We start from the raw sequence: 50,984 nt of genomic DNA, 5'->3' as shown, positions 1-50,984 counted from the left end.
AAAAACTTTTACTTCCAATATCAAATCACTCAGTTTTTATAAATTTATGAAGGCCCTTTTTGCTGGTTGTAAGCGGTTAAGATTCCAACAAATGAGGGTGATAGGATCAAAAACCGATTACTCCCAAAATCGATACTTTAGAAAGTCGATTGTAAATGCGTTTTACATTGTTTGAAACTAATATCGGTTTATGGTTTAATTAATCTTTATTTTCTAGTTAGAAACATTGGATACCAAGCCCACCACTAAATTTTGAGTATGAAACTATCAATGTCTAGAAATGATGGGGGACATTAGTGTCTCCTTGGAATCCATAAACCTTAACTAGAAAAAGACTTACATGCATACCATCATTATATTATTATTTTCCTTTTTTCCTTCTTCATCTACTCTCCAACCATTTCACTATCAAGAGATTTGACATTGTGAAAAGATTGTGACATTTTATTTTTAATAAATATTTTGTTAATTTTGAGAAGTGATGGATCACATTAGAAAAAAAAATGGACTATTGGTTTTTATTGGTCCCAAGTATTTCATTTTTGCCGGCGCTGGTCCCAACTATCACTTTAACTGCCAACGGTCCCAACTTTCACACATGTGTCTGCCACCAGTCCACGACTAACCGAGTACTAACTCTGTTATGTTTTAGATGACTTGTCCATCCTACGTGTTAAAAAACCTTGACGTGGCTGCCTGCGTGTATATTAATAACAAAAAACCCAATTTATATGTGTTGATTGGTAGCCTCACCAAACTCTTCGACCGAGACACCCTCACCGTCGCCTCAACTGAACTCGAATCCATCGGCTGTCGAGGGCGATGGTGGAGTCGGCCATGGAAGGCGGCGATGGCGTTGACTGTGGAAGGCGGTGAGATCTGGGTTTGGTTTTGATGGTTAGGTCACGGAGCCTGAGGCCGCCGGAGAATGAGAGAGTTGGTGAATTGACGGAATGGATTTGTGGGTATCGAGATTGAAATGTGACCGGATATTTTTGAAGAGTGGTGGTGGCAGAAGCGACGGTGACAGCAGCGGCAGCGGCGACGGCCATATGGTGAGGGGTGTTTGGGGATGAATAAAATTGGAGTTTGGAAGCATTTTGTGAAGGAGGAGATAATAGGGTGGACACGTAGCTACTGATTCCAGCAGCCGGAGAGCAACGCCGGGAAACGGGGGGCCTGGGACCGGAGACAAAACAGAAAAGAGAAAAGGAAATTGGTTTTTTGTTATTAATATACACGCAGGCAGCCACGTCAAGGTTTTTTAACACGTAGGATGGACACGTCATCTAAAACATAACGGAGTTAGTACTCGGTTAGTCGTGGACTGGTGGCAGACACATGTGTGAAAGTTGGGACCGTTGGCAGTTAAAGTGATAGTTGGGACCAGCGCCGGCAAAAATGAAATACTTGGGACCAATAAAAACCAATAGTCCAAAAAAAATATATGGAAAGTGTTAATATTTATGTAATGTCTATATGTTTATGATAGAATAATTTAACATATATAGTCATGTGATACGTGAATTTTGATTTGTATTTACCATTACTTGCTTAAATCCTAAATATTTGAATTTCATACGCGAATAATAACATGCATGTGATATACACATGAAAAACAATGATACACGGATACACTCATGAATAACAATGCATATGTGAATGATCTATGCATTATATGGCGTTGTATATCACTTTAGCTGAAGTTATTATTTGTAGGAAAAAAGTATGTTACACGAGTAAGAGTAGATACGTTACTCTTAGTTGTGTAACTCATGACTTTACGAGTGATTTGTTTTTAGCAAAACCGTATAGACACAACATAAAAAATGTTAATGTTTGGAAAGACTTTTTATTTTGTTTTTTGGACCATCACCAACTTAAACATAACTTTAAATCACTATGTTACAAAATAAGATGTTTACACAATTTCCAATACCTTATTTCCTTGAAAAAGTACAAGACTTTTATGAAAAGGACTAAAATTTGGTATAAAAGCATCTTTTTCTTCTCATAGGTGAGGTGTTTATCACATTAAACATGTGAGCATGGATTCATTGATCTAAAACATAGTGGTTCATGTTTTTATATATTGACAACAATCTAAATAAATATAATACAAAAAGATAGTAAAATATGGTATGTGAATGAGTGAGTTTAGAACAACTGTACGTTACATAAAATGAAATAAAAGTATACAATAAATGATTTATGATAATTTCAATGATCTCTCATATCTATGCATTTATAGTTCTGAATCAAATTTAGGGATTAATTAACATTTATGTTCATATATTATTGAAAATAGTACACGCCTATCCCTTTTTTTTACAATTATTTTCTTTTGGAATGACAACTTTCTGATGTTTTTAGGTCATGTACTCTTTAAATTGGAGAGCCCCGTTGTCACACTCTAACCAGATTATGTTGTCTTAACTAGGCCACACTGGCTTCAGAATTTAGTTTGGACGTTCACCCGAGAAACCATACCGTCGGATGCCACTTGATAGTGATTGTGTCACCACAAGAGCATAACTCTCTAGCGTAACACATGGTGAGAAGAAAACCCGGGTGAGTTCATGATTCAAACTGACAACCTTGTACAAGTCTTAACTCTAATCATTCATTGCCTTAATTCACAAAATATGACACATACGAGGATTTTAACTTGGGACTTTGCTGAATGACTCGAGATTTGTATAGTCATTGTTAAATGTGCCCCCCAAACATGATCCTGTTACACAAACATCCAAACAGTGATCCAATTAGTTAGGCATACAAACCAACAAACACACAACTGTATGTAGACCAATGTGACGAATCAACTATACATTTTAATTTCAAGAAGAAATCTTTAAACCAAACTGAGAAGGTGTTTGGCTCTTGGCACTCACAAAAGATTAAACTCTTTGTTTGTTCAAGTGGCAGTGGGTCCCGCTCACCCTTTTTTTGGTTGGTTTTAACAAATTCACCTATTATTATTTATTATTCATGAATCCCACACAAAAACAAAACACACACCACTCCTTCCGCCATTTCATACTCTCTTTTTACTCTTTCTTTTACACTCTTCTCTACAACCATCCAATCTTTGATTCGTTTTCTATTCAAACTCTTTTAAAAACCCTCAATTTCATACTCAAATCACTCCATTTTCATATCAATTTCAGGGTTTCAACCGATTCCCCATCTGGGTATTGCTCAAGGTACGATCAAGATTCTGTTTCTTCTTTAAAGTTTTGATTTTTATGCTGTTTTGATTCATGGGTATTTGTTAATTTGTGTTTTTTGATCTGGGTTTCTTGTTTTTTTATCAAACCCTTGTGGGTCTGATCAGTTTTGGATTGGCTGATTGGTTGTTTGTTTCTTGATTGCTGCAGTGGTGTTTAATTTGATTTGATATGTGTATGATTAGGTTTGATTACCTGTGGATCTTGTAACTGTAGTGTTTTTTTAGGTTTTGTGATTATTTGGCTTCTGATTGCTGCATTATGTTATTAATTTTAGTTTTGACTTGTTCTTAGGATCCTTTATTGGTATATTAATTTTTGTATATGATTTATTTAAATCTGTTTGGCATTCATAATCTTGACCCTTAATGTCTATGATTTTTATTAATTTTATGATTTTAATAAGTATTTTATGTTTTTTAATTGTTAATTTACCTGCTTTGCTGATGACAGCATTGTTATTAGATTAATTACATTAAATTTGGGGATTTGTTAATAATATTGAAATCCTTTTTAAGTGTCTATAATCTAAGTTTTTAGCTTCTGAATTATACAATTTAACAAAAGTACAGTCTGAATTACATGGTTTTCCCAAATGTCGTTACGATGCTGATTTTGGTCCACGAGATTTAGGTTAATCTGGAGCTTGTTAACTTATGGTTTGTGGTAATTTAAGGGTGTTCTAGATACTTATACCTATGCGCGTATGAAGTCAAACGTTGAAAGTTATGTTTTTAAATCTTAAATCTTTAGGTCTAATATGTTTTATTTCTTTCTATTTGATTATTCAGACCGAAATGATGCATGAAAAATCAATTCTTGATCCCGGTGAAGAACTGGAAGTGAGTTTTGGCTATAAATGCAACACAACCGAAGGATACGACATCCCCACAGGGAAAAAACATGTGAGAAAAAACAGTTCATTTACTTGCCTATCAGGGGCTGCAATAAGTGCCAACGCAACATTAGCCAACACTAATATTTGCAACGGTTTAATTAGCTCTGAAATCCTTCCATCATTAGACTCTCCAAAATCATTCAGACGAATTCCGTCTTCACCATCATTCACAAAACTAGACTTGTTATCATCTTCTTTCCCGAGCAGCATGTCAAATCTAAGCTGCAGCCCATCCACCCCTGAAAATCTTGAATTTGATTCATTTTTATCAAAACCGTTAAGTGCACCGTCAAGAAACGAAGATTTTCTTAATGCAATTGAAGTACAAGTGGCGGGTGGGGCTGCGGGTGAAGATAGAGTTCAAGCGGTTTGTTCTGAGGAAAACGGTTGGCTTTTTTGTGCAATTTATGACGGATTTAACGGACGTGACGCAGCTGATTTTCTAGCGGGCACGTTTTACGAAACCATTAGGTGTAATCTGAATTCATTAGACATTGAATTTGATTATTTTGTTGGAGATGGTAATAGTAACGCTATGATGCCTAAAAGCCGAGTTCTTGAAAGCTTACAGCGCGCGCTTAATCAAGCTGAAAACGATTTTTTATACATGGTTGAGCAAGAAATGGAGGATAGGCCCGATATTGTGTCGGTGGGCTCGTGTGTTCTTGTTGGGCTTATTCAAGGGAAGGATTTGTATATAATGAATTTAGGAGATAGTCGGGCAGTTTTAGCAACAGATGATGACGAAAAAAACGAGTTTAAAGGATTGAAAGCGGTGCAATTAACCGATAGTCATACGGTTGATAATGAAGTTGAAAGAAACCAAGTTCTCAAAGAACATCCCGATGACCCGAAGACAATTGTGCATGGGAAAGTCAAAGGGAAGTTGAAGGTCACTCGAGCTTTTGGAGTCGGTTATTTGAAAAAGGTAAAATCTTTTATTTTTAACATATATGGTTTCAGAGGGTGTTTGGATTTCTTTTTTAATTCATTTTTTTATGCAGAAAGTTTTGAACGATGCTTTAATGGGTATTCTTCGCGTTCGTAATCTTCTAAGTCCTCCGTATGTTTCTGTACAACCGTCATTATATATGCATGAAATTTCAAGCTCTGATAACTTTGTAATACTCGGGAGTGACGGTTTATTTGATTTCTTCTCAAACGATGAGGCTGTTAAGCTTGTTCATTCCTACATATCTGCAAAACCGTTTGGGGATCCAGCAAAATATCTGTTGGAGCAACTCGTACTTAAAGCCGCTTGTTCTGCAGGTAAATTCATAAGTTTTAATTATATAGACTAAAAACTTTTATACTTTTGACCACAAAACACTCAAAGATAGAAATATGTTTTGTTGGGATGTAAAACTTTTTATGGGTCATGTTACTTTTTTCTTATACGTTAATGAAAGATTGTAAATTCATAACTTTCTTTTATTTTTTGAATGGTCATAAGTTTCTTTATATAAACTAAAAGGACCACAAATTCCTAAAGATTTTAATATGTTTTGTTGGGATGCAAAAGATTTTATGGGCCATGTTACCTTTTTCTTATATGTTAACGAAAGGTTGTAAATTCATAAGTTATTTTATATAAACTGAACTTTTTATAGTTATGACCACACAATACCGAAAGATAAAGATATGCTTTGTTGGGATGTAAAAAGTTTTATGGGTCATATTACTTGTTTCTTATATGTTAATGAATGATTGTAAATCTTGCAGGATTTAGTACCGAAGAGTTGATGAGTGTCCCTGCTGGCAGGCGAAGAAAATACCATGATGATGTAACGGTTATTGTTATAATTCTAGGTACGAATAAGCGCACCTCAAAGGCTTCAACTTGCATATAGTTTGTTCACAATATTGTTTTAGGTGGTAGCTAGTTCCGTACAGTTTTCCATTCGACAATATTATTTTGTACCGTCTAGTCCTTTATTGTTTCGTTATGATATTGATACATTAGAAATATGTTGCTACATTAATCTCTCCTTTTCATTTCTGGTATTTGACTTTTGAAAGTCAAATGTGTTAGTTTAATAAATGGTGTTGGTGAAGCATAATTAAAAGTTGTAAGAACTTTTGATACAAAGAACAAACTTTCTTTGCTTTGGTTGGTGATTAAGCAATTTGAATATATTCTTTCTTTCCTTTTTTATGATCTGATTGTTTTTTAATGATGTTATGCATGCAAAGCATAGATTCTGGAGTATTGAGTTCTTTCTTTCGGTTCTTTTTGTGTGCGCAAAAGCAACCATTCTTTTAGATTGAAATAACTGGAACAGGACCCGCGACTTTAGGTTTAGCATTGATGACCAATCAGGCGCGTTGGTTAATTTTGAGTTGGTTTAAAGTAGAGGTGGCAAAATAGACTGGTTAAATATCTTTCTAAAAAACAACCATTAAGAGTCTATCAATATATAATACAGGAATCAATTCGAGTCCTATTAGGGTACTCGTATAGTTTTAAACTCCGACTTCTTTCTTATGCAATAAAGTTAGTATATTTTATCGTCTTCTACTCTTCCGTAAAGATACCCGCTACATTATATATAACCTTGTGATTGTTGTCTTGTCTATCCTCGAACAAATAAAAAGACTTGCTATACACTAATCAACACGAAAAAAAAAAAGAATACATTTTGAACAAGGATCTAAGGTGGCTGTTCGTGTGGGATATTGCAAATGCTTTACGATTTGTAATGAAACCTAATAGCATAGCTAGCCATAATTTTTTTCATTGTTAGTTGCGGTTGTTATATGTTTGAAACACTATTACTCGAGTATAGGTTTTCTAGTTAAATTCGGACGAGGGTCACCTATTAAAAATATATACTACCAAATCTAATAGAAAGATAATACCATATCTATTAGAAAATACGTAAAAGGGGTTGTTGAGAGATACCTAAGAAGTTACGCGCAGACAATATGTAATATTTATTAAGTATTATTTAAAAGTCATGTTATTCAATTAATATAAAGTTTTAAAAAAAATTGATGTACATATTCAACCCTCAATAATTGAACAATGACTCAAGTATATTTATAAGTATATTTTTGGTAAACAAATTTAATATACATATTACTAACCAAGACTTAGCCATGCATTTAAAAGGTTTTCTAAACATTATTTGATTAGAGAATAATTATTTTCTCTTAATTTTCTCCAGTACAACTTATTAATATTCAGTTAAATAGGATGAGTATCATTACAGAACCCTTAAATTATTTAAGAACTTGAAGGAATCATTGAAAACTAACGTTTTTTATAAAAATTTTTGTATGTTAATGTTATTTAAGTGTAGTTTCATCATTTTGTATATCTATATTTATAATTACAGTTTTGAAAATTAGTTTTTATACATATCTATGTTTTATTTTACACCTATGTAAATTTGTTAATACATAAATTTTACACATATGTAAACTTGTGATTTATATATGTAATAAAATTTTTTAAATTAAATATGATACAACTACTCTTAAATAATGCTAGTATATAAAAAAATTAAAAAAATGTTTGATTGTTTAGAGTTCCTAACAGTTCTTAACTTTTTTGGAGTTCTTAAATAATAGCAACCTCAGTTAAATATTTATAAATACTTTGAATGAAACATATTAGTCACACGCTATACTTTTTTTTAATTAGTTTTGATAAAACTTCAATATTTAAGAACTGGAAAGCTATTTAAAATAAGGAACTCAAACAAGGATGGTAGAAAAACTATTGTTTTCTATTGTTGTGTTTTTGCATTTGATGACAAGAGATGGTAGAAAAACTATTGTGCCCGTTTAGCATCAATGATAATCTATTCATCTTGCTTGTTAATATTATTATAAGACGAAAATGCTAAGTAAATTATATTATTAATACTATATATTATTATAAGACATCTATCTAATAAAAAAAAGAGTGGATTTTTACTAAAATTTCTCATTTACTTCTCACCAAAACTCATATTTTGTAATTTTCTCTTTAATTTTTATTAATTCAACATTAATATAATCACAAATCACGTCGTTTATCTATCAATTCTCTCCCATCATTCTCAGTATCTTTTTCTTCTTCTCTGATACAATACTCTTGAACCTAACAACAACGCCTTTGCCGCTGCCGTTGATCTTTAACCAAGCATTTGTCAGGTATTAATCATCTACATATTCAACATTGGAATTGGAAGTATAATACGAACCCTAACTTTGGTTTACAGATTCCGTTTCACACAATCGTTTTCTGCCTTTAAATCGATACCCTCATCTAACGCTCAGGTACAATTAGGGTTTAGCGCTTTTTGAATAATTGGATTTGATCATGGCTGTATTTCTGTTCTTAAATAATTGTGTGTTTTTACATCCGTTTTGTTTAGCATCGACAGAAAGGGAATTTCAAGTTTGATTTTTACGTTTTTCGATTTGTCTTTTTATTGTTGTTTTGTTGAAATTTGTTAACATTATTATATTTTTTTTTTCAAAACTTTTGCTGGGGCTTTCGAATGCTTTTGTTAATGCACAGGAGGGAAAGAAGGATGATCTAGAAATTGAAAGCATGACGGACTTTGTTTATTTCTTGATGTTTTTATCGCCGAAAAGGGAAATAACTTCTTTGCATCATGTGTAAAATGAACCTTCCTTAAAACAACCATTTGGACCCCAACCCGACCTGAGCCGGAAGTATTTTGGTCACACCCGTTCGGACCAACTCTTTTTTGCAATGAGTATTGATTAGCAAAGTTTTTTATTCAATTTTAGTAGGGTTCTATTCTCTCTAAATTGTTATCATATTTTTGAATCAATATTCTTTGTTTCCAAGGCCGAAAAGGAAAATGAGTGTTGTTTTGTTTACTTCTTGATGTTTATTGCCGAGAAGGAAAATAACTTCTTTGCATTATGTGTAAAATGAATTTGTTAAACTTACTCTGTTAAGTTTTGTGTAACTTAGGAAAATTGCAAGTTTATTAAATTATAAAGAGTAATTGTAGGAACTGGTTGAATGGTAGCACGAAAGCAAAACTGATGGCAAAATGCATGCTTGTGGACATGATGCTCATGTTGCAATGCTTCTTGGTGCTGCTAAAATCTTGAAACAACTGGAGGACGAATTACAGGTAATTTATTAACTAACTAAATTATAAAATATTAATCATCCTGGATTTACGTTCTTGATTAATAAATTGACTTAATTTTTATTAATTTAGGAGACAGTAGTATTGATATTTCAACCAGCCGAAGAAATACGTGAAGGAGCAAAATAGATGATTAAAAAAGGCGTTTTTGAAAATTTAGAGCCTATTTTTGGTATGCATTTGGTTCTCAGCTCTGATTCTGGTGTTGTTGCAATCATGCCGGGCAAATTTCTGGCGAGGTGCAGTTGTTTCAAGGTCGTGATTCATGGATAAGGAGGTGATGCCTCGGTTCCTCAAGATTTTGTCAGTCTAATTTTGGCTGTTTCGGCCAAAATAATCAATTAACAGTTCATGAATTACTCAATAGTATTTTGTATGATTCGATTTTTGATTGTGATGGTGAATACTCATAAATTTTTTTTATTGTTCAAACAGATTCATATAATAGAGGACCCGGACGTGATTTGAATTCTTACGTTCAACATGAAATAGAAATAAGTGGTTTCCCTCTTTGCACAGCATGGCTTGATTGTTCAATAAATGGTGAAGAAAAAAAGTAATTATGTTTTTATATGGAAGATCATCTATTTCTTCTACTATCGACAGCCGAGAAAATCTCTGGCGAGTGAGTGTTTATTGTTTATGGTTTACATACATTTTGATTTGTGATGTGAAATTTGTGTGTGAATGTGTGATTATAGGATTTAGCTTCGGGAAGAGGAGAAACCAGAAAGCCTCATACTTTTAAACCTGGGACTCACTCGCCGAGAAAATCTCTGGCGAGTGAGTGTTTATGGTTTATGGTTTACATACATTTTGATTTGTGATGTGAAATTTGTGTGTGAATGTGTGATTATAGGATTTAGCTTCGGGAAGAGGAGAAACCAGAAAGCCTCATACTTTTAAACCTGGGACTCAGGCGCTTCGTGAAATTAGGCGTTTGCAAAAGACGGTTAATCTTCTCATCATGCCTGCTCTGTTTAGGTACAAGAACATGTTTTGCTTCACCTGTTCCTAAGGTAGGTTAAGTTTGTAACTTTATAATGTTTGACCTAAGTTTTTATATAAATTTTTATTTTTTGTTATAAACATATAAATTTAAAGTATTAAGATGTGAAAGCAATATAAAAACACTTTTGGATCAACGGGTCGTGTTTGGGTTCAAGTGTTTTACATGATTTTCAGTTTCGGGTCGTGTTAGGGGTAGTGTCAAATTTCGGGTTCGTGTCAAGTTGAATGGTTGAACCTGCCAAACCCCAAAACGACCCGTTAAACACCCCTATTTTCGTGTGTGATTTTCTTATTTAATGTTTTTTACTTTATGTTTTTGGGCCTTTGCTATAGAGTTCATAGATTGTGATCTGAAATGAGTTTCACTAATCTGAATTGAAACGTGTAAATATTTCCAAATGTTGATTTTTGTGTTTTCATCAGGTTTTAATTGTTTGAAACTTTTAATTTATGTTCATACTTTTTAGCAATGTGTATAAAGTGAGTACACATATTCTTGATTATTAAGAGTTTTGATCTTTTGAATCTTGACCTTATAAAGTTGTAATCTTCTGGTATGTATATCCTATTAAGAAAGTTGGGGCGTGACGAAAACAGTAAGAACCATCGACGACGGTTTAATGAATATGGGTTCTAAAGGGGCTCTTAAAGATGATTGAAATCAACATAATTGCTCAAATCAAGTAATGGGTATTTCCATTTCTTGTGGTGGTTCTATGCTTCATTGCAGGTGTGCATGTTTTACAGTTTTGCGTGTAGTATATGTAAACATGCTCAAAATGACTGAAATCGAGGGGAAAACAATACAGGAAACGCGACGTAGATGCAAGTGAAACCAATAGAAGTGTAAATTATCGTATTGGTTTCATTAATAGTATGGAGATAAAACATTTCAAAGTTTGGTTTTTAGTCTTTAATGTATTGTTTTGAACAAAGAAATAAAAAAATAAGCTTGATTGTTTAATTTTCTTTTAACGATGATCATTTGTTGTTTCTTAAGAGTTTTTTTCTTGTGACATAACCCGTGAAAGTTGGGTTGAAGTAAACAGATTGTCGTATGGTTCATCAGAATGCATCTATGTAATTCAGTTTTCTGGTTAATGGAATTGGTAGATTTCCTTTTACAAATGCTAAAATAATTTAAGTAATGTAATAAAAGCTTTAGGTTCACCTTAAGTTAGAGAATATATATGAAAGTTTATGGTCAGTCGACATACTTTATGGAATGAAAGCTTCAAGTTCACCTGTAGTTATTAAGTTAGAAAGAAGATATTTTGTCTTTGCTTTATGTTTTGCAATGACTGAAGTTATTAAGTTAGAAAGAAGATATTTTGTCTTTGCTTTATGTTTTGCAATGACTATAAACTAGACACTGATAGTAATAAATACAACACCAAATGTTATATACATATTTAAGTTAATTTGTTAAGGTTAATTTCATTTTTAAAATTTCATAAAAATTACATTTGTTAATATTTTTTAAAAATTATTTTTTCAACCCGTGTGTCACACGGGCATATAGACTAGTATATAATTAAACGAATAAAAAATGTGGAGCATTGTCCCCCCCCCCCCCCCCTCCTACATCTATGCTTTCAAATTAATTTAAAACAATATTAAAGTTTATTATTTTAAATATTAGTTTAGGAAAATGGAATATTTAATTGTTTATGTAAAAAGGTGTTTAAAAGTGGGATTTTAAACATGTAAAATATTGGATATACTATCTATGATAATTCATATAACTTTTGTAACTAATTTATAAAGTTAATACGATATGGTCAAGTTATTCTATAAAGGGGTTAAAAAATGAGAAGGGTGAGAAGGATTATCACCCATTGGATCAAAACTCAAACAAAATCAATGGTTCAAAAAGTGGCGGTGGCAATTTTGTAATATTAGAGACAATCAAGGGTTTTCTCCTACATCCCAAATAAGAATACAAACGGTTTTCTCCCATTGTCTTCTCAACTTCTCTTCACTAATTTTCATCTTTTCCTCTGAACACAAAACCCTAGCATCTCCATTCTGATAATTGAATATCAAATAACCTCCATCTCGAATCAATGGCGACATCTCCATCAGCGGCAATCGTATCTCCGACTGAACCACTGTCATCGGCGGCGACAATACAGATTTCGTTACTTGAAGAACAACCTACTAATACTAAAAAGAGAAAGGCAACAAGCAAATACGTTCTGAAGAAGCGAAAAGAAACTTCAAATGAAGGTACATTTTAGGTTTTATTTTTCATTGTGTTTAATGTGTCTTATTGTGACATACAACATCATTTGTGAGAGTTTGTTGAGGTTATTATGTCGTTTGTGTGGTTAGGCTGTTGTGTTATTGTGTCATATTAGATTATTTGTGTGAGAGTTTGTTGAGATTATTGTGTTGTTTGTGTAGTTAGGCTGTTGTGCTATTGTGTCATATTTGAATATTTGTGTTGAAAGTTTGCTGAGAGGCTGTTGTATTATTGTGTCATATTTGATTATTTGTGTTGAGAGTTTGTTGAGAGGTTGTTGTGTTATTGTGTCATATTAGATTATTTGTGCGAGTGTTTGTTGACAGGCTGTTGTGTTATTGTGTCATATTAGATTATGTTTGTTGAGAGTTTGTTGAGATTATTGTGCCGTTTTTGCGGTTAGGCTGTTGTGTTATTGTGTCATATTTGATTATTTGTGCAAGTGTTTGTTGACATTATTGTGCCGTTTGTGAGCTTAGAATGTTGTGTTATTGTGTCAATTACCTGTTTTGCTTTTCTTGTAGGTAATGATTTGATGATTCCTATTCAAGTTTTCTGTAACCAAAAAGTATCAAAGTCACACAAAGAGAAAGAACCAACAAGTGTTAACAAGAAGAAGGAAGAAATTCAAAGTAACAGAGAACCGGAAAACAAAAAGAGGAAGTTAGTAGCGGCCGTTGTTCCAAAATAGAAACAAGAACCAAAATACTTCCCATTTACACATCAGAAGTTAAACATGAGGTGTTCGTCATCAAACCTTACAGATTTCATTGATAATTTGAACAATAATCAGAGAAATGCAGTAATTGAGATGGAGTTTGGTGAAACATTGTCAATTAATACACATAGAGTCCCTACTGCTTTTGCTTATTGGATCCTTGAAAATTATGATCCAGTAACAAACTCGGTGTTTGATGGAGTACTTCGTTTCAATATAACGAATACGTCGATCAATGAAGTTTTTGGAATACCAAATGGTGGCGTGAAGGTACAAACAAGGAGAAAACCAAACAAAAAGGATCCTGTTGTAGAAGAATGGAGGAGTCAGTTTGGTGATAGCATACCGAGCAAGATATTTGTAAGCTATTTCAGTGATAAAATGAAGGACATAAAAGACTCTGGAAGGATGTTCAAGCTTAACTTTTTGGTTATGTTTTTCACTGTAATGGGGGAGACGATGATGAGCAATACTGTCAATCAAAGGTTTTTGACATCGGTAACGAAAAACACTAACATAAGAAGCTTGAATTGGTGTGACTACATTATAGAATGTCTCAAAGAAACAAGGAAATGATGGACCGGTGATGTTGACGCATTTTACAATGGCCCGATGTTGTTACTCACGGTAAAATAATCAATATATATTACACCATGGAAGTTACATAGTATTCTGATTATTGTTAACAGATTATATATATCTATCAGCGATAGAAACTTTCCGCCAAGAAAAAATGGGTTAAAGATTCTAAAATACTTGAAAAGATTGACTACACTACATTAGTGGAGTTTGAGGAAAACTATCTTATAAACAAAGGGAAAGACACAATGAAGAAGAAGGTTGAAGAATCGAAAAAGTCATTAAAAGTTTTTAAAAAACAAAATCAAAGTGATATCCCAGCTAATATTCGAGGTATTTAACTTAACATGCTATGTCTTATTATATTTTGTTTCATTCACTATAGTGTAACATGATTTATTTACTACTAAGATCATTGTACAAAATGCGATTTGTATTAGAAACAGAGTCAGATGAAGATGAGTCCGATGACGATGACACAATGGAAACAGATGAAGATGAGTCCGATGAAGATGACACAATGAAAACAGAGTCTGGAAAATATAACACAATGGAAACAGAGTCTGGTAAAGATGAATCCCTGGAGACAGAGGAGGTATGATAATTAATCATATTCACATTTTCTTTATGTTTAAATTTGTAATTAATAAAAAAATTGTCTTTGTTTTTAAAGATTTTGACTAACATGTTAAAGAAAGAGCTCAAACAATTTGATGAACATGGGAAGAAAATTGAGTTTTTGTTACAAAAGGGAATTAATCATTTTCCACAAGGTACGCTGATCAGACAACAAAAAGATGAATGAGAACTTTTGATAAAGAAGTTTCACAAAAGCGACCAAGATGAAGGTATGCAAGCTAACGTGGGTGTGGAAAACAGAAATGCCATAGACAGTACACCATTTGAAGTTAGTGGATCACAAATGTTGGAGATTGATCAGATGGAACTACAAGCCATTTCATTAATTAAAAAGAGAAACCTCGTTAACTCTTTTGAGCCCCCAAGTTTTGACTTGCATTTATCTCAACCAACACCACCAACTCCAGAATCAGAGGTGGCAGCAACAAAAAACACAATGAATAATGAAGCTGGAAAAGAAAAGGGTGCACAACCCATGGTTGAAGAAGGGTGGGAAAAAAGTAAGAACCATGTAGATGATGTCAAAAAATCGTCTAAAGGTACATATGTATTGTGTCATAAAAAGTGTATTTTTTCATAATATACTAATTGTGTCATATATTAACTGGATTTCAGAAACCATGAGTTTTGAAGCTGGAAAGAAAAAAAACTGAAGACATGGCTGCTGAGAAAACAAAGTCGATATTAAAAATGTATATCAAGACAAAAGAAAAGGTTGTAGCACACATTGTTGAAGAAGGGGAAACACATAAAAAGAAAAATGTGGATGAGGTAAAACAATTTAGTCAAGGTACGTACACATATATTGTGTCATAAAGTCTGTTGTGTCATAATCTATTGTGTTATATTTTGATTGTGTCATATTTTAACTTGTTAAAGGCATGATGAGTATTGAAGCTGAAAAGAAAGAGAAGGGAGACATGGTTGAGAAAGGGGAAACACAGAAAAAGAAAAAAGTGGATGAGGTTAAACAAACGGGTCAAGGTACGTACGCATATATTGTGTCATAAAGTCTGTTGTGTCATAATCTACCGTGTTATGTTTTGATTGTGTCATATTTTAACTTGTTAAAGGCATGATGAGTATTGAATCTGGAAAGAAAAAGAAGGGAGACATGGTTGAGAAAGGGGAAACACAAAAAAAGAAAAAAATGGATGAGGTTAAACAAACGGGTCAAGGTACATACGCATATATTGTGTCATAAAGTCTATTCTGTCATAATCTATTGTGTTATATTTTGATTGTGTCATATTTTAACTTGTTAAAGGCATGATGAGTATTGAAGCTGGAATGAAAAAGAAGGAAGACACGGTTGAAAAAGTGGAAACGCAAAAAAGGAAAAATGTGGATGAGGTTAAACAAACGGGTTAAGGTACGTACACATATATTGTGTCATAAAGTCTGTTGTGTCATAACCTATTGTGTTATATTTTGATTGTGTCATATTTTAACTTGTTAAAGGCATGATGAGTATTGAAGCTGAAAAGAAAGAGAAGGGAGACATGGTTGAGAAAGGGGAAACACAGAAAAAGAAAAAAGTGGATGAGGTTAAACAAACGGGTCAAGGTACGTACGCATATATTGTGTCATAAAGTCTGTTGTGTCATAATCTACCGTGTTATGTTTTGATTGTGTCATATTTTAACTTGTTAAAGGCATGATGAGTATTGAATCTGGAAAGAAAAAGAAAGGAGACATGGTTGAGAAAGGGGAAACACAAAAAAAGAAAAAAGTGGATGAGGTTAAACAAACGGGTCAAGGTACGTACGCATATATTGTGTCATAAAGTCTATTCTGCCATAATCTATTGTGTTATATTTTGATTGTGTCATATTTTAACTTGTTAAAGGCATGATGAGTATTGAAGCTGGAATGAAAAAGAAGGAAGACACGGTTGAAAAAGTGGAAACGCAAAAAAGGAAAAATGTGGATGAGGTTAAACGAACGGGTCAAGGTACGTACACATATATTGTGTCATAAAGTCTGTTGTGTCATAACCTATTGTGTTATATTTTTATTGTGTCATATTTTAACTTGTTAAAGGCATGATGAGTATTGAAGCAGAAAAGAAAGAGAAGGGAGACATGGTTGAGAAAGGGGAAACATAGAAAAAGAAAAAAGTGGATGATGTTAAACAAACGGGTCAAGGTACGTACGCATATATTGTGTCATAAAGTCTATTCTGTCATAATCTATTGTGTTATATTTTGATTGTGTCATATTTTAACTAGATGAAGGAAAAATTGAAGCTGGAAGGAAAAAGAAGGAAGACACGGTTGAGAAAGTGGAAACGGAGAAAAAGAAAAATGTGGATGATGTTAAACAATCGGGTTAAGGTACGTACGCATATATTGTGTCATAAAATCTGTTGTGTCATAATCTACTGTGTTATATTTTGATAGTGTCATATTTTAACTAGATACGGTTGAGAAAGTGGAAACGGAGAAAAAGAAAAATGTGGATGAGGTTAAACAATCGGGTCAAGGTACGTACGCATATATTGTGTCATAAAATCTACTGTGTCATACTCTACTGTGTTATATTTTGATAGTGTCATATTTTAACTAGATACGGTTGAGAAAGTGGAAACGGAGAAAAAGAAAAATGTTGATGTGGTTAAACAATCGGGTCAAGGTATGTACGCATATATTGTGTCATAAAATCTGTTGTGTAATAATCTACTGTGTTATATTTTGATTGTGTCATATTTTAACTAGATGAAGGTGTTGAACAAGCTGTTGATATCGATAAAACAATAAAGAATTTACCAATCCTTCAAATAGAAGCAAATGACTACATCACACCAGTTAAAAATGTTATTATTGCCGAACCAATTTCAAGTGTAAAACCGCAACAGAATGATGAACAGGGCCAAAAAAGACCTACAAGAAATAGGAATTTAACTGAAGCCCTGTGTTCTCCTTTCGTTCGAAGACAAGTTGTAATGACAGACAAAAGGACACAATCTGAGAATAATGTTTCATCCTACTTATTTACAGGGACCGAAGACATTTGGTACAACACCTTTTAAATTTTATTACAAAAGTTAACACAATGATCTTTGTATAGTTACTTTATTAATTGCTATCCGTTTTTTTTCAGGGATTTTATATTCTTGATTAAAGATGTTATATCATTTCCAAGAGTTGAAATGGAAAGCTTGATGCCAGGAGTTGAATTACATGCCGATGTTATAAATGCGTGGTCACATATTTTAAATTATGGAGAGAAGACAAGGGGAAAGAAATCAGTACATCGTCTGTTTTGCAATGTCTCAATGATTGTAAGTACATTGTGTCATTGTGTCATTGTTTCGTTGTGTCATTGTGCCATTTTGGGTCGTATTAAATGTTTTGTGTAATATTTACATATTTTTCCTTATCTAATACGATTGTATACAGTTTGACTTTAATGCATATGAGAAGAGCAGATTTAATCAGTTCAGGAATAAAATGACTGAACTTTTAAAGAAAGAAAAAATGGAAACTATTGAAGACATTGATATTGTATTTGTACCAGTTATTCAGGCACGCCACTTTTATGTCATCTGCTTCAACCTAAAAGACATAAGGATTGTTCTCATTGACAACATTGCATCAACGTTAAGCTGTGAAGAGAAATACAATGGTTACGAGAAAAAAACAGTAAGTATACAAAAATCGATCATATTTCATGCCTTTTTTGTTTGTTTTCAGAAAACACAAACTGTTTTTTTGTTTTTTTTTTCAGAAACAAGCTTTTGAAGCTTACCTTGATCATATTTCACATCCGAAGGCAATCCTTATGAAAGATACAAAAATAGAAGAATTAAAAATGCCATGAAAAACCTCAACCAATTATATTAATTGCGGTATATTTCTGATGAGGCATATGGAGACTTATAAGGGTGAGGAAGCCAAGGATTGGGCTTGTGGATTTTTGAATGAGGAAACGAAAAGGCAAGAGGCGCAAATCGCAGATTTACGCAGGAAGTATGCTACTAAGATTGCTTTTCATGGCATAAATGAGAACAAAAGCTTTGTTATAGAAAGGGTTAAGCGTTATATGGCAAAATCGGCAGCTGACCGAAGAAAGCTACAAAGTAAGGCGAAAAAGAGAGTTCTAAAAAGGTTGGCTAGAGAGGTGGATTGATTGAAGACAGAATGTATGGTTGGTATGTGTTATTGTGTCAGATTTGGAATGTATGGCTGGTATGTGTTATTGAAGACAGAATGTATGGTTGGTATGTATTTTGGTTCGTTTCGAATATTATATGAAACATGCATTGTATGATCGTATTTGTCAATTTTAATATCACTATGTTTATGATGCAAAAATTGATTAGTTTGAATGGTTTATGACATCTGAAAGTATAAAAGCTAGAAATATGACCAATGTGAATTTGACACAATGACCATTATTACACAATAAACTTCTAAAATTCGTTGTTGCTTCTTTCTCTTTAATGCTTAACATTTAGACTAAAAAACATTTCAGTATGACACAGTGACCATTATAACACAATAAAAGCTAAAAGTAAGCCACTCAATTAAGACACACAAAATTTATTGAGGCTCTGAATATGACACAATGACCGTTATTACACAATAAAACTTCTGAACTGGTTGTTGCTTCTTTCTCTTTAATGCTTAACATTTAGACTAAAAAACATTCCAGTATGACACAATGACCATAATAACACAATATATCAAATATGACACAGTGACCATTATAACACAATAACAACTAAATGTAAAGACACTCAATTCAGACCAAAAAATTCCAGTATAACACAATGAAAATTAGACACAATGACCATTATTACATAATAAACTAAAGTAAAAATTTATTGAGACTCCGAATCTTGCAAACAAGAAACTCCTGAACTGGTTGTTGCTTCTTTCTCTTTAATGCTTTGTAAGTATAACTTGCAAGTGCGTATATTGTGACCAACACCTTTGCAGAAACCACATCCCCTTTGTTTGTCCCCAGCTTTACTAATTGCTATCTCACGAGCTGACTTGAAACGTTTATGACTCCCACAACCTTTTGTTCTTGTTCTAACAGGATTTCTGATTGTAACACTACATGGTTATCTCATTCCAGTCATTTATGCAAATCTATCTCTTCTACTAGGGGGCGGGGCAACAACTTGAGCCTCATCAGCCTTAGACATGTAATCTTTGACATAATCTCTATAAAGACACAATTGTTCTTTGTTACTAACCAATTTATTTATATTATACTCATGAGCAAACCTAAGTTGACGAAGAACAACTTCAACATCTGCACGATTTTCCCCAAACTCTTCGGGCCTAAAAGAAGAAAGTGACATATTTGAAATAGCTTCCTTTCTCCATCGCCTAACAATATACTTCTTTGGGAATTCTGTTACGAAACTAATTCTAAGAACATAAAAAATATGTCTACATAGTAATCCGAACAATTCAAATCTTCTGCAGCTGCATGATATTGTTTGATCTGCACCTCGATACATAACCTACACAAAAAGAACACAAACAAAAAGGATTAACAGGAATACACAATGACATAATGAATAACATTAATATTACATAAAAGCAAAAAGAAAAGATATAATGACACAATGAATAACATTAATATTACAATGAAAAGCAAATATAAAAAAAACAAAAATAAAAGAGAAACAGGAACTGAAACCTCAAAAAATGTAGAGCATGGCTGCTTCAAATCCTCAATTTCAAACTTCAAAAAATCACCAACGGTTTGTCTAGTAACAGAAGCACAACTATGAATACCATCATCTATCTCTAGTTGTTGATAAAAAAATCGTCTGTGTAAAAATTTTTGCAGCTTGACTCTCAAGAACGAACGTTGGATTCATAAATCCAGGAATGGTGTATCGAGAGTGGTGATCATTTCCTCTATGTTCATACCATTGAGATTCAACTGCCGCTTCGAAGTGACTAAAAAACTCAACTAATGTTGACCTTGGATTACAAAACTGGTTAAAAAAATGGTTCTCACTTTCTGATCTTGATGTGGTACGCATAAGTCCAGAAAAATTCTGTTGTAGATAATACGCAGGTATCCAGTCTTTTCTAATCTTATAAAGATCAGCCAACCACTCATGATCACTTAAGCCATATTCAGAAAGAATTGAGGGCCATTTCTCTTCAAACTCATCCGTTGTAATAGAATCTGTCCACACAATCTGAGCTAATTTTTCTTTGAACTCAGCAACATTAAGCGTCGCTGGCCCAACCTACAAAAGAAAAAAAAACAGTAAAAAAACACACAATGCATAAATATGACACAATACAGAAACAGAGTAATGCATAAATATGACACAATGCATAAATATGACACAATACAGAACAGAGTAATGCATAAATATGACACAATACAGAAACAGAGTAATGCATAAATATGACAAAATGCATAAATATGACACAATACAGAAACAGAGTAATGCATAAATATGACACAATACCTTACTAGTCACTTTCTCCCAAATATGCCACATACATAATCTATGTCGGCTATTTGGAAAAACATCCTGAATAGCCCTCTTCATAGCAGCATCTTGGTCAGTAACAACTACTTTAGGTGCAGAACCAAAAGCATTAGCATATGCCCTCAATAACCACCTGTATGTGTCAGCAGTTTTAGATCCAAGAAGCGCAACACCAAGTGTAATATTCCTATTGTGGTTATCTATACCAGTGAAAGGGACAAACACCATATCGTACCTAGAAAACAAAATCAAAAAGTTAAAAACAAAAAAAAATGACACAATGAATGAAGAAAGACACAATGAAATTTTGAGTCTTACTTGTTTGATCGATAGGTCGCATCAAACCTTACAACATCACCAAAAACCAAGTAACTTTTCTTCGAATTCTCATCAGCCCAGAACAAACCACCTAAAGTCCCGTCTTATTTAATAGTGTAATCAAATGAAAAATTGGGACAATGCTTCTTTTTCTTCTCAAGACGTTTAATTACCATATCTGTATCGTATTCACTAATGTATTCGCTTTGACGCGTCTTAAAATTCTTAAAGTCATTCTTTGTTGCACCTACCTGCTCATAACCACCATACAAACTCTTCAAAATATTAACGCTCTAACAGGCCCTAGATTTACTTGAGACAACGCTTGAATAGCACTTTCTTTTACGTAATCTACCCTTCTCATAGATGTTAAAAACTGAATATCATCTTTATGCACGAAACTGTGGTTATGCTCTTCTTCAAAAACATAAACCTCATATTTGTCTTTATCGTTCAACCCAAACTTAATATGTGCACCGCATCCAGTTCTCTTCGATGGTTTCCCACGCTTTCTTTTACCATTATTTGCATCATCTAATGTACTATACTCACTTCCACTTTTAAACCCTTCCTTAGAACAAACATAATACTTCAATTTCAGAAGACCATGATTAGTGTATGCACTATTCTTCCTAACACTAAAACCACTAGCATGAGCATAGGTAACATAAAAACCATAGGCAAGCTCAACAGAATCAAACACCATACTTATAACAGGTTTAAGTGATTGACTCACAACAGGTTTGAAATATATTTTTCCAGACCTCGGGGAAACACGTTCTTCACCAAGTTCATTGTAAACTCCAACATCTAAATCAATAAAACTCTGTTAAGTATACACAAATTTCAATATAAAATATAACACAATGCTAGCAGAAACTATTTTATTAGTAAGACACAATGATGTTACAAAAATGCACAATACTTGAGAGTTTGTTGAGAGGCTGTTGTGTTATTGTGTCATATTAGATTATGTGTGTTGAGAGTTTGTTGAGAGGTTGTTGTGTTATTGTGTCATATTTGATTATTTGTGTTGAGTGTTTGTTGAGAGGCTGTTGTGTTATTGTGTTATATTAGATTATTTGTGTTGAGAGTTTGTTGAGAGGTTGTTGTGTTATTGTGTCATATTTGATTATTTGTGTTGAGTGTTTGTTGAGAGGTTGTTGTGTTATTGGGTCATATTAGATTATGTGTGTTGAGTGTTTCTTGATAGGCTGTTGTGTTATATTAAATTGATGATTCCTATTCAAGTTGAAGCAAAACATTAAATCGATTCAGTACACTTTGAATCAAAAAATCGGATGAGAAGTAAACTGAATCAATCAATTGAATCAAAATAAATGGAGAAAAAATCGTACCAGATCCATCATCGTTCATGGCAGAATTTGTATCTGAATTCGTACCAAATCCTTCATCGTTCATAGCTTGAGTTCGTAATCTTCGATTTGATTTCACCGATTAAGATGTATAATTTGTTTAGATTTGTTGATCGATTGTTATATGGTCGATTGTGATTGCGATATATGGGTACCCTGTGATATATATGTGATATATATGGTGAAAATTGATAACGATATGAGTTTAGAAAATAAACCAATAAAGTTCCAAAAATACCCTTCCTTTCTAAAATCAGGTTGATGGGAAGATTGCCATGTGTCATAATCCTATTCCTTCTCATCCTTCTCATTTTTTAATCCATTTGTATTTTAACTTTACCCTAATATGATATACCATGAATTATGTATATACATTTTTATTTTTAGTAAAACCACTTTTATATTTTATATGATTGTATATATATCTTCATCAATATTACGTTAATATGTTCTTTGAAGTATAAAATTATAAAACATGGTGGTGATACAATATTGGAGCAATGGAGCTATATATAACATATGTTAAGCATGTAGTTTTTCATTACGTAGCAGTCGATTTTAATAAAATAACACAACTTTAGTACGACAATAGAAGATTGAATGCAATATCATGATTGAAATAGAACTAAAGTTTGAAGTATTAGTTCATATCACACGGGTTTATTTTGATAAGTTGATAGTGTTGCACATCACTATCATGATTTTCCTCTAATTGTACATAGCTTTGATATGTTTACGACAAAAATACAAACGATTCATGGCGGTATATTTGTCTATAAGTGTACGTATACTGCGCTATTAAATTGATTTTCAGATTTGTCTAAACTTCATGTGGTCATTTACACAAAAAAATTACACAAATGAGCAACGCATATCATCAACATGATACGTATCTATCGATGATACACGACAAAAAGGTTATAAACGAGAGTATATGTGCGTACAATGGGAATTTAAACATGTATTTTATGTAATGAATGATTGATGCGAATTTAAACATGTTTTTCATTAGGTGAATAGTAATACACCACCATTGTATAACATATTAACAAAAACAATATATATAGTTGTTACCATGAATAGTAAAAACAAGAGTCCAAAATGTCCTGATCATAATTAATATTCAAACAAACAACCACCTTACATAATTACATGACAAAACACCCGTACGGATTTTCATCACTAACCATCTCAAACGTATCTGACGGACGAGATAATGTTACAGAGTCATAAACATCCTTTGGGTAATCATAAGTGTACTGTGTTGGGAATTTCGGTTTAAGGTCGTTACTTGGCGTGCAAGGTTGAGTAACAAGATTTAAGGAGTGGATAATTATAAACAATTAAAAGTGCTTAGGTTTAATTGTTAGTATAATTATTATGTCCTATTATTTAGCGATCCTAGTTGTAGTCTAAACGTGATAGGTTAGATTATAAATACCCGTGCTTTGGGGTTTAGAGATTGTAATCAGGTAATTGAGTTTTGTGAAGTTTCTCAATAATATAACATTCGTGTTTGGGTATTAGCCAAATTAACGAGTTCGTGTTCAATACCTGGTACCAATTCCATTAATTGGTATCAGAGCGTTGTTAATCGACATACCTGGTAACCGACGTGAAGGTCGAACCTGTGCAAGCGAAGGGTCGGAGTAACCTGTGACGTGAGGGAACTCCCACCGGCCTTCTAGACACCGTATGCGTTCATCGGAAAACCTGTGACGTGAGGAATTCCGGCGAAGATTATTGCAATCGGTGTTCGTTTGGCGTTTCGTTCAAGACCCGTGTCACAAGACCTGCAATCGGAACTGACCCGTGACGTGAGGGAAATTCCGAACAGGCGAGCAGCTGCAATCGGCGACCGGCGTGAGAAACTTTGTTTGGTCGTTGTCCTGTAATAGTGAACTTTGGTTGATTTGTGGTGATTAGAACTTGTTTTGTAACGAGGCACAGTTTCTGAGGTGGAGCCATTCAACTTTGGCCAAGGTTAGAAAGTGACAGGTGCTTCACCAGACTTATTTGTCATATTGTTTAAGTTGGTGAAAGGGTTTTTTCTGGTAAATATAATTGAATGAATCTTTATTCAATTAGATACTTTATTAAGCTGGTTTGGTTGTGCACAAATCACTTGTTGAAATCATTGAATCAAATTTACGTGATTTCTCAAAAACTTACAGCCGAAGAAACAAGATGGGTGACACGAACCAAACGGGAAAAGATACGATCTCCGGGTCGTTTCAGTGTCCGCGTTTGACAAAAACAAACTACACGATTTGGAGTATGCATATGGAGGTTATTTTTGGGATTCATGGAGTTTGGGATGTGATTGACCCGGGCTCTAATGACGCGAAGCAAAATAACATCGCGAAGGCGCTTCTGTTTCAGTCGATTCCCGAGGAACAGATACTTCAAATCGGTAATTTTAAATTGGCAAAAGAGATGTGGGATGCCATAAAGTCAAGAAATATGGGCGCGGGACGTGTGAAGGATGCTAGACTTCATACGTTAATACGTGAATTTGACGGTTTGATGATGAACGAAACCAAAAAACCATTGACGAGTATGCCTCGAGAATGACCGCGATCTCTTCTAAAGCAACCACACTTGGACAACCGTATGAAGAAAGGAAGCTAGTTCAGAAATTCTTCACGAGCCTGCCAAGCCAGTTTATCCAAGTTGTAGCATCCCTCGAGCAAGTGTTAGACCTTAAAACAGTCGGTTTTGTGGACGTTGTCGGGAGGTTGAAGGCTTATGAGGAGCGTATCAAAGGGCACGTGTTGCGTTCTGAAGAAGGTAAACTTTTGTTTAATAATTCTGAATCCTCTGCGAGTTCGAAGCAGTTTTCACGCGAATCGAGTAGGGGGCGCGAGAAAGGTTCAAACCGAGGACGTGGTGGTGGACGTGGGAGTCAGAACCGTGGTTCACAAGAAGGGTCCAACGAATGGGATAAACGAAAGGGTAAAAAGGATTACTCGGAAGTCCAATGCTTTCGTTGTGATGAAATTGGTCACTTCGTTTCGAGGTGTCCGGTACGAAGGAAAGAGAGACAAGCACATTTGGCGGACGCAAAAGAAAAAGACTCGTCCCTCTATATGGTGCAGTGTGTTCAAGAAAAAGTGTACTTGAATGAACAGAAGGTTATACCAAAATATTACGAGGGTGGTTCGAACGAACAAGACTTGTAGTATTTGGATAACGGAGCGAGCAACCATATGACGGGTAGTTTATCTTTTTTCTCTGAGTTAAATAAGCGTGTTCGTAGCAAAGTTAAATTTGGATATGGGTCTTATGTTGATATTTGCGGGAAAGGGTCGATATTGCTAGTCGGTAAAACGGGGGAGCAACAATTATTGACCAACATTTATTATATTCCTAGTTTACAAAGTAATATTATCAGTCTTGGGCAAGCAACAGAAAGTGGTTGTGATATTCGTATGAAAGATGATTACTTGTTGATGTACGATGATCAAGGAAAATTGTTGATGCGGGTTACTCGGTCCAAGAATCGTCTTTATACGATTAAATTAAAGACGGGGAAACCCTTGTGTTTACAAGCCCGGATTGATAACGAGAATTGGCTTTGGCACGCGAGACTAGGACACCTAAATTTCGAGTCTATGAAACAAATGGTGAAAAATAATATGGTCGTTGGAATGCCAAAAGTTGATCAAGAAAATCAAATCTGTGACTCGTGCTTAGTCGGGAAGCAAACGAGGAAACCGTTTCCGAAGTCGGCGACTTTCAGAGCAACTCGAGCCTTGGAACTAATCCATGGAGATTTATGCGGGCCCATTACTCCTAGTACCATAGCCGGAAATAGGTACGTGTTCGTCTTGATAGATGATTTTTCACGTTTCATGTGGACTTTTTTGTTGAAGGAAAAGAGTGAAGCGTTTGATACCTTCAAGCAATTTAAAGTCATGGTGGAAACGGAAAATAGTGGAAAAATCAAGACGTTTCGAACCGATCGAGGGGGAGAATTTACTTCTCGTGAATTCAATCGGTTCTCTGAAAACGAGGGTTTTATTCGGCATTTAACCGCTCCATATACACCTCAACAAAACGGTGTTGTCGAGAGGCGGAACCGCACGATATTGGATATGACTCGGAGCATATTAAAAGCGAGACATGTTCCGAATTATATGTGGGGTGAAGCGGTGAGGCATTCAACCGACGTGATTAATAAAATTCCAACTCGAGCGTTAAAAGACAAAACACCGTATGAGATGTTAAAACGAAAGAAACCGGATCTTAAATTTCTTAAATTTTTGGATGTGTTGCGTATTCAAAAATAGTTGCGGGAAATATTAAGAAGTTAGACGATCGTTCGACTCGTTTAGTTTATCTCGGAAGCGAGAAAGGTTCGGCGGCGTATCGTTTATACAATCCATCGACTAGAAAAATTGTTGTGAGTCGAGTGGGTGACACGGTGTTTGATGAAAAGCAAAGTTGGAATTGAGGTAAAAGTACCGAAACAATCGACGAGGAGGATCGAGCACCTGGCATGTTTTGGGTTAACTTTGGTGATGAAATTGACACCGGAGAAGGAACCGTTAATACCGAAAACATCGGATCGAGCCCTGAGTCAAACTCTACGAGTTCAAGTGGTGACGGGGGTGAAGAAGACGACGAAGAACCGATAGTCGAAAATGCTCCAATAAGCTCAGCTAATACAAGCAACACGGTTACACCTGAGCCAGCTGTTCAGAGATCTTCTCGAGCCACGGTTACCCCGGTACATTTTAATGATTATGTCTTGAATTCGAGTATAATTGATGAAGATTTGCTATTGCTTGCGGATGATGAACCGGTTTGTTTTGATGATGCAAAATTGAAACCGGAGTGGATGAAAGCAATGCGTATTGAGATTGACTCGATAAATAAAATAATACGTGGACGTTGACCGAGTTACCACGTGGTGCAAAGGCGATTGGTTTAAAGTGGGTTTTCAAGGTTAAAAGAATCGCGGATGGCTTGCTTAATAAACACAAGGCGAGACTCGTGGCAAAGGGTTATGTTCAGCAACACAGAGTCGATTTTAACGAGGTTTTCGCACTAGTGGCTAGACTCGAAACGGTTCGTTTACTTTTATCTCTAGCAGCGAATGGAGGTTGGGAATTGCATCACCTCGATGTCAAATCCGCGTTCCTACATGGTGAGTTAAAAGAACAAGTTTTTGTTTCTCAACCGCTTGGTTTTGTTAAAGAGGGTGAAGAACACAAAGTATACAAATTATCCAAAGCGTTGTACGGCTTAAGGCAAGCTCCGAGGGTGTGGAATACAAAGTTGAATGGTATTTTGTTAAATATGAAGTTTCACCGGTGCATAGAAGAACAAGCGGCATACTGAAAGAAAATTGGAACCGATCTTTTAATAGTCGGTGTGTACGTTGACGACTTAATCGTGACAGGTTCCAATTTAAACTTAATAATGGAGTTTAAGCGCGAGATGGCTTTAAACTTTGAGATGTCGGATTTGGGAAAGCTAACTTATTATCTCGGAATTGAAGTTTCACAAAGCAAGGATGGGATAAAAATTAAGCAAGAAGCGTATGCGAAGAAAATTTTAGAAGAAGCGGGAATGGAGGTTTGCAATCCTGCTCAAATTCCATTGCATCCGAGTATAAAAGTTTCTAAATTTGAAGACGAAGAAGATTTTGATGCTACGAGATATCGAAAGATTGTCGGGTGTCTTCGGTACCTTTTACAAACTCGTCCCGACTTGGCGTATTCGATCGGAGTAGTAAGCCGGTACATGCAAAGCCCGAAGCAATCTAATGCAACTCTTATAAAGCAAATTCTTCGTTATATTCAAGGTACTCTCGGTTTTGGTATTTCTTACACTCGTGGGAAAAACGTGTTAGTCGGTTATAGTGATAGTAGCCATAACATTGACCAAGACGATGGTAGAAGCACTACGGGGCACGTATTTTATCTTGGGTCTTCACCAATTACTTGGTGTTCTTAGAAACAATGTATAGTTGCACTCTCATCGTGTGAAGCAGAGTACATGGCGGCAAGCGCAGCCTCGTGTCAGGCGGTTTGGCTAAGAGACTTGATAAGTGAGTTATTCGACAAGGAAATTCAAGCAGTGGTGTTACGTATCGATAATACATCAGCAATAACACTCGTGAAGAATCCGGTTTTCCATGGAATGACCAAACACATTAAATCTCGGTTTCACTACATTCGAGAATGTGTTGATCGTGAAGAAGTAAGTGTCGAGCATGTTAGTGGTGTTAAGCAATGTGCCGATATCTTGACAAAGGCTCTTGGGAGAATCAAATTCAAGGAGATGCGGGAATTACTTGGAGTTGAAGACTTATCGGTTTCGAGTTCGAAATTCCGGGGGTGATTGTTGGGAATTTCGATTTAAGGTTGTTACTTGGCGTGTAAGGTTAAGTAACAAGATTTAAGGAGTGGATAATTATAAACAATTAAAAGTGCTTAGGTTTAATTGTTAGTATAATTATTATGTCATATTATTTAGCAATCCTAGTTGTAGTCTAAACGTGATAGGTTAGATTATAAATACTCGTGCTTTGGGGTTTAGAGATTGTAATCAGGTAATTGAGTTTTGTGAAGTTTCTCAATAATATAACATTCGTGTTTGGGTGTTAGCCAAATTAACGAGTTCGTGTTCAATACCTGGTACCAATTCCATTATACTGGGCTGGAGCAACATAGTATGCCGACCCACCATTGCCACTGGGATGCGCCTCACTATAACTCGTAACATAAGCTGGACCAACAGGCATTGGATATGAGTGGCCACGTGGAGGGCTAAGATGCACTTGCTCAACCACTTGAGTAGCCCCCACATCCGGGGCTATTGTTACAGTGTCTGCTGGTTCACTGGAAGCCTTTTTCTTTTTCTTTTTCTTTTTCTTACCACCACCCATTTGATCACTCGCTGGAGCCGGAGGCAAACTTCACCGATGGACCACCGGGTTTATTATTTTGATCGGCTGAATTATTATTATTATTATTATTGTTGTTTTCTTCTTCGCTGTTGTTTCCACTGCTTTGGGAACCTTTTTCTCTCTCTTTATTGTCGTCGGCTTTTCTTTTTGGTTGGGGATTTCCGGCCACTTTAATCAGCTTCTTTACAAGTACATCCACTTCAACGTTGCCTTGTACAGTAACTTTTTGTTGCTTTGAATCAATATCAATGGTATACACACCTGCTAAACCAATATAAACATGTTGATAAATCAATCCCAAACATGTTTAATTTTTTATATGAAAAATCATTATAATGGTTGTCTTAAGTTCTTAACCAATGGTATATCCTCTGGCTTTTTTTTAAATATAGAATCAATAACAAGTGTCTTTTAATACAACATATTTTTAACCTTGGTGCAACATATCCATTCTCTTTCGCCGGAAAGAAATTTGTTGCGCCATGTCAAAATGTGTTGCACTAGTGGCTAAAAGTACAAGTTCTTAACTAAAGCGAATAACATCAGATGATATTTTTATAAAAGAAAAAAGTCTACTATCTTGTCAGTTTTATCAGTGAAAATATTCATTTTGATTATTTTCTCAATTTTTTAAAAAAAAATTATTTGGTGTAAAACAATAGAAAGAAAAAGAAATCAGCACCTTCAATGGATTTGAGGACTCTGTTGACTTTGTAACACAGTGAATGGACACTTTGAGAACACATGTCTGCAAGAAGATTAATTTAACATGCATGCAAAAGAGTAAATGGATCTTAAAATACATATAGATATCTGCATATACATAAGTTGGTTATATATATACTAACAGCACCTTATATTTTAGGGTTGGTTCTTCAGAGGGAGGTGCATTCATTGAAGAAGATTAATGAAGGATGGATAAATGAATGTAAAACAAATTATTATTATTTCCACTAAAGAGAGTTGATATATGCAACTGCAAGTGACATTAGATGCTCTCTTTGTATATTTATACATATATTATTGGGCTTTTAGATGCTGCTTTCTTTGCCCATATACTTGTCACGTGTGGCTCTTCACTGTAATATATACCAGGAGTTAATTTTTTTAAGGCATGAATACAAGTTGATATACAGTAACAACTATGACTTACAGTTGGAATTCTTGAAAATTCATTTGATAATTTGTGCTACTGGTTTCGCTGTATATCTTGGAAATACTATAGTTGAGCATGCTTTAATGCAGTCAGTGAACTTGTCCTATTTACAATCTTAGGAGAAACACATTATTGTGTTATGTACAAAAGATATATTTGGCCATAAGGAATCACAGCCTAAAATATCACTATTTTGAGTGCAACGGTTGTGGATGACTCTAATTAAACGTGAAACCTGTTTGAGTGAAAGCAATCCAGATGCATCTAGGAAGTTTCCACTCAAGAAATAAAAAACAGATTGATGGGTTGCAAAGTTACCTTAGGTATACAGAATGTATCGTTATAAAACTTTTAAAACAAAATTAACCGTTCAGATAAAAAAAATCATCAGTTCAAACTGTCAAAACCAGGACTACCTTTAACATGAAGGCACTGAAGGTACTATTTGTTATTGTTCAAACAAGACAAAATGTTTATACAAACTGATAATTTAGACAGTTCCTATACAAAGGGAAAACTTTAGCCTACTGTTACCCTAAAAATACATGTAATCAATCATCCTCCAGATAGATTACAAATACAAACCACCAACTCTCAACTCACTATATTCTTGTATAAGAAAACACAAGTCAAGTATTGCTGCTACCTCCGCCAACACCGCTGCCAGTACGCAGCCCTTGGAGACACATGTGCAGCGTTCTTTGCACATTATCCGCCACCATTCTCAGCCGTCCTTGGTTAGCGTCTCCACCTGTAGACCCGTTCATTTCCACAGTCCGAATCACTCTCTGTTTACAAGCTTCCCAATCTTCAACCCGAAGCCAGCATGACCGCCCACCATGACTGCCTTCCATTCCAAGAAAACACACATTAGGGTTTTCACCAAACGAGTACTTCAACCTCACGGAAACACAGTACGGCAACCACGCAGCACCGCCAGCAGCGTTAATGTGAGGTATGTGTGCAGGATCAAAAACCACGGTCAACCCAAAGTCAACAGCGCTGTGAGGGCGGTCATAATGAATATTACTTTTGGAAGCTGAAGAGTTTTCTGAATTCCCATCTAAACCTGTATGATTTTCAAGGCATAACTCGATTCGTGACCGTTGAGCTGGCGGGACATCACCGCCTTGGGCCTGAGCTAGACTCTTTTTCCATGCTATTAACTTTAAGAATTCTCTTAACACGGAAATGGGTAATGTGAGAAGAGTGATGAAAGATGCAACCCGAGACGCGTCGTACGGTTCAGATGCGACCCGACGGCTAAAGTAGTCACATATTTCACTTATTTCAGATTGAGTTAATTCATCTTGACCCGATAGCGAATTGTTTGGTTGTTGCTGTGAAGCGTTGAACCGTTTTACACTAAGAACTTGGAGAAGAAGTTGAACTCTGTGGACACTAACAGCGAATACATATCCCCTGCAAGAAAAACTTGGTTAATACAAGAAACGGGTTAAACGGATACGAGTCGATTCAAACTCTAGTCTTACCCGACAAAGAAGCGCAAGGCAGGCTGCTCCTGATCCAAATTCAAAAGCGCACCTTCATTTTCTTTTAGAATTGATCCAAGGATTTCCTTCAAAAGATCTGGTAATTGTGCAAATAGCCATAATACACCAAGGTACTTCAGAATGCCCCTAAGAACCTTTTTAAGGGCAACAAGAGGAACCCAACCGCCACCATAACCGCCATCATCTCCAAGCCCGATAATGGCGGTATTCAGCTCTCCTCTAACATGAGCAGGAACTGCACCGGTAGCTCTACGTACCATAAGTGCATTTGGTGATGCTGACATGGCACTCATAGAACGGTTAAATCCAACGGGCTGGTTTCCTGGACGAGACATTCCAGTAGGGCCCACCCGAGTGCCATTGGTAGCTGAGATTTGTGGACCGGGTGATGCAGCCGAATTGTTGGAATTAGTTGGTCCAGCTGACGGTTGACCGCCAGCAAAATTAGGGTCTAACCCGTTCAACTCCTGAGCCACATGTTCCATGATGAAGGGCCGAAACTGCGGACAAGGTAATGAACCGCCAACTGTCGGACCGCCTTTCGGCGGTGTTGCGGGTTGCAACCAGACTTGATCACCGGCAAAACACCTCATGTCAACTGCGAAATATTTCCGGTATATTATCCGAATCCAATACGGGCCACGAAGAACAAACGAGACATCAATTGGCAACAGTGAACTTGGAACGATTCCCGGACCACCTCGACTAGCCACGGTAGCAGCTGTTAACATGGCAGATGCACCTGGGTTTCCACCAGGACAAGGACCAGGGCTAGAGCTGTGACCAACATTCGAGTTTGAACCATTTGGCATCTGCCCATAAACGTTTGCTTTTGATACAGCCGGGCCTGATGGACCAGCACCAGGAACCGCGGGAACCGGTGCAGCCCTTGCAGGACGTGTTGCAGCAGCAAGTGCGTGCAAGGGTCCTGCTGTCAGACGAATGCAGTCCAAAAGAGATGAAACTTCCGTCCCGTTGATAAAATCTTCTAGAAACTGAAAATACATAATTATGAACAATCATTCACGGTTTTAAACATGATACTAAAAAAGGGTTAAGAGTTTAAAACATACCTTGGTATGAGGCCAAAGTTGGTCGGGTGACACATGCATTGTACAACCACTTTTACCAGATTCCCATTCAACAACAAAACGAGCCAGAACCCCTGAAACCCCTGAGCCGAAACTAAACCATAAACTCATTAACCCAACAGCCTCAATTTTAAACGCCTTCCTCATCTGTTCAGAGTATTTATCACCCGCTTCTAAACTACTGTTTACACCTTTGGGTTGATTTTCTTCTGTTTTGTCATCAGATCTAGCAACCAGTAATTTCCTCATTCCTAAAGCAAATGTCCGGGCATTAGATAACCGTTGAATATCTGCCACCAGTTTCTTAATACTGTCGGCTTCGACAGAATTGTAAGTCAAAACACCACCATCAGCATCATAACGAATATGAGAATCTATATCAGATGCATTAGCAATCCTGACATTAGATCCCCATGCAGTATTAGTGCTCCCCTTTTGAAGCTCAAACAAGTCATTGAAATGCTGGTCACTAATTTTCACATCCCAATACATGCTTCCAGGTTTTTTACCAAGCCTTAAACATATGTGTTCCCATGTGTCGTTTCTTGCAAATGGGAGTTTAAACCATATGTTTGATGAAGCTGTTCTTAGACCAATTTCTTCGGCATATGGGATGTGGAGTGCATCCATTTGACTAGTCAACCGAGCATGTTTGATGCAGAGTGAACAGTGTCTGATCACATGCAGAAGAGCTGACACATATATACTTGACGGTGCATCGCCTTTATTTGCTTCTGCTATACGATTCACAAATCTGTATTTTTCAATATTACTGACACTGGTTAACTGATTTTGTGTAGGCATCGCATTAGTGAGTTTTCTTCTTTTTGAAGATCGCTCAAGGATGTTCGAGGATCTGAGGGATGGAAGTAAATCTAATACGTCCAATAATGTGCGTTTTCTTGATCCGTTTTCTCTCGGGGCTTGAGTCATAGAAGAATCTGGTGTTGGAGCTGAAAAAATAGGAGCAACTAGTTTAAGCTGTGAGATCAAATTCATCGCTGATATTGTAAGTAAATTAAATATCATGGGTGAAAATAACTATGCTTTCAGTTATAACTAAAGGTGGCATCTATCTTGTTTGAGTCGTCACAACTCACAAGATGATGTCATGTGCCTTTTTGGGTCATTTTGTAATGTAGCAAATTTAACATTTTGATAAACATAACATTATACATCAATTTAAACATTTTAGACAATTAAACCTTATATAAAAACTACCTTTTTGACAGCCGGTTTTTAGCATAATAATAGCCCAAACGGCACAACAAAGTCATCATTTGATGACTTATGTGCGCCCACACAAAAAAGTGTCATGACTAAAACTGTAAAATAGGACAACGACATTGGTTTTTATGCACAAAAAAAGAAACAATAATTATATTTCTTCAATAATAAACCAAATCTTTATATATAATGGTTTAGAAGATTTTATGCATTAAAATACACTTCAGCCGACTTTAGATCTGTTTCCTATTACTAAGCTAATCTTCTAAATTTTACCCATTCAACAAATAAAGGAGAAAAATATACTTCAAATCAACATGTTCATTCCCTAGTTTTATGTAAAAATTAAAGTCGACTGAAGTGTATTTTAATGCATAAAATCTTCTAAACCATCTTATATAAATTCAACCAATATAGGAGAAAAATATAACCCAAATCAACATGTTCATAAATGTGGTAGATTCAGAAACTTAAAATGGCCCACCTGGAGTTGAAACCGAAGTTCTGTAAGTGTTTCCTCTTGCACTTGATGCAGAAACTCGAGTGCCACCAGTGATATAAGAACCAACTTCAGCAGAATGTGGTGATCTAGAAGTTAAATCCTGATCAGATTTTGAAGCCGGCAGTTTCTTCATGGTTGTACTTCTAGAAGTGGTTGAACTGGTGGAAGCAGATGGTACCCTACCCTTGTAATTGTTACTCACAGGATACAATGAACTATTCCAATTTGAGCCTGCACTTGTAAGGTTCACAGAATTATCAATATTATTGTAACTCTGGGCAGAAAATGCAGGTACAGAGGATCGCCTTTCTAGCTCAAAGATTTCATCCACTAGTGAAGAAAAACCAGATAAACCAGAGCCTTGAACGGTCAAATCAGAAAGAAGACCATGGTCAGAAGCCCGACTAGGGCCCGAATCATTTTCAGAGGATGTTAGGGAATTATAATCAAGAAGGCTCAAATTGGGTTCGCCTTCAAGCAGATGCATTTGACTTACGTCAACACTTTTAATGCGAGTAACAAATGATTCGGTTTTTCCTGAAGGATCTGCATGGGTTTCCAGCAACTTAAAAAGAGGTTTAAAGTCGTCTTCAAGTTGCATCAGCAGAAAATAAGAGCTCCCGCACTCGGGAAATCCCATAAGAAGCATATTGGAACCGTTTAAGGCGTGTTTTGGAACCTTCACCGGAGAAAAGTTGTGTTCATACACCTGCAATGCAACCTTTTAGATAATACATTCAATCTTCATATATTTCAAGATTTCTAGAACAGATGTTCTTACTTGAAGGCCTAAAAACCTCCCAATACATGCAAACAAATGCAGTAAACTCTTGCTTCTCAAGCTCATATATGCTTCTGCTGCAGTCATACTTCCCTGGTTTAGTGCTTCCTCGCATTCTCTTAATGCTGAAGATGAAATTGTACTTTTTGATGAATGAAGAAGAAATCGCCCCGTCCTTCATTTCATAAAGGAAAGGAGTTCAAACATCCAGAAGTTTGTTCTTTTTAAATATCATGTAGAATAATAGCTTTTTAAATAGCTAAATCAACTCATAGGGTATACTATTATGGCCTTGTGGAACAAGATTTTTTTATACTTGTAAATAAACTGCCAAACAATCACTACTTACGTGGCACAGTCAGCCAAGTGAACTTAGTCAACTTGTCAATCACATTTAAAAATTTAAATCATCAATGAGCATTTACATATATCCATGAGTTGGAGTAAGACCTTATATTTATTCCAAGTGTAAAAAATGATGAGCCATAGGCACGCATACGTAACACTTCCTGCCCTTCAGAATCCAAATTGTCATCCTGCAAATAGAAATCAAGCAGAACAACATGATCCACCACCAAAATAAACATAGTCAACTGTATAAGCGATAAAAGAATGAAACCATGGTATACGTTATACAGATGAAAGTTCTTATAATCAAGCCTGTGACACTTACCTTATTGTAATCAGCGCCAGTTTGTTCAACTGGTCGGTTAAGCATAACATCATCCCCAGCTCTACAGCTGTGACTATTTTGCCCCAGTTCTTTATAAATTTCAAGGAGGCGTGTGTATTTATTACAACATATAGCTCTTAATAGCAGTTTCTCAACATCAATACAGCTTTGGTCAATGGACAATTCTGCCTCCCTGTTAGTTACAGGATCGATGACAAATGAACTGTGGATGCACTTAATTTGCAGATCCGGCCCTGGTTCAATCTTGATAAAAGGACATGACACTAAGTCTGATGTTCCAATGTTTTTATCAAAATCCAGCCAGAAAAGAATCTTTAATCCAGGTGTCCTTAAACCTCCAGAATCAGTTTCTCCGTCTTGGCCCGTTTGCATAGAACCAGCAGCACTACTTTGACCTTGACCTGAACTACCATCAGATATAAGCTCAAACCGAATAGCATCTTTCCATCTACCAACCCTAAGTTCTCTAACTTGTCTTATCACAGTGTCCATGATAAGAGCTACGCAAAACTCATGTAAAATAGAATATAAAATTGCAAAAGGATTTTCAGAAGCAGCCATTCTGCGCTCTAAATCGTCTCCAAGAACAAACCGCCGCGTTTCTTCAAGCTTCACTAGACCACTTTTTTCACCAACTAATATTTCCAAATGCAATATTCTCCACATCGACAAGTGTCCACGGTAACCGAGTGTTAGCAACACCTTAAACTCTCCTGGAACACAAAGATTTACTGTACCATCAAAGATCTTGACCTCAGAGAACTCTTTCGGAAGTGTGGTTTCAAGTAACTTCGACCTCACTAAAGCGTCGAGCTTCTTAAGCACAGGTTTTCGTTGTTTTTCAGTTAAAGCGCTTTGAATACCTACTTCCTCTGTGCACTTTGGCAACCGTTCGTAAGTGCCAGTAAGAAGAATTTCAACGGCAGATGGAACATCATAAATTGGAGCACGAGCCTGTTGTAGTCCCTCGTGCATGAAAAACATCGAATCCGCAGCTTGAGTGAAACATGTTTCATGGCTTGATAAGGTTGATGCAAGCTGCTGACAATATTGTATCAGTGGTACCTGCATATCAAAAGGCAGTATTATTTAAATAATAAGTTTGTAGTTACTAGGCCTGTAAACGAACCAAACGTTCAAAAACTGTTCAACGGGAAGTTCATTTATGTTCATTTATTGAATAAAAGAACAAACATAACAAAAAAATTTTGTTCATTTAATTAAATGAACGAACGTGTTGTTTGTTCATTTATGCCCGTGAATCTCCATTTATGATCATTCATTTATATTCATTTATTTGCGTCCGTCCGTTTATGGTTATTTGTTTAAATTTTAATAAATAAATGGTAGTTATATATACAAATATAAGCATAAAAGGGGCTCATTTAAATCACACACATACATACATAGATATACATATTTACTTAGTAATTTTTTAGCGGGAAAAAAAATCATCATGACCATCCACGAGAGTTTGTATTCATGAATGTTAACTTATGTTCGTTTGTGTACGTGTATGTTTGTTCAATTATGATTTTGAGTGTTAAGGCCTAAGGACTGTTTGACAACCACTGCATCGGTAAGTGCTAAATTAGTAAGAGGTCCGAATAGTTAAGACACTTTGAGCCAGTAAGTGTTGAGTACTTCAATGTGGTGGTAATTGGTGGTGGAGGCAGGGCCGGCCCAACAAGGTAAGCAAGTAAAGCTAGGGCTTTAGGCCCCTGAATTTTTTAAACCTTGTTTTTTTAAAAAGGAATTTATTATACATATAACATATATTATATTTACTTATTCTGTAGCCGTGAGCTCTGCCCTGCATTCAATAATGCGCAAGCCCGAATCTTAGCTTTTACAGTTTTATTCTTTTTATGCCAAAAAAACGACTAACTCCATTACTGCTCCAAGCTTGCATATTGATATTAGTTTGTTTTGTAGATCTTGCTATCAATAGCAATCTAGAAATGGCTTATCAATTATTTAATTTATTTTCTTTTATAACTATCTTTTTTTCCCAATGCCCTACTCATGCATTATTATGGTGAAAGTTAACGTACAAACTAAAAAGCGCGTGAAACAAGTAGTGTAATTATGTAATTACATCGCAGTGTGATTACACTACACCATAATTACAATATGTTGTATATATAATTACACCACTTGATTCGCACAGCTAGCATGTTAATTTAATTTGTATTTGTTCCAAACCTGATTATTATTATTATTATTATTATTATTATTATTTTGTATTCTCTGTAACATTCTTGCTAGCATTTGCATTATAAAGGAAAATTATTTTCGTTACTTACACAAGTGTGAACTAAGACGTATTTGTATCAAAGTTATCGAACATAATTTATAAGTTGTAGTTGAGCATAAAAAGCCAGGGTTGGATAGTGTTTTCTAGTTATTGGATCAAATTTTGTTAATGGATCAAATAAACCGAATAATTTTCATTCAGCATCATTTCATTTTGAAGCTTAATGGCAAGCAAATGAAAACTAAACATGAATAATAATAATAATAAAATTAGGTTATAAACCTGTTGGCACCACTGAGCAAGCACATTGAGTCTGAGCATCCTTTGCTGAGTTTTCACAAGATACTTAAGTATACTAATCTTCTTCTCCGAATCGGACATCTCGGCGCCTTTCGACTTCTCCACCAACTCCTTCAGATTCAGATACGATTCCTCCGCAGCTCGATTCACCAGTGTCGAAAACTCCACCGATTCCTGACCTAATTCCGCCATTACAAATACAAACAAACCTCTACTGTCTAATTGACTAACTGCGTCCGCACACCGATTATTACACAGCTTTCAACGGTTCGGTGAATACGTAATATAATTAGGGCTTGTAATTAGCGAAACGAATCGTATCTGTTTCCGGTTTTTGATTGCGTCATCGGTCCACGGGGGCACCGATCAGAGAAGAGTGTACACGTGGCTGCTGGCTCCGGCGGATTCAGCCAATCCGGTGTCGTTTTGTGTTTGCTTCCGCCGCGAATCTTGTGTGCTTCGGCGTCGTTTAAGTGGTGGTAATCCGTTTTTTTTAGAGAATATGTGTGTAATGTATATATATATATATATTTGTATATATAAAGGACTCAAGGTCAAAAGGTAATATTTTATAAAACTTACCTTCGTTTATAAATATTTGCCAAAGCATATTTCCCTTGTCTTTTCAAGTTTTGCAATATTAGGCATGTGTAGTGACGTGGACGGTGAAGGAGCGTCAACGGGGCAATGTTTTTGGGACTTTTTCGAGAGGTACATCGTGCCGGATAGAGCGTCTAGGGCGGAGGTAGAGATGTTCAACGAAACCGGTTCCTGGACCCGAACCGGTTGACCCGAACCGGTTCCTACCCGTTTTTTTATGAACCGGACCCTATCTGATTCAACCCGATGATCCGTGACCGGTTCTTGCATTTCTGAGTGGGGGCGGGTAGGAACCGGAACCGAACCGGAACCGGTTCTGGAACCGAACCATCCGGAACCGGTTCCTAACCGGTTCTAGCCGTTGGATCGAATATAGCCGTTGGAAATCGTTCTTTTGGCCGTTTTTTGACCGTTGGGGTCAAAAATAGCCGTTTTTTGGCTCCCCCAAGCACCCCACTACTAGTATAAATAGGTATTTGATGTCATGGGTTCATCACAACACTCAAAACGCAAACCCGAACGCAAAAAATACAAAAAAACGCTATTACAACGTTTTGAGTTCTCTAATCTCTTGTTTTCTCTTCTTCTATATTCATATTTGTTGTTATGGCTGCCTCACAATCATCGGTTGGTCAAGGTTCCAACGCCGAACCAAGTTTCGTTCGTATTGTACCTCATAATCGTAATCAAGAGATTTGGTGCAATTGGGATTTGGCTGAATTGAGTGACCATTCATTGAAGGCTCGGTGCAAGTTTTGTGGGATTTATTTAAACCCACTTTCGAATTAAAATTTGAAGAAACACATCGAAAAACCGTATTGCAAGGCGTTGAAAAAGAACGTCGATTCGCAACAAACGCAAATGGATAGTGAAGGCGGAATATTTACATACCAAATTGATCGAGTTCAAGATCGTATGGCGAAGTTTGTGATTCAAGAAGCTTTGCCGTTTAGCCACTTCGACAACCCTCGCTTAACCGCCATGATTCGAGATACGCTTCAACCACAATACACTCACGTAAGTCGTCATACTCTTAAACGTTATTGTTTAAAATTGTGGAAGAAGGCCAAAAAGGTACTAATTGCATATTTTGAAAATATAAATACGGGAATAAACTTAACTAGTGATGTTTGGTCGGCTCCACATGGTCTACCCGAATCTTATCTTTGTGTCACCGCTCATTGGGTAGACCCGTCATCGTGGGAAATGATGAAACGCACCATTGCTTTCGAACTCTTTGAGTATCTACATACGGGAGATAATTTGTTTGAAATTTTAGATTATGTTATAAAAACTTATAAACTAGAAAATAAAATATTTTCAATGGCATTTGATAACGCGTCGAATAATACATCGGCGGTTGATAAATTAAAATTAAAATATACGCCGATTTGCAATGGTGTATTTTTTCACTCAAGGTGTGTTGCACATATCATTAATTTAATCGTGCAAGACGGACTTGCTTCGGATGAGGTTACATCGGTTATAAACGATTTTAGACTAATGATACATGAAGTTTTTAAGAAAAGTAAAAAAAGACAAATGGAATATAGAAAATTTTGTAAAGATACGGGAAGAAAAGCTTTGGGAGCTAATTGGGATGTACCTCATCGATGGAATTCCACTTGCATAATGTTTCAAAGTGCTTTGAAACAAAGAGAAACTTTACAAATGTTTCATTCTAGTCTTGCCGAGAATGATTTGGCAATCCCCTTTTCAAATGAGAAATGGGAAATTATCAATGACTTATTGACTTTTCTTGAAGTTTTTAAAACATCAACTACGAAACTATCGGGAACGTATTATCCGACAAGTCCCTTGGTTCTTTCGGAGTTATTTTTAATCGTTAACAATCTTAAAGAATTTGAAAATAAAAGTCCAATGTTTTCAAACCATATTACCAATGAAGTTTAAATTAAAAAAATACTTTCTTAAATTGCCACCGGTTTTTACTTGCGCCGCCGCTTTAAACCCAATGTTAAATGTTACGGGGGTTGAATGTGTGATAGACGAAATTTTTTCAGCCTTAGATATGCATGAAGTTGACCAAAACTTTTCAACAGAGGCAAAAAATGATTTTAACTTGAATTTTAAATTTATGTATGACTTTTATTTAATTAAATATGGGTCAAACATACACATGCCTATGCCGGGGGGGGTCTTCATCAAGTTCAAGTGCTACTAGAGTACGAGATCCCATGATTAGCCTTATGAACACCGTTCGCAACATAACGGCTAAAAAACAAAGGGGTAACACCCCTTCAAGCGAACTAGGAAGGTATAGTGCAAATGATTACTCTACCGGTTTATCCGAAGAGGAATATGGCACTTTTGATGTTTTGGCTTGGTGGAAGGTAAAGGAAACTGAGTTTCCGATTCTTGCCACCATGGCCCGTGATTTACTAACCGTCCAAGCTTCTACGGTAGCTTCGGAATCCGCTTTTTCTCTTAGTGGCAGGGTAATATCGGTGAGAAGAACAAGACTAAATTCGGAGTCGGTGGAGATGTGCATTTGCTTAAAGGATCACTTGGACTCAATCGATCGTATTCAACACGTAACCACTCTCGAAGATGAAACACCACTTGATGTTCGAGTGCACGACGAACAAGAAGGCATTTCTACAAGTAATTCCGAGGAAGAAGTCGCAACTTTCAGTGGCAACCTTCAGTAGTTGTCTTCAGTGGCAAACATCTTCAGTAGTTGTCTTTTCTTCATCAATTAATTGTTTATTTTTATGTTAATTGTTTTTTTATTTTTCATGTTATACAAATACGAATCGTAGTTTAGAATCCAAATCGCAAACGAAAAAAAAAAAAAAATTTACACTGTAACCGGTTGGAACCGGTTACGGAACAGGAACCGGGTTAGGAACCGGTAAGAACCGGTTAGATAGGTTAGGGGTCCGAGGGTGGGAGAACCGGTTCGGTTCCCTAACCGGTTCGAGCCTGGTACCGGTTTAAAAGGGGGTTTTGAATATAGGAACCGGTTAGGAACCGGTTCCGGTTCCTAGTTCCAAACCGTTTTGAACATGCCTAGGCGGAGGCGTGTTAAAGAGCATAACGTTTGAGGCGATTTGTGTCTCCATTGCCGATGTGGCTTGCTTTTCCCGTCATGGAATGGTTCCAATGCCTTGTGTGTTGACTTAATGTGTTCACAAACGGTTCATGAACACTTACCGAATGAGATCTTATGTATGTGCTCATTATTAAGGAAATGAACGTGTTAAAGAACACAAATAAAATAAGAAGAGCCTTGAAATTGAGGTCGATGTATTCATCAATATGAATAATGAGAAAGGAAAGGAGAGCATTGCAAAAACAATGTGAGAATATGATTTCATATTTTATGTTAAAGTAATAAATCTTGAATTATCAAATATTAATAATAAGTATAAAACGATTACAATAAAGTGGCAGGCAAACGGGCAACAAGCTACGCCGCAACCCCCTTTTGAATAGCAAAGTCAATCATATTAAAAACGAAGCTTTGGGACCTAGGAGCCGAAGAGGTTCCGTGTACGACATGCCGAACCCTACTCAAAAAATTCACAGCCTCTAAGGCCAGAAAATCAAATGTATCAAAAGCAAATGAGAGAAGACATGTTGATTCTCTAAACAAGCTTTCTCGTGTTTAACAACTTTGCCCGATTCAGCCTTCAACGCAGCCTGACCCACAACAAACCCACGGTCCCTGAGCCCAACAAGAGGAGACACTCCTGTAAGATCCACACAGGCGTGTTTCCCCCCTGCCCACCCGAACACAAGAATATCAGCTAGTCGTAAAGTAGACCTCCCTTCAAGAGGATCCGTGAGAAATTTAACAGGAGTCTCCTTTTTAGCATATATCTCTGCCCGTTAAAGAACGTCACACAGAACATCCCACACCAAATCATGTCTGTATTTAATGCCATGCAATTCTTTGCAATTCACCACATGGTCTCCAAAAGAATCCAAACAGACCTTGCGTCAAATTGGGCAAGGCACATCAGTCGGGAACATAGGGATCATTAACCGGTACTCAAGGATAACCCGATACTCCAAACCCGACATATAAAATGTTTAGATGCAATAAATAAATGTTCAAAAAACTTTCACGAACAACATACACAAGCGAACATAAACGAAGGTTTATAAACACATTATCGAACGTTCACGAACACAATTGAACGGATGGGGCCTCTGTTCATGTTTGTTTATTTAACTAATCGAATAGAATTTCTTGTCGTTCTTGTTCATTTATTAAATAAACGAAAATAAACGGACTTTCTGTCAAACAGTTTACGAACTATTCGATGAACACTGGATTCATTTACAAACCTACTAAGACTATGGGGCACCCTTCGGGGTTTTTTCTGGGCGTCGTGTGTAACACCACGTTCCTAACCCTCTTAATTTAAGCTTAAATATACTAACTTAGGAAGTACACGGACCAAAAGTGCAAATTCTGAAACTTTGTTCCCATCGCGATACGCGACGGGGTAACAATCAACCCATCGCGTAGCGTGATGGGCTTGGTGAGTCACCGGACACGTGTTGAACACCATGTCGACACATGGCACAATATGACAAGCCACGTGTCATCACCGCATAAGGTGGTGTAAAATGGCGGCGTCGCGATACGCGACGGGCCACAAGGGACCTATCGCGTACCGCGATAGGGTGCAAAAACGGCTATAAAAGGGGAGGACGCGTATGAACCCCATTCATCCCAAACTCACCTTCATTTTCACATAGTTAACCTAGGGAGGCGTGCCCAATAGCCGTGACGAGCCGACGTGCCATTTTCTCGTAATACGTGCAAGAAACGAAGTTGGAATTAAGCTAGCAATCACATAAGCGAGTAGATCAAGTCCTGCCTTTTCTTATTATCAATCTAAGCATCCGAACTAAGGTAGGAGTTATGTTTAAGTTATTTGAATTATAGCTTAGACTATCAATCGAGGCTATGGCCTTTAACCTTGATCGTATTTTACAAACATTCATTCACAGTCATGTTTTCATAAACGTTACTTCATGATGAAGTAATGTTAAACGAAAGATATATTTTGACGGGCATGTAGTAACTGGAAGGGGGATATCACTAGTAATAAGTTTCTTGCCTAAGGAAAAGTAATTTGCATAAATCCCAATCAACCGAGGGACCCGTTTACTTACCTGGAGAAACTTACCAATGTGATAGAACCTATTAGGCCAAAGCATGCTATATCAAACGTCACATAAAACTAAGTGTTTTCATTCACAATCAAAGATAAACGATTTCAAGGTTAAGCTTACAATCATAGCTTAACATCATTCAAAACATTCATACGAACCTATTTATGTATAGGTTGATATCATTCACAGTCGATCAATCAATCAGTCAAGGTTTACAACACCGACGGTACAGGTGAATACGTTAACCTTTTTAATCAGTCAAAACATATTTATAATCAATGATACGAACCGGTGTTTGTCTTAACGAGTCAATAAATGTCTACATGAGATAATGAAATCTCTAAAACATTATAATACAAAGTAGAGAATAATATCAACTCAGACCGAATACGCATGTGTCTGGATCCAAACATAACTGTTAAAGCTCAATCATTCAATCAAAGGCAATGAAGCCGCGAGCTTAAACGGTCATGACCAGTTCTTAATTTAGGGCCGTTTGGCTCGGGGAATACCGTTGTGTGTGTAGGGCAGTGGTACATATACCGGAAGTAGAAATGCTTGAGATTGTCAAGAAAACTACATTTGTATTGTAATCGTCATTCAAAATGTTTTATTGAGTCATACGTGTTCACCAGCATATAGCTGACGTATTTTTCCAACCCATTGCAGGTAATTAAGCATAAGTAGCATTGACAAGGATTGGAGTCTTATTGAAGATAGAAGCGCGTACAAGATGGCTCCGTTTTTGATATAAAATCCTTGTAATATGAAAACATATCTTTTGTAAACTAATACTCGAGTATTTAATTTCCAAGTAAATTTTCAATGTAAATTAATATTATATTCAACCTAAAGTCTTCCGCTAAAATTAATCCATAAACTCTGATGTATTTATAAAACAGGTACCAACTCGTGGTCACACGCCTAGGCCCTAAGTCGGGGTGTGACATCGTGGGCGCTGAACACCGGCGTGGGGCACAGACGGGGGAGGGGCGAAGAAGATCCGGTCGTTGCAACGGCGGCGCAGTTGATGTAGTTTTGGTAGGCCCCCTTTCAGCATCTCTCTCTATCTCTCTCACACACATACATATATATATATATATATAAGGGGGCGAAGGTGGTCGGGTTCGGAGGTGGTCGGAGGTCGGAAGTGGTCGGAGTTCTTTGTTTTGGCAGAGGAGATGGTCGGAGGTCCAGACAAAACCCTTTTCATCTCAGATCGCTTCCTTTTCATTGACGAGATTGAGATGGAGAAGGTCGGAGGTGGTCGGAGGTCTTTGTTTTGGCAGAGGATGGATGAGGTTGAGTTTGATATATGGGGTTTGTGTGTTTTGGCAGAGGATGAGGATGAGGTGGGAGGTCTTTTTTGGTTTTGTGGGATTTGGGTGCTTGGTGTTTTGAGTTTGATATATGGGTTTGTTGGTTTTTTAGTTTTATAAAAAAATTAAATTAAGGGGCTTCGAAGCCCCGCACCATAGAGGGGCATCTTTGAGGTGGGGCTTTGAAACCCCAGTGCCCACGTGGCGCTGACGTGGCACTGGGGAGGGGTTTCGAAACCCCTCACCATAGAGGATGGCCTATGTGAGGGACCACTATCATGCACCAACAGTGATATATTTATATCCTGTCTTTAAGAAACAACATTTGTAATTTTGATATTAATTAATTACCTTTGAAATATAGATTGTTTTTTTATGATGAAACATTTTAAAAATTATCTAATTAGTATAATTGAGAATTTTGGTGTCACAACGTATGTTATTTATATTTTTTTATATAATAACGGTTTTGATACTTAGTAGATAAATTGGTGTTGTCCGGATGGTTTGGTTGGTATGCATAAGTGCTTGTACCGGTTTGCAACCTAGGTTGATGCCCCAAATGTGAGTTTCATTTTTAAGTGTTATTTTATCTTTTGTGTATGTTATCATGGTTTGTCTTTAATACGTTAACTTTGGTGTGGACCGGATATTTGTGTAGTTAAGTGAACTGATCGAATTTGCGTACAATCACCGCATTTTGTTTTAGTAACGTTACATTAATGAAAACTAACCGAATATCAATTTTGTTTTTATTTTTGTTATTTTTTAGTTCTGACACTGTAGCGAGCGTGACGGAGACCGACCAATTATAAATGTGTGTAGACTCATTGCCTCAACGCTCGAATTTGAAAACGCTAGGGATTTACCAATGCTCGAGCTTTACTGGCCGACGTCACCCCATTGGTTCACCTCAGTTTCTAAATTGTTTATGTTTTATTTTTTGTTTTAGTTCCGATACCATAACGTACATAACCAAAACTGACCTGATTCATGTCGACTTACTACCTCAAAGCCGGGACCTATAATGTCTGGGTTTTACCAAAACCTGAGTTTTACCAACTTGTCAGGCGCAACGCGCCAAGTATAACACTAGTTTATAACAATGAAAGGGGTTCATTTACATCTTACTCCTTTTGTAGGATTTGAACAAACCACATAGAACTTGGAAAGGTTGTAGGTTAATAACCACTTTTACAAAGGGGCTCATTTGCTCGTGCCAAATCTAGTATGAGATTACTTATAGTAAAATAGTGGGTTTGTAATAGCTATGGTGCTCGATTTTCCGAAACTAATTGCATACTTGTTTACCCACATCAAACATAACATTTTATATAATCTTAACAATAGTGAGTAGCATTTTCAAGTTCATTGGAAACTTGAAGTAGTATGGTATTTTAAGTGGTTGTTAAGATGAATTTGAGATTTTTTTTTGGAAGTTAAAAGAATTGGCTCCTTTTATATTTCATAGAAACATCCAAACGATTTACAATGAAGTGACAGGTAAGCGGACAACAAGCTGCGCCGTAACCCCCTTTTGGATACCAAACCCAATCTGACTAAAAACAAAGTTTTGATTCTTATGGGCTGATACGTTACTATACACAATTTGAGATAAGATTTCTAGTAGTGGGAATCTTGACGGGTAAACTTTAGCAACATGAGTTTATATAATTGTGATCCCATATACTCCATAATAAACATACAAGCTAGACAAGTGATGAGTGTGAGACCACACGTAAGATGCGGTTTATAACTTGGCATGCATTGTGATTGCTAAGAGCATAAACTATACAGGTTTATAACTCCGTGTCATACGAAGAAAGCCACAAACCACATGGGTAATGAGTAATTGGGTACTCAACAGTATAAGATCAAGTATGATATATGGTTTACAACTGAAAATGAGATTACGACTACCAAAACTCCATTGATTGCCCTCACTGACTTCAGAAGATTATAAACACTGATTGTGAATTTTATAAGTCAATTGATAGTTCTACTTTATAATTTAAGAGATTGCTTAGTGGTTAAACAACGTTTTGCACACATGATCATGTTAATAAGCCTCGTGTTAGACTAGTTGAACTCCTTTTGTAAAAGCGGTTATTAACCTACAACATTTCCAAGGTTATTTTATCATCATATGATAGATTGATGAGATTATTAATTTATTACTAATTTTTGTTAAAGAAGTGTATACGTATATTTTTACTTTAGTGTTTTAGCATAACGTAACTTAGTTATTCCCACACCAGAACATTGTTATTCCTACATTTATGAAATATCATAATGTCTACTAAATAATGTAACTATATACAACTACAAAAGGTACTAACTATATACAAATTTATAAGACAGATTTACAAATTTTGTCCTTTAAAAAGAGTCAAATTACGGTTCGTGTCATTTTCTTAGTTTTTTTGCAGGCGATGTCCTTAAACATTTTTTTCTACACGTTATGTCCTTTACGCTAATGGGTTAGAAAAACTCAGTTAAATACTCTCATGTGAGGGCATTTTGGTCTTTTCGTCTGTACCTGCAAACAAAAAACACTTTATTATCTACATCATTTTCAATTTCCCTCAAATTCAAAACCAATTCAATTCAATTCTTCATCATCAACCACACCAAAATCAAATCAATTCAAAACCCAGATCCAATCTCCATCCAATCATCAAACCCATCTCTCAATTCCCCCGAATCCCCAATTTCAAGATTTTTCATTTGATAATATATTTTCTCTCTCTAAAATTCTCTCTAGCCACTCTTTTCCTTTGTGATGAAGTCTTCAATCGGTGGTTTAAGTCCACCGATTCAATCTCCTGATCCTCCTGACATAAACCATTCACACACTAACCCACTTGCACCTGTGGTAATTTTGTCCCCAAACCCCCTTGATAAGAAAACATGCGTTCTTCCCTCTAACTCATCTGAGGTTAATTTTATAACAACTGAGCAGAAACAAATCTCCATGGTTAAAGCCTCAATTAAAGATCTGTCTACGCAATTCAGGCATACATCTAACGACGCTACTGCATCTCATCAATCTAAGACCGGAATCAAGGTGGGTGGCAAGAAGGGGCCTGTTAAAACAACCCTACTCTCGGATCTTCCAGTCGAACAGTTTGTGCGCCAAACTAGGTCGCTGGGTGCAAAATCTTTTCGTAATCAGCCGTCTGAGGCTGAAATAAAGTGTATCCAGGCTGAGAGACGTGAATCACTGTCCCACGATGCTGCGTACACTGCATCTTTCAAGCTATCGAGGCCGTTCATGAAGATGATGATGATGATAATAAATAATAAAACGAAAAGACCAAAATGCCCTCACATGCGTCTCACATGAGGGTATTTAACTGAATTTTTCTAACCCAGTTAGCGTAAAGGACATAAAGGAAGGATGAAGAATTGAATTGAATTGTTTGCAGTTAGCGTGTAGAAAAAAAATGTTTAAAGGACACCGTCTGCAAAGAAACTAAAAAAAGGACACGAACCATAATTTGACTTTTTTTGAAGGACAAAATTTGTAATTTTATCAATTTATAATTTAAACCTACACAAAAACATGATGTTCTTACACTAACTACCATAACTTTGTAAAATAACAAAACTCATTCATACACTATAGCAAAATTAGTTCTACACTTTTAAGAAAAACATAACAATAATTAATTCAAGCAGAAATATGTTTTTCTTAAGGAATAACAAAACTCATTCATACACTATAGCAAAATTAGCTCTACCCTTTAAAAAAAAACATAACAATAATTAATTCCAACATAATCTTACTATATTTATAATAAACAAAAATAATGAGGATGATATGTGTTAAGCATATTCCTCATAATTTCTATTCTCTGTTCTCCTTAATCCATATTATCCATAGGTTATGGGTCAAATGGTTTGACCCACGAATTATAAATGGGTTATTATCCACTATATTTGGAAACATATCATTCCATTTAAAAGGTTTAATAGCTGATCACATATTCAATTCAATAAAATAAATATAATTTTTGAGAATTTTTACTTCTTTTTATCTTTATAAAATAATATGAATACAATTATATAGTGTTGAAGCTCCAAACCAAAGCAATTTACAGAATAAATAACATTATATAATCTGATTTATTTTTTTAATGTTTAAAATGGTTAACTGTATTAATATTTCATTGATTTGAATAATTTACTGTTTACTTGGCTAACATATCTTTTTAGCCAAGTTTGAGGAATCACTTTATATGTAACTTTTTATATGATTTTTGTCATAAAAAAACGTACATTGAAGCTCACTTAATGTCAAATCTAGAATCTTTTATAATTAGTATTTTCATTATCAGATACTAATTGTTTTTTATAAAATAAACTTGAAAATGTGCATTATGATATAACCATGATTATGGTAGTATGGTACATTGAATCATTTTATGGCAAATGTTCCCTTTATTTTTACCACTTATTAGTTTTATAAACGTAGCAAAAATAAGGCATTGGCTGGTTCCATTTTTAATGTTCAAATTATAGTATATATTAATATTTCAACAACTTTCCAAAATATTCAACTAATATCATGAGATTTTATATTGAAATTTCAAACTTTTGATTTTCAGAACATTGAGTTATTGAAAGTTGGTGTCCCGGTTATGTTACTATGAAGTACGAAATATTGATGAGAAGAATGGATTGTGTACGGAACAAGGTTTATAGTAAATCTTTTGGTAATCGGGTTATACTGGTAGATATCAGGCAATGACATTAGCAAACGTCATGCTATACACATAGTTACTTTGACTCCGTCTGATAAAAAGTTTCCAATCAAAATTTTATAGAAGACAATTTTTGCTTTATATATGTTTTGCTA

At 35.8% G+C, this 50,984-nt stretch overlaps 4 protein-coding genes, 1 long non-coding RNA gene and 1 pseudogene across 6 annotated transcripts in view; 3 read left to right on the top strand and 3 right to left on the bottom strand.

The window, feature by feature from the left end:
* Positions 1-312, top strand: part of LOC143626165 (uncharacterized) — a 6,053-nt gene extending 5,741 nt beyond the window's left edge. The window contains exon 8 of the mRNA XM_077096322.1: positions 1-312. This exon is cut by the window's left edge and continues 153 nt beyond it. The gene's annotated coding sequence lies outside the window, so the exon portion shown is untranslated.
* Positions 313-3,028: 2,716 nt separating this feature from the next.
* On the top strand, positions 3,029-6,507 carry LOC143626248 (putative protein phosphatase 2C 40). Its single transcript, XM_077096398.1, has 4 exons — positions 3,029-3,206; positions 4,022-5,056; positions 5,133-5,397; positions 5,851-6,507. The coding sequence occupies exons 2-4, from the start codon at positions 4,028-4,030 to the stop codon at positions 5,976-5,978; spliced, it is 1,422 nt and encodes a 473-aa protein (XP_076952513.1). The 5' UTR covers positions 3,029-3,206; positions 4,022-4,027; the 3' UTR covers positions 5,979-6,507.
* Positions 6,508-9,088: 2,581 nt separating this feature from the next.
* Positions 9,089-10,008, top strand: LOC143626164 (uncharacterized). Of its 2 annotated transcripts, none has more exons than XR_013152388.1 (3): positions 9,089-9,525; positions 9,684-9,873; positions 9,957-10,008. It is a non-coding gene; the product is annotated as an uncharacterized LOC143626164 (long non-coding RNA). The 2 variants fall into 2 exon arrangements; XR_013152389.1 differs by having other exon boundaries at positions 9,089-9,230; positions 9,321-9,525; positions 9,684-10,007.
* A 9,521-nt stretch (positions 10,009-19,529) lies between these two features.
* On the bottom strand, positions 19,530-22,600 carry LOC143626193 (protein FAR1-RELATED SEQUENCE 5-like). Its single transcript, XM_077096341.1, has 8 exons — positions 22,592-22,600; positions 21,547-22,059; positions 21,373-21,484; positions 21,261-21,324; positions 20,892-21,150; positions 20,272-20,663; positions 20,099-20,186; positions 19,530-19,919 (listed from the first exon to the last, which is right to left on the bottom strand). The coding sequence occupies exons 1-8, from the start codon at positions 22,598-22,600 to the stop codon at positions 19,530-19,532; spliced, it is 1,827 nt and encodes a 608-aa protein (XP_076952456.1).
* Positions 22,601-23,676: 1,076 nt separating this feature from the next.
* Positions 23,677-30,423, bottom strand: LOC143626163 (uncharacterized; annotated as a pseudogene).
* A 691-nt stretch (positions 30,424-31,114) lies between these two features.
* LOC143626247 (mediator of RNA polymerase II transcription subunit 14-like) lies at positions 31,115-39,539 on the bottom strand. The gene is made up of 8 exons (XM_077096396.1): positions 39,033-39,539; positions 36,473-37,558; positions 36,250-36,335; positions 35,800-35,974; positions 35,001-35,727; positions 33,272-34,242; positions 32,178-33,193; positions 31,115-32,106 (listed from the first exon to the last, which is right to left on the bottom strand). The coding sequence occupies exons 1-8, from the start codon at positions 39,240-39,242 to the stop codon at positions 31,314-31,316; spliced, it is 5,064 nt and encodes a 1,687-aa protein (XP_076952511.1). The 5' UTR covers positions 39,243-39,539; the 3' UTR covers positions 31,115-31,313.
* Between the last annotated feature and the right edge of the window lie 11,445 nt (positions 39,540-50,984).

The sequence above is a fragment of the Bidens hawaiensis genome, unplaced genomic scaffold (assembly GCF_021521415.1).
Source record: "Bidens hawaiensis isolate Kalapana, Puna unplaced genomic scaffold, B.hawaiensis_p1.1 tig00004283_1, whole genome shotgun sequence".
Taxonomy (NCBI): domain Eukaryota; kingdom Viridiplantae; phylum Streptophyta; class Magnoliopsida; order Asterales; family Asteraceae; genus Bidens; species Bidens hawaiensis.
The sequence above is the reverse complement of the archived record's forward strand: the minus strand, read 5'-3'. Positions and strand labels throughout refer to the sequence as shown.

Excerpts from the sequence above, each read along its gene's own strand:
- LOC143626248 (XM_077096398.1), top strand. The coding sequence starts at position 4,028 with ATGATGCATGAAAAATCAATTCTTGATCCCGGTGAAGAACTGGAAGTG. Across the intron at positions 5,057-5,132 it reads GAGTCGGTTATTTGAAAAAG|AAAGTTTTGAACGATGCTTT; the intron begins GTAAAATCTTTT and ends TTTTTTATGCAG. Across the intron at positions 5,398-5,850 it reads TAAAGCCGCTTGTTCTGCAG|GATTTAGTACCGAAGAGTTG; the intron begins GTAAATTCATAA and ends TAAATCTTGCAG.
- LOC143626193 (XM_077096341.1), bottom strand. Across the intron at positions 21,485-21,546 it reads CTATTCAAGCGTTGTCTCAA|GTAGGTGCAACAAAGAATGA; the intron begins GTAAATCTAGGG and ends GGTTATGAGCAG. Across the intron at positions 19,920-20,098 it reads CATGCTCTACATTTTTTGAG|GTTATGTATCGAGGTGCAGA; the intron begins GTTTCAGTTCCT and ends CTTTTTGTGTAG.
- LOC143626247 (XM_077096396.1), bottom strand. The coding sequence starts at position 39,242 with ATGGCGGAATTAGGTCAGGAATCGGTGGAGTTTTCGACACTGGTGAAT. Across the intron at positions 37,559-39,032 it reads TTGCTCAGTGGTGCCAACAG|GTACCACTGATACAATATTG; the intron begins GTTTATAACCTA and ends TTTGATATGCAG. Across the intron at positions 34,243-35,000 it reads AACTTCGGTTTCAACTCCAG|CTCCAACACCAGATTCTTCT; the intron begins GTGGGCCATTTT and ends CTATTTTTTCAG.